Source organism: Vipera ursinii (genome assembly GCF_947247035.1).
Source record: "Vipera ursinii genome assembly, chromosome: 4".
Taxonomy (NCBI): Eukaryota; Metazoa; Chordata; class Lepidosauria; order Squamata; family Viperidae; genus Vipera; species Vipera ursinii.
The window spans coordinates 40457062-40529150 of record NC_139514.1 but is presented as its reverse complement, the minus strand read 5'-3'; the positions used below and the strand labels follow the sequence as shown (position 1 = coordinate 40529150).

At 36.5% G+C, this 72089-nt stretch overlaps 1 protein-coding gene across 1 annotated transcript; it reads right to left on the bottom strand.

Moving 5' to 3' along the window:
- Nucleotides 1-12773: 12773 nt before the first annotated feature.
- Nucleotides 12774-28605, bottom strand: VGLL3 (vestigial like family member 3; the record flags this gene model as incomplete). Its single annotated transcript, XM_083362368.1, has 4 exons — nt 12774-12817; nt 20585-21088; nt 24741-24987; nt 28468-28605. 4 exons carry the CDS (start codon nt 28603-28605, stop codon nt 12774-12776), a joined length of 933 nt encoding a protein of 310 aa, XP_083218494.1.
- Nucleotides 28606-72089: the final 43484 nt, after the last annotated feature.

The window sequence follows — 72089 nt, the reverse complement described above, 5'->3', positions numbered from 1 at the left end:
TTATTTATTATTATTATTATTATTATTAATAATAATAATAATAATAATTTTATTATTTTAAAATCTTATTTAAAATAAGAAATGTTGTTTTGTTAGCTAGAGGAATGACTTCAAGACCGCAGTTATCTTCCCTATCAAGATCCCTCAGAAGTGAAGAAAAACTAAGATCTTACCACATGGGGGGGGAAAAACCCTTGATCCTGAATTATTTTAGTTTTTCTTACTGAAAAACTAAAATAATTGATTGATTTTTTTGAGGGTTACTACTTTGTTCTCTTTTTTTCTTTCAACAGACAAACATTCTTCTGCAGTGAAGATGCAGTGATAAACCATGATTGATTGAGTTTGACTTGTCTAAGGGATGTAGTTTATATCCTTTAACACACATTAATCCCACCCATAGCTTAATATAAAATGACAAGTAGCAGATTGCTCCTAACTAAAATATTTGCTGGTTAGAGATAATAACATGAGATAGATTTTTTTACTAATAGAAACTATCTTCTATATATTGTACTTTGTGGTCCTGCAGAAGATCTCTTTGCTGGCTCAACTTTAAGATGGACATCTACATCACCAGAAAAACTTGTGACAAAATGGCCATAGCATGGTGTAGAAAAGTAGACCAGAGGCAGAAGACAAAAAGGAAAGATGCCATCAAGGTAAATTTGATTCAATAATTATAATACATGAACATAATCATATAGGTATCTTGTCAATAGTACAGAAGTGGCTTGCCATTGTCTTCTGCCTTACTTTTTTCCATTCCAAAGATGCTCCTATACAATTAGGCAAGGGCATTCCACCCTAGTGAATTTGGGAGACAGAGATAAATATGCTGCATCCTTAAAGGTGAATGTACTGGATGTTTATTTAGGCCAGCTTGGTAAAAGGAACCAAACCAAAATTAATTTGAGAGTCAGAGTTTAGAACCTGAAATATAAATAAGTAAATAATGTACAAGGACAGGAAGGCCTGGAGGAATGTTGTCCATAGGGTCACGATGGGTCGGACACGACTTCGCAGCTAACAACAAAAAATAATGTACAATCTAATGTTCATTGGGTCCTCTATGTTCTTAGGAATGCAGTCAAAGTATCTTATTTTTCTGACTCAAGAGAATACCAAATGAATTCCAAATATCATTGTCTATTTTGTATTCTCTCAGCAATATGCAGTAAACCAAGATGTAAATTAAGTATGTTATGTCACAGTAAAGTAGAAAGGAGAACATTTCCAGAAGACAAAATGTGAAATCACGGCAGAAATGATTTTGTCTCACAAATAAAACATCTATTCGTGTTTTCAGTTTGTTTGTTTGTTTGTTTCATTATTTAAATTGGTTAGTTTATGATGTTTACGTGCCAGTAAATCAGAGTATTACAGCTTACAATGTACATAAGCATAAAACAAAATATACAATTAAAATCACCCATCAAATAATAATATAAAATAACAGTCAATTAAAATATAACATTAGGTGCTGACATAATGACATCAGTGCACTAAATCTTCAAGCTTCAGAGGCTGCAGAAGAGTTGTTTGAGCAGCTTTATGAAATGATGTTAGGATCAGTACCAACTAGCTTCCATAGATGGGTTATTTCTCATGATGGAACATCTTTGAAATTAAAAGATTGATGGTGTTTGATCATGTCCCAAGTGGTTTTTTTCTTACATCTTCAGAAAGCCTGAAATGCTACCTTTGAAAATGACATTTATTTAACAATTGCTGACACCATTGGAAGTACTACTGGAGTACCTCATGACCAACTTACCACAAGGGAGTAGTAAAATATAGATAGATAGTTAATATAATTCTGTCCCTCTCCATTCTTTCTTTCTAAGATATTGCTATTCAGAGGTCATTTCAACCTGCCCTTTATGTACCACCCACACACAAATACCCCCCATACAGAGAATATGCTCTTTGTCTCCTATCCTAGTAAAATATAGTTAGATATGTACTAGCTTTTGTTTGTAGCTATAATGTATTTCCTCTGACTAAATCACCTGATATAATTATAAAATGTGCTTCATTATTCCTTGCTCAAGTTAGATTCCTGCTCTCAGAAATGCTCACACATACAGTAAATGCAGCATCCTTCAACCGCCAACAGTTATAGAGAACTGCTGGGTGGAAATGGCATTTGGTGATTGTGGTTCTCAATATATGTACAAATTATTACTTAACTGTTCCTTATTCAAAGAATTTTTGGTTTTTCTGAAAATTGGCTGGATTAACATAATATAGTAACCTAAAGCATATAATGTGAACCCCATGAAGGGAGTATATACATAACAAATTTAGCAAAGTACATTCCACTAAAATTAACAAAACAAGGAATTATGTGAATTCCATTGTATGATCCCAGCTTCAATAAACTTCATCTTGGTTCCATCCAGTGGGGTTTACTAGACATAAAAGATGAGATGGAGGCCCAATTCATCAAATGATATTGTGATTAGGGATTTGTAACTACATGAAATTTGATAGGTCCCTGTTGTTTCTATTGGTGGAACATTTGCATTGCAAGGCTATCTTTAGGCTGCTTAGAAGAAAATGGACCCAGCTAGCTTATTGTTAATTAATACTGATCTATTTTATTCCTGTTCATTTATTTTGGGTTTTGTGTATATAGGAAGGGTTACAAATAGGAGGTTACAGGGAGTAGATTCAGAAACAATCAAAATAATCAAGATCCATCTCAGGTACATTATATATTGGAGTCTATTGCCTATCTAATTTCTCTTTATTCATAAAGTGAATATTTATCCTTACATTTTACTTACAGGTTTCCACCTTCTTCACATTCTAATAAGTTTTCATTTTATAATTTAATCTGATGGTTTTAGAAGAAGAATTTTATTTTATAATTAGAATTTTATTGGTGGCACATCAGATATCAGTACTTCACATCAGTACTTCTCCATATTTATTTATTTGAGGATAGCTGTCTAGTCGCTCTGTTTAGGATAAAGAAAGCTTGTTTGGATGGAGGTGATTCCAGAATTGTGCAGAAAATTACCTGGACAAAATCAATCAAATTCATTCCTAGCTTGATACCTGCCTTGGTACAGTCCTTATGGAGATGCTTTGGGGCACAATCTTGCCATGTTATTTGGGAGGAATTCAAACCTATTGGCCAATGAAAGTAGACAAAATCCTTATGTTTGTGAGCTTGACCATCTATTTCTTAGATTCATACCCTTTCTGGTTGATAAAAGGTTCCAAGGAGATGACATGCAATTGAATTTCTGTGGTGATAAAAGATTTTTTGAGAGATGGGATGATGCCAATGGTGGGATTCAGCCGGTTCACACCACTTCAGCAGTACTGGTAGATAATTTTTTGTTGCCCAGGCCCAGAATGGGTCTTCCAGAAGTGGTGTCCACCAGTTGTTCACATATTTTAATCCCACCGCTGGATGATCCCAGTGACTTTTAAGAAGTACTGGACAGCTTAAAATTCTTAACAAGCCATTGATGGATACAACTTTTCAGACAATTTTCATTTAGTATCAACCTTACATTTTTAGGGAAGTCTATTGACAAAGTGAATGCACAACAGCACCAGTGGATCCTGGATGAAGCAGATAACCAAGTTCTTTTCAGTCAAGTTTCAGGTATGGTTATGGGACTGAGACAGCATTGGTTACAATAAGCTTGGTTCAACCCTTGCAAGAATAAGTGCCCTTGGATTTCCTTAATCTAGGAATTTACCATACTTGATTCTACAGCTGATGAACAATATGGGAGTCCTTCTGGACTCACGAATGCTGTTCAAAAAAGTAGGTGGCAGTCATGGCTAAGAAAGCCTTGCCACAGCTTTGAGTTATGGGCCAGTTGAATTCATTCCTAGACTAGGAGATTCTACACTCAGTCACTCATTCCCTGGTCACCTCCTGTATGAATTAATGTAATTTTTTTATGTTGGGCTGCCCTTGCTTCAGATGGTTCTAGTTGAAACAGAATGTATCTGTGCACATTACACTACTGCTCTGTGAGTTGTGTTGATTGCCAATTTGCTTCTGAGCCCAATTTAAGGTGCTGATAATAACCTATGAAGTGCTGCATTGCATGAGGCCAGGTTATTTAAGGGACCACCTATCTCCAGTGACAACTACCCACCCCGTCAGATCCAGGAAAAGAAGCTTGTTGCAGGATCCATCAGCTGGGGAATATAATCTTGTAAGAATCCAGGAGGAGCTGCCTGTTTTTGTAAAAGAATCATACAAAAATCATTCACAAAGCTTGATTTGAAAAGCAACAGAGGATTGACTCAATTTTTCCCTGCTAATGCAAAACAATAACAAAACTAGCTGCAGATGTGCAGATATTGGGTACCATCCAGCACTCAGCACGCATAAGCACATCCAACTAAAATCCAACTAAAACAAATGACCATAATCAGAGAGCAAGGGCTTCTTGATGGGTGATTGTTTAAATTACATATATACTCCTCCCCAAAATACTCTCGTCAATTCATTCCCAAAAGAAAAAAAAATGATTGGAAATTTTTACCAGATGTCTTAGTCTTCATCCATTTCCTTCAAATAAAAGGATCGTGCCTGACTTTGAACAAAAAGGAAAATCAATATTTTTAGGTCACGGGGATCACTGAGACAAAGATATTTACTGCTGTTGCAAGTAATGAAGCAGCCTGGCAAAACTGTGCATCACTGAAGAGTTGGATAATAAATATATTGTGAAATAGATATAATGACAGGTATTCCCACTACAGAGTGAACATGAACTCTGGCAACATTGTCTCAATTCTGCAGCTTTTGTAGCTTGCTCTGAAATCTTGTTGTATGCATTATAGTTGCATAACATTCCTGTTGATCTAGGAATGATGCATGATGCAAGGCATGAACATTTCAGACTATTCTGAAATCTCAATAATTTATATTACATATCTCTTTCAAGATACTATAAATATATTAATACCAATCTATATTTGCATGCATATAATTATTATTAAGCTTTAATATAGGCCACAGGCAAACCATAGCAAAGCCCCCCAGACTCCCGAATCTGCCCTTTATCATTCAAATAGTGATAATAAAATGATCCTGGCAATGAGTGGTTCAGTTGCGTAGAGGTGGAGCTCTCATCTCACAATCAGGAGGCTGTGAATTTGATCCTAGGTAGTGTCAGATATTTCTTTCTCTGGGCACAAAGAGAAAATATCTGTTGTGTGGACTGCATAGGCATCAGGAAGGGCATCTGGCCAGTAAACCCTCAGCTCCATTCAGTCACCCCAACTCCACCCTGATACAAGGGATCACAGTAAAAAAAAATGGTCTTAACAATGACTTGATTTGTACCTTACTGACAGTCATAGTATTAACTAAGACATATATAAAACTTTTTTTTGTATCAGAAGTTATTACACTGCTTTCTAGAAATCAGTGTTGTCAGAATATTTTAACATATTCCTGGAAATTACTTGTATTATTATGAAAGCATTTTTATCTCTGTGGTATAAATAAATTCTATAATATTCAAATCCACAAGCTCAATACTAAAACCTTTTTGTGAGTGGTGGAGTAGGGGTATTGGGTCCAGAGTAAGGGGAACTTACCAGTGTAAACTGCTGAGTTTGTTAGCTGTCACAAATCACTGGCATCGCTGTAAAAATTAACTTGTTATTTGGGAGAATAAAAACTGTTTCCAATGGCTTAAAAATAGGGACTCAAAACTTTAATGTTTACCCCTCTAATTTTGCTTATTTGTATAGAATATTAAGGATATTATGATTTTGAGCATGGTGATCACTATCTGGAAAAGAATTGTTAAGTATGCCAGGGGACAGTGTGTTATTAATACCTTCTTGGCCCACTGCAAGTTCATGTAGTTTGAAAAAACTGTATTTTTAGAAAATTTTTGTCAGCATTCTTTTTCAGTTGATTCATGAAAATTAATTCTTTTTGGCCTACAAATGATTGTTCTGTTATTCCATTACAATGTAGTAATAGTGTTATCCCTTAAAAAGAGAACTAGGATATAAAAAGCTCAAACCTGACAATGTAGGATAGTGATTAGGGAATGGACTGCAAAATCTCAGAGCCATCAACTGTTCTTCTCCTACTCTGTTTAACACAGAAGTCACAGAAAAAGAAAAATGTATCCATCTTTCCTACTTTCCTGTATCCTGCGTTCATTGAGGTAAAAGAAGTGAATGGACATCAGAAACAGCAATACAGCAAAGCAAAATTGGACCATTGCAGAAACACTTCTAAGAACATCTTGGTTATATGTCCACTTAACCTGGAGCTAACTCTGCTGAAGATGCTAAACTTGTTTTAAAGTTTTCTTGTTTTTTTAAGTGTTTTCCTACTTCCCTAATCAAGTGGAAGAAAATGTGTTATCACCTCAATTTCTGCACATGGTTTGAATAGCAAAAGGGAAGGCAAAATACCAAATTTTAAAAGAAATCTACCATATTGTTGTCTTTCCAAAATTAGGAAGACAATGGCATTTCAATTGCCAACGATATAAGAAAATTGTTCTTTCTTTGACAAAAATATCAAACAATGCAGTTATAGTCCCGACATTTGCACATTTATGACTTTGTAATAGCCTTAATCCTGTTGTATTAGATTAATCGATATGTATCTAGAGAGGTTTTAACATATCATGTCCAAACCATTAAGTCACTTTTCAGAAAAAGAAAATAATGCATACAAACTCATATTTGCAGACAGATGATTTGTCTCACTATTTATATTTCTGTGATGATAGATATTAGAGATAGTATTCATTAGAAACATTCACATTGTCAATGCTAATGCCATATTGCCTTTATTTGCATGTATGTTTATTTCACAAATTAATATATTTTTATTTTTTTAATTTTTTATTTTTTTATTTTAATTCCATTTATATCCCGCCCTTCTCCGAAGACTCAGGACGGCTTACAAGCTTAGCAGTAGCCTTCATTCTATGTATATGCCTGCTTATTAGGGCTTTCACACACACCCCAAGCGGCATTATTACAAAGTCAGCTTAATTGCCCCCAACAATCTGGGTCCTCATTTTACCTACCTCGGAAGGATGGAAGGCTGAGTCAACCTTGAGCCTGGTGGGATGCGAACCTGCACTAATTGCAGGCAGCTGGTGTTACTTAAGGAGGCATTAGCCCACTGCTCCACCAAGGCTCTTATTTAAAATATGGACTGTCCCAAAGAAAGTTTCTAAACCAATGAGTTACAAAACTTCTCCAAAATACTATAAGGCAAATTCATATGTTTTCCAGTGACAACTTTCAACCATCTTTATTGTGGTCTTTATATCTCTTTTCAAACTGGACCATGTTTGCACTCAGGCCTGGGGGTTAGGGTTTTCCATGACAGAATAATTTTAATTTTGAATTGATTGGTTTTATCTTGGCTAAATTTTGTTTTGCTGTTGCTTGCTTTTAAATTTTGTTAACTGCCAGAGCGCCCATTAGACAGATGGAAAGACATATACATTTTTTAAAAAAACACATTTTGAATTATGAGAGCAATTCGATTTTCCTGTGTGTTTCATCAAATCCTGATAACTTATTAAAAGCCCCATGACAGGAAGAAAGTTGGTTTTATGATACTATCTTTTTTATTTATCTATGCAATATAGGATTATCTATTCGCTTGTATTTGTTCTTTCAAGAGACAGAAAACAACATTACACAATGAAGTATTTCTAAATGTATATAAAGAACTTTTCTATTTCCAGTTGAAAAAGTCTGCACCTGATCCCAAATTCATCACTGTAATCTACTTTTCATGGCACAAAAATGACAAATAAATATGATGAGGTGAAGATTGCTTGTGAAAAACTGCTGCCATTTATTTGCATGCAGTTTAACAGCTGCCCATAGCACAGAAAATTAACTCTCCAACACCTAGAAAAGCAGAACTCTACATGTACAAACCCCACACCAATCTGTGTACAAATAAATCTATTTGGACTTATTTATCAAAAGATTATGGTATGCATGCAGTTTGTGATAGAAATGCCATGTTTGTGAAATGTACAATAGTTAATTGGGGTGGGTTTTTTCAGTTTCTACATTGTAAAATCAGTCTGTAGTATCAATATTTCCAACTCTCTTTGCCAAGGGACCTCACTAGACTTCTTGGAAAGGACATTTGATTTGCTATCATAATGCTGAGAAATTTATTTTTCACATAATTCAAGCCAGCCTCTTGTACTTTCTTTAATAGTAAAGCTGTAATTTTATCTTTCATTCATTTCTTTACATGATTGCTGTGAATCAGTAATAATGAAATCTAAAATGCAAAATGCTATCTAAGAAGAAAGGAGAAGTTCAGGTTCTTTGGTACGTTTCCATTCTTAGGTTGAACAGAACTCAATAAATGCTTCATTTAAGCAATATTAAAATAACCCAAATTCATTATTAGTGAGAATTAACATTTTGCTGCAATAACATTGAGGTTTATGAACAAATGCTAAGCTAATTGATCATGCAAGCACAAAGGGACACCTTATTATTATTATTATTATTATTATTATTATTATTATTATTATTATTATTATTATTATTTCGGTTTATATACCGCCCTACTCCCAAATGACTCAGGGCAGTTTACAAGGCAAAATTTAAAAACAATACAATATAAAATTAAAATTAAATTAAATTAAGTCTAGCCGCAAAAAATTAAAATCACAATTTAAAAACATTAAACCCCTCAGTCCAGACCAGATAGCTCAAAGAGCCAGGTTTTTAGGTCCCGGCGAAATGAATGAAGGTCGCGGGCAGTCCGGAGTTCCGTTGGCAGTTGATTCCATAGGGCAGGCGCGCCCACAAAGAACGCCCTCCCCCTGGGGATCGCCCATCGGCAATCCTTGACCGGCGGTACCCTGAAGAGGCCCTCCCTGTGGGAGCGCACAGGACGATGGGAAATTGACGCTGGCAGCAGGTGCTCCCTTAGATAATCCGGGCCCATGCCATTATCATACGCTGGAACTGCAAGCTACTATGTTAGGAACAGATAGCAGCCCAGCAAATGCTCTCTCACATGTTTTATTTGTTAATTGTTGAACTTACAGAATAAAATGCAAGAATTTCATTGGATTATCTGGCAAAGGTGAATTGTGAATGAACCATGACTTCACCAGCCTGAAAGAAGAGATGATTGGTAATGCCCTATAGTATTTGAAATCCTTATTTCAATGAAGAGAAATTCATTTGAAAAAATGCCCCCCAAAAGAATAAAGTGAAGCCTATGCACAGAGTATATTTTATGAACCTTTGCTCTATTTTTTAAGTTGAATAATCCAGCACGGGTGTTGGGAAGCTGCGATTTCACAAAAAAAGTTGCATTACCAGAATTTTTTAAATAGTTAATAGAATCAGTGTTCCTGGACCAATGAGTCTGGAATTAAGCAATAGAAATCACTTCTAAATAATTGTGTCCATTTCTATTTATTATAAATTGATGGTTATGATACTGCTCTGATTCAGGGTCTTACAGACAAGACACTATAGCAATGATGCGAACCTTTTAGAGGCTGAGTGCCCAAACTACAACCCAAAACTCACTTATGTATCGTTGGGTGCCGGGTGGGCGTGGCCCATTGGGTGGGCATGGCCCATTGGGTGGGTGTGGCTGTGGTGATAACGCCAGACTGGGTGGGACTAAAAAGTTCAATCAATCAATTCCAACTCTGCGAGATCTTTTTTTTCCCCACAAGAAGTTGAAATTGATTGAATTTTTTAATTTTTATTTTTGCACATGGCAGCGAAGGCCTAAAGCGAAAAGGTTTTATGAAACCCAGCTGAACGCCTAGAACTGGGGTGACAGTGTGCGTCCCCACAGAGAGGGCTCTGTGTGCCACCTGTGGCACGCATGCCATAGGTTCACCATCACAGCACTATAGGTTTCTACACCTCCGCTTGCACACCTCCACTTGATGGCTGGCTCTGTTTGTACACCTTCATTTCTTCCTGGCTTTCTGCTTCTTTCTGCTCTTACACAGCTCTTTCTCCCACCTTTGCCTTTCCAGGCAGTGACATTTTTCGTGCCTCTTTTTTAAAGCCACATATGGCTCTGAGCATGGAAAACTTTAAACAAGTTCAGTAGATGAAAGCTTTACACTGAAGGTAAGAGAACATGTAATTTTACAACATTTGAAATCTTTGGATGAACTAGAGATCAATACATTACGTTCAGGTTAAAAAAAAACCAGTTCTGAAGAGAGGTAGAAAAGATACTCAATAGACTGCAAAAGAAAAAAAAATGCTTATGAAAAAAGAACAGCTTTATTCCAGTATTTAATAGTAGTGAACCTTCTGTAAATATATAAAGTTTCCACAAACAAAAAACCTAATACTGATAATAAAAGCCATTTTCCCTTGTGGTTACCTGTTGAAACACAGCCCATTCTATGATTTCCATTAGAAATATCCCAAATTAGTTAAAATATAGTTTTGGACAAATCAAACCACAATTTTAATAAATTTCATTAAATTCCTTTTTTTTAATATTTTGATGGTAAACTTATCATATTTATTATCATATTTGTTATCCTCCCTGACCTTGCTGAAATTGTTGATGAATGTCTTTTTTTCAATGTTCAACTAAAACAGTTCAGAGAATAAAACTTAAAAGCATTGAGTTATTAAATACCGGTATTCCTCGAGTTATGGCAGTTCACTCAACAACAGTTCAAGATTACGACACCCTCCTCCCTTACAACCCAGCCTTGAAGCTACATATGTTGCAGCACCACAGCAGTCGTTCCACCTTATGGCTGACCGCAGAGACGCTGCAATGTACCCCTGCCTGTATCCCCCCATCCTGCCCCACCGCTTTTATGCCCTGAGGCCAGCATCCTTGCAAGCCTCATTTGGTCCCAACCTGGGCGGTGCTTCAAGGGCCTTCTGCTTACTGCTTGGGTGGCTGGTTTGAATGAACAGTTTCAGGGATTGGGCAGCAGTGGCAGCCAATCAATCCGGAGCTTGTTTGCTTCATCGGGCTTACAGGGCTGCCCAAGCTATTTTCCTTAGATCTCGCATTCACCAGCATCTGAGTAATAGACGGCCACTTTTCTGCCAGGTGGGTCAGCCTATTCTGGAACACTGGAGATCTTTGAAAGGTAAGTGAGCTATCAGAAACAGGATGGGGAGGAGAAATTGGAATCTGGGAAGCTAGCTAAGCAGGCACAGTGCCTGTGGAGACCCAGAGGGGCAGGATGGGGGGGGGGAAGCATGAGGTAGGCAACCTCGGCTCTTTTATGACTCATGGACTTAAACTTCCAGAATTCCTGAGTCAGCAGTTGAAGTCCATACGTCATAAAAGAGCTGAGGTTGCCTACCCCTGAGATAGTGGGTCAGGAGAGGCCTTGAGTAGTCAGAAGCAGGTGGCTTGTTCCAACAGTACCCCCCCCCATGGCCTTTTCCTCCGTGAGATACATCATGTGCACTTAACGTCCTGCACATCCAATGAACGAATGCATTGGGGAAAGCGGGGAAAGCACGTTCATTTAACGTGTTCCAATTAATGAATCATCGGGTTACGAATGTAATTGGCAGGTTCTATTACATTGGTCACTCGAGGATTACCTATATGTCTAATCAATTCATTGTCAGCTATTAGCAACAACAAAGCTGGACTTTCTCTAGAGGGAGTTTTGCTTAAATTTACACAACTGTACTTGTACCAAATCTCTTTGCAGCATCATATTGTACTTTCCAGTCTACTCTACATGCTACATAGATTGCTTAAAGTACTTCCTAATCATGGATTTCAAGACTGGTATAAGTAGGAAACTTCCAATAGTATGCAGTGAGAAGAAAAAAGAGACACAAGTGCAATATAAAGTGGTTTCATTTAGATTGAAGCTGAAAGGAATTAGGCTAGCATTAGATATTTTGTGCTCAACAGTAAGAATGAAATTAATGTCAGTGAAAACTTAAGATTAAAGCTTCCTTTGCAGCTAGATTTTCAGTTAAAAGCTCTGCATCTGATTTCATTATCAATCCAATTGTCCATATCTCAAAATGGTCATTAAAAGCAGTAAAGCTTATACTCATGTTTTTAATGCTACAGCTATGAAAATTATTTTAAATATGAGTGATTGTTTAAGGAGAAGGTAAAACACATTCAAAAAATTTTTATCTATGTAGGACTGAACCTATATAGTTAACAGTGACAAGATATTTGAGCAAATAACAATGAAATTGCATAAACAATTAAAACTAGGCATTTAAAACATTTGACAGTGCACCTCTGCAAGCAAGTTCTTTAAACAGAACTTTAAAATTCTTTCACTTTTTTTTAAAAAAACACACAATCTGTTCTAAAATAGCCTGTAAATATTTACATAAACTTTCTGTATTTCTACAAAAAAAAGGGATTCGCACATAGCTACCAAAATGCATTCCCAAAAGTTAACAATTAGTTTCAACTAGGTCCTATCCTGGTTATGCATTAATATTAGATGCCAATACACAACCAAATCAAATGCTTAAAAAGATGGATATCAGAAATGCTGTTGCAGATTCAGGTGACAAACAATGGATGATGAATAGCTCTTGTCTTTTCATCTCATTTCTGTTTAACAATCCTGAGACTGACAAATAGGCAGCTGGGTATAAAGGATCAGTCTGACGATAAGTTGGCTCAGCATCTGCTTTGCAGAATATCTAGTGGTGCTGTGAAGATGCAGAGAGAAGAAGAGAGAGATGGAAAAGGAGTGCCATTTCCCTTTCTCGAGGATAGGAACTCTTAATGCTGATTCTTTACAAATTCCATTTTTACTTCAAAACCATAAAGCCTCCTTAGTTTTGTCCTGATGTTGGGTACCTGTTTCAAAAGAAAAAGAAAAGGATGCATCAGTGGAAAACATAATATATTGTATAGATATAATTTTACATATGTAGAACCTAAGTTTAAAAACCTAGTGGTTTTTTTTAAAAAAAATGCATAGTTATTAAAATCCTTTGGATTAAAATTAAAATTCAACAGGTGCTTTCTTTCAGACAGCCATTATTCAGCATGATAGGAATAAGCAACAGTGAATCTTAAATTGTGGTCCCCTTCACCCAATTCCTAGCAAGCTTGCAAAGGAATTGGCAGCTTTCTCTGCTTTCCTATTTAGAATAACAGCTGCTCTCTGTTGAACTAAGAGTCACCAAACATCAAAGAAGCTCAATAGTTATCTAAGTCTGGGCATTCTGCCAAATTCCCTCCAACTGTGGTGCTATACTCTATTTAACCACTAGATGTCAAAAATATCCATTTTCCAACTTTTAAAACAAAAAGTTAATTTCATCATCATCATAATCATCATCATAGTTGGAAGGGACCTTGGAGGTCAACTAGTCCAACCCCCCCAATATTCTTTTAAAGAGAAAATCTTAACAGTTTCCTCAGTTTTCAAGTATGTCAAGGCTATAGCTTTGTATTACTTCCAGTTTGATGTTATGTATTTCTGTCCGCTGTAAAGAATTAAAATGCTGCTTCTGTTTCTCTGGAAGGGTGGGGCTGCAATCCCCTTCCTTCTCACTTTTTTTTTTTTTTGCTTTTTGGGATTTTGTCTTTTCCAGGAAATCCAGTTGCAAAGTAGTAAAGAAAGGATCAATATTCTCACCCAGTTCCAAGCATACTGTTTACGATCTGCTAATTAGTGCTTTCTTTGTTTGGTTGTCGGTAGCTTGAACTGGCCACAGGAATTTAGCCAGTCTTTCCCTTGCCAGTTTGGAGAGCTTTCCTCAGATCAAATGGATTGACCGCTGTCTCTCCATGATCAATGAGAGTCCCCTCCTTCTTCATTGCCTCTCTGGGGCGACTTTGGACCCCTTTAGGGCTCCCTGGCAGGGTGAAATCAGCCATGGGGGTGCAGAGCTCTATTTTCCCTCGGCTGCAGTGCCACGATGCAAAATGGAACAGCCCAGAGATCCATTTCTGATATTACCCAGGTGGAATATTTTATTTATTCATTTTAATCCCATTTATATCCCGCCCTTCTCCGAAGCCTCAGGGCGGCTTACAATTTAAGCACAAACCAATGTGCTTAGCAATATAGGGTGATGGAAAATATAAGTCCCTCAATCTTAGTGTAGTACATAAATTTCTGTTCTCCTGTTCTCTTCTGTGCTGCCAAGCATCCTATGCATCATCTAGATTTTATACAATATTTATATCTAATTCTGTAACCAAAGATCTTTAAGAGTATCAATAATGGCCAGTACCCTAGCCCTATTTTCGGGAGTGGGGTGAGAAAAAAGGATTGAAATATGCATGTTAAAGCTTATGCACTTTTTAAATGTCTCCCAGAACTGGTACCCCAAGAGCCAAATGATTTCATCTGCAAATACTTCAGTGACATCACTTCATTGCATCTATTTTCTCTATTACTTACAATACTCTTTAGAAGATGCTAATTATCATAAATATGTGATGCACCCCAGCAAAGAAAAGTTTGGATAAGAGCAATGAGAATGAACTCTGAAACACTAAGTCTATATACAAAGCAACTACGTGTGAGTAAATATTGTGTGACTACTTTTGAGTGGGATTATTTTTTTACAGTCAGAGAAACATCTTGTGCTACATGATATATGCTAGTAATCACACATAAATGTTGTGCTTAATCTCAAAGAAAGCAGTATAACTAACATCAGTTTAGTGACGGTAATAAAAAGCATTATTTTAATAGCATGAACAAACTTTAAGTTGAGTGGCATGAAAGAGAAATAAATGAAACAGCCTCTTTCTAGAACAGCAAAATTATATTTATTAAATCTGTATGAGGTGAACAGATGGAGATGTATCTTTCCTCATGACATACCCTGGTTTGTGATTAGGGGAATCTGAATGGGAGGATGTGGGGGGAAGTGTAAAAAAAAAAGAAACATGGTAATTGAAGCCAAATAATGCACATGCAAAGGGGCAGTGATTTACTGTAGTCAACTTGATATTTTTAAACTCTCCCTGCTCCTGTAAAGAACACTAATTGTAACTACTGAAATTTCTTCTTCTTCTTCTTCTTCTTCTTCTTCTTCTTCTTCTTCTTCTTCTTCTTCTTCTTCTTCTTCTTCTTCTTCTTCTTCTTCTTCTTCTTCTTCTGCTTCTTCTGCTTCTGCTTCTGCTTCTGCTTCTCCTCTTCCTCCTTCATATTCTTACAGGTGCAGGGTACACCATCTTGCACAATAAAATGCAGCATCCGAGTCTAACTGGGCAATTTTCATGTCTAGATTTATTGTGTCTTGCCATCTTTGCTTCAGCCTTCTAGGTGGGCACTTGCTATCTGTCTTAAAGTGGAAGGCAATACAGGCAACGGTGTGGGTTGTTTCTTGTAGGACATGGCCATACCACTGTAGGTGTTTCTCCTGCATTTTCTCAGCTATTAACTATTTTTGCCATATTGCGTCATTGCTGACATGGTCCAGAAGAAAAACACTAATCACCAATGAAGTATGTGCATCTCCATGGTGTGTAAAGAGCATTTGGTGGTTGACCATCATTCAATTCCGTATAAAGCTACTGGACATACCATAACCAGTGAAATATGCCTCCTCAAATTTTTCTTTAATGTAACGAAATAATTATGAAACTAATGTGTTTCCAGCAGGTTCATCTTGTCTTCTTTTTTAAAAATATTACCCAGGAGATTAAGTTAAGATGTGAAAAAACATATGGTTTTTGACAAAAAAGCCACATAATTAAAATACATATGTGACTTGTAAATAATATATATTCTTTTGTAACTATAATGGAAACTATTGTGATTGTGCTTTCAAATTATTCTAATATCCAGACTCTATCATACTTCACCCTTCTTTATTCAGCTCCAATCCTTAGCCAGAGAAAAATTCTACATACAGTGTATGAACATAAAAGAAATGGTATCTCATTTATTATCTTTTTATGTTTAAAATTGCCTGCAAAGTTGGATAATGATGAGAGGTTGATTCAATGGCATAATAATGCAAGCAATAGTTTGGATGAATTGATTGTTGAATTCCCCTTGCAGAAAGAGCTTGTGTCATTTTATTAATGGAGAGAAACAGCAATGGATGAGATGACTTTTTAACAATAAATCATAGAAGTGCAAAAAGTAAATAGCATCAGAGTGACCTTAAGCCAATTATATTTTCTCCACCTGATCTTACTCACAGGACTCTTACCAATAAAAAATGGAACACAAAACTATGTATGATGCCTTAAGAAGAAACAGTGCATAAATGTAACAAACGAACAAGCTGTTATTCCCACCTTCTACTGCCATAGATTCACAACTCAGCAAGCCTGCCCCTCATTTGAAAAGATTCTACAAGGTGGGAAAAGAACATGTATACCTTCTTTCCTGCTTATTCATAAATTGATTTTATCATCATGTCAAATATATCCATTATTGACTAAAATAAAACAGACAACCCTAACATCATTTGAATGCCAAATCTGTCACAGAAACTGTTCTTCATTATGCAACATCATTTTTAAGGCTAAATCACTATACACTGCTGGATATAAGCAAATTTATATTTCACCCCTCTCTGTCAAAAAAAAAAAAGAAGGCACACCATTAATGTTATATACATGTGAGAAGCAAATCTATTAAACACCAGGCTAATGGTAGGAATGTAAAGCAGCACAGGAACCTTAGGCAAGATGCGTTCTGAGAAACTATACACTCAAACCCAGGTAATTCTAATCCCTCCAGGTAATTTTCTAACCCAAGCATCCTTTCTCTTCTCCCTCTCTCTATTTGCCTACTTAAGCCTACTTCATATCATCTTTCCTTTTCCATTTAGAATGTCTTAATTGTCCTATAAAAGTCTCCAGTTATCCATTTTTTTAAAAAAACCCTCCTATTTATCATATACTTTGTCATGCATATTTAGCTTTTATGTGCCACAATCCAAGTTCCACTGCCATAACAAAGTTATCATAACCTAGGATCAAATCTAAAACAAGATTTGGCACACCATGTAAAATAATATATGTGCATGCTTAGAAACTGGCATTAGCTCTAACACCATTTTAATCAATTCCGTTCTAAGAAATCACAAGTGTAGGTCTGACTCATGAACTTGACATTATCAATTTCAATAATGCTTCTCTCTTGGAATGGAAGAAAGAGAAGAAAGCCTATTCTTTCTATTGAATTGGTTCTTTAACCACCTTGGCAGGTAAAGGAACACACAAAGCCATAACTTGCTATACTGGAGTATTAGTGCTTCATTTTTAAATTATACATTATGGCTATATTAAAGTTATCAAATGTGAGGGTACACATAACTAATTAGATGACCTTCTGCCCTTCCAATTTTCTTTTCTCCATGAAATAATAGTCCTTCATTTTGTTTTTGTTTTTAACCTTTCCTTTAAAATTAATGTGTTTTTTTTTAAAAAAAACCAGAAACTTTTTTATTTTTGTGCACTGAGTGATAGTCTGGACAAATATATATACATACATATACATATACATATACATATACATATACATATACATATACATACATTATACATATACATATACATATACATATACATATATATATATATATAAATTTTATTGAAAACTCATATCTACTAAAATATTCTATACCCTGCAAAAAATAGGTTCCATAAAGAATAACCTGCTTGTTTTAGCAGATGATGACATCTTAGCAGATAATGGCATTAAGCTCAAAATATGAAATGTAATTATTATTGTCTCATCACTGCAGCTACAAACATTATTAATGGTCATAAAATTATCCAGGCTTTTTAAAGATCTAGTTGTGATATTTTTTCGGCTGCAAGTATCAAGCAACTGACTTTACCATTACCTAAATGCAAATGTAAAAATAAAACCAGCTGGTTTGCAGCCATTAGTACAGAAAACAAGAAAGAAAAAGTCAGATGCAGTTAAAATAAATCCAAATTGTTCACATTTTGACATGTTTTATACCGGTATTTATTTTCATCATTCTTTTTACTTCTCTTTGCCCTTCCCTCAAATAATTATTTTGCCCAATCCTATGTTCTATTTCAAACGTTTTAAAAAAGGAAAAATAATTTAAAGTAATAAAATGTATCTAACACATCTTCCTGAGACAATACATAGAAATGTTGAAGTAAATGAGCCTGTGTCCAATGCTTTTTAATGGATAAAAAGATTTGCTTATAATAGTGTCAAATGAACCTATTGATTTATACAATGATACATAAAATGATACATACTCAGCAAAAACGGTCATCATTGTGTTTTCCCTAAATACTGCTAATTGGTAAAGGATTTGACAAGCCTGTATTGAAAATACATGTTTTCTCTCATTTTTTTAATGGAGTCATTTCAAAATGAAGATGGCAGTTTTATTTTAAGCACGAGACCAACAATACATTACATTCTTTAAATGTGACATAGTTTCTATTGATTGAAACTTTGTAATCTACTGTCCATTAAAAGCTAGGGGACAAGACAGGAGGGGAGGGAAGGGAAAGAGAGGGGAGGGGAAGAATGAGGAGGGATGAGAAGGGAAACACATGGCCTATGCCAGGTGTAGGCAACGTTGGCTCTTTTATGACTTGTGAACTTCAATACCCAGAATTCCTGAGCCAGCCATGCTGACTCAGGAATTCTGGGAGTTGAAGTCCACAAGTCATAAAAGAGCCAAGGTTGCCTACCCCTGGCCTACGCAAAGTTGATAGCCAGCAAATACTAGGTTTTAAAATTTTAATTTAGTGAGCTTCACAGTTTTCACAATTTAAGGAAAATATTTTGTCAGAGATGCCATTCACAAGCAGAAGGTACAAATTCCACAACACTTTGAAAGATTTATCAAGATAAAACTAGCTTCATCTCTTAGGCAGTGCTTTTTATCAGCAACGCCAATGAAATATCCTGTCATCTGCCAGATGGTATAGCACAGGAGTAGTTCAAGCATACAAATTGAATATCCAGATTCAAATAAATAAATAAATAATAAATAAACCTTTATTGTCAAAGTACAACATGTGTACATTGAGATTAGCTGAGCCTCCCCCCATGCTCTCTCCCCCCAACACACAGTGACAACAAACCCTCCATCCTACCACACCATGTGAACCAACTACACCACACACTGGCCTCCCAAGTCAATTCTGGATAAGATTATGTCCCATTTAAAAGCCTAACAGCCCACGGATAAAAGCTATTTTTCAGCCTGTTGGTACGGCTGGCTATATTCCTATATCTCCTACCGGATGGTAGGAGAGTAAAGAGATACCGTCCAGGGTGTGAGTCATCCCTGAGAATCTTCCTCACTCTTCCAAGGCAACAAGCCCTGGCGATGTCATCAGTGGTGTCAGGGAACAGCCCACAATGTCTTGTGCTATGCTCATTACCCTCTGTAATACTTTCCTGTCCGCGGCTGTCAGACCAGCATACCAAACCACAATACCATACGAGAGGACGCTCTCTATAGTAGACCGGTAAAATGCAGTGGAGTTCTGAAAATTTCGGTTTCTGTGTAACAAAATTATGCTTTACTATTTTGAACCAGATAACTAGATGATCCATCTGATTGGGGTTATCTTTTCTTATCACAAGTATGACACTTTAATGTTTTGATAACTCTAGCAAACACTTGTGCATCTTAGATCTTTCTAGCAACACACGCTTGGTGTATAGATCACATAAAGCCATGCATGTTTTAATTTATGGCTTGTCAAACAAGTGATAATTACTTATTTGTTCATAACACAAAGCATAAACAATAGTTTACAAATGACTGGTTTAACAAACATGTTAAAATCAGTTGAAAAAATGTTTGCAGGATTAATGTATAAGTGGATTTAGAAAAGCTTTGAATGAGTTTGCATATCAACACTTCAAACAGTAGTTTGCATCAAATTTAAAATTTCAACAGTAATAATGCAATCAAATCTGCTGAAGTTGTAAATCTAAGAAGTTGCTTTAAGTGACTGATTCAAAATAGGCCTAACAATAATTTTATCTATTTAGATTGAAACAACTAAGCTTTTGGTTTAATGTAACAATTTGACATTGTAATATGTACTCCAAATACTGAGTTATCACAATGGAATTTGGTCTGTATAATTATAAGGCAGAATGGTAACAACATTTTGGAGAATTGTGGCAATGTCAAGTCTGAAACAGATCCCAACTGCACTAATGATTGAAGATTATGAAGTTTCTAAACTCAAAGCTAAAAGTCAGAAAAAAAATTAGTTTTGGCAAAAGAAAAACCTACTTACAAGTCTAAATACATAATTATATTAATAATTATCTGAATAAAATTTATAGTGTATGTTGATTTGTTTGGAAAAAGACTGATGCACCATTGAATTTTAAAAAACATCCTTCGTGTCTATAGTATGTGAATTTAGAACATCCTATTCTTGAACAAGATTAAGGAATAAAATATATTACAACTGCTTATACTAATAAACAAAAATGTTAAATTTGGACTATGAAAATCAATTTTTCAATCACAAAGGCTCATGGTGATCTTAAGCCAATTAATATTTCTAACCTGTCTTAGAGTTTTATGAAGATAAAATAGGAAAAACCAAGTATACTGTCTTGAACTCTGTAAAATAAGGAAGAATGTCAATACCCATAAGCTAATTCCAGCTTACCTGTTTCAAATCCAAATGTTGGCACAATATCAACTGTCCCGTGAAAGGCTCCTGCCCAAGCTGAGGTAGCACAGCTGACAGTAGTAGGATCTGGCTTTGTTGCATTACACTGTGGTGGAGGAATCTTGCCTGCACAAACTGAAGGCATTGGCAAAGGTTTGTACCGTGGGTCGAGATGTGAAGTCGGATGATGGTGATGATGCATGTGTACATGGGGATGACGGTGATGCATATACACATCATGCATATGTCCATATGAAGAGCTCATCTGAGATGCTAAAGGATAATGCCAAGACTCTGGCATGTTAGATGGAGCAGGTAGAGCAGTCTGATGCAAGGTATGTCCTGGCCAGCTGTTAGAATCTGCTACTGAAAAGGTGCTTGGTATAGTAATGGGAAAATCATGATGAATTCCACTTAAAGATGGTGGAGGTGGAGCTTGATAAGAACTGGTCCAAAATGAAGCTGGGAAGCTCCTCCTTTGGCTTGCAATTGTTGGGTTCTCTTTTAAGAGAAAAGCAAAAATGATATAAACCCTTAAAATGAATTTAGAAACACAACTGCTATGTAAAAAAACTAAGGATGCTCGTAGCTGTTTTTAAATGCCTGTGAAACTACATCAAGAAATATAATAATCACAGCGCATTTTGTGATCTATAGAAAAGTGATTGGTGCTTTATATCTACTATACCTTTTAAATTAAACCTGAGATTAAATTCATATTATTAAAACATAATGCAAAATAATTGAAAATCTGATGAAGTAATGATTTTTTAAGCAAGGAGGTAGTTTTTAAAAGCTGCATAACACCATTAAAGCAATACATAAAATTATGGAGACAAATATTTTTATCCCATCTTTCTTATAAGAATGGGATGTCTCAAACTGCCTTATAAAAGATCTCTAGAGGGATGCTGTTCATAAGTTTGGTGCCACAAAGAGAAGTCACAATTCCTAACAGAAAGGACCTGCGGCATGCCAGCTCTGCCAATACTCATCAGAACTGATCAGAACTGATCACAGACAGATGCTCCTGCAGGTATCCTTAGTCTATAACAGTGTTTCTTAACCACAGCAACTTTAGGATGTATGGACTTCAACTACCAGAATTCTCCAGCTAGCATCAAAATCCATACATCTTAAAACTGCTGGGGTTAAGAAAAGTTGCCCTATGCCAACTATGACCTTAGAGGAGAGAAACAGCTTGAATCACACCAGAAAACACCCTTGGAGTGCAAATCATGGAGTATGTTGAACATCAATCCCAGCAATAAGTCTAGGACAGTGGTGGCGAACCTATGGCACGTGTGCCAGAGGGGGCACTCAGAGTCCCCTCTGTGGAAATGCGCACCTCGCTCTTTGGCTAAGTTTTCACAGGAAAAAGCCATTTCTTAAGCCCCTTCCTAGCCAAAACAAGCCTCTGGAGCAAGCACGCCTCGCTCTTCTTAAGAGCAATCCTGCGAAAACAAGCCTCCAGAGCGAGCACACTTGCTCCGGAGGCTTGTTTTGGCTAGGAAGGGGCTTTAGAAATGGCTTTTTCCTGTGAAAACTTAGCCAAAGAGCTTGCAGTATCTGCCAGATCTCTGTTGGGATAAAGTCTTTTAGCTCCTTTAGAGTGCTTCCAAATGTAGCCAGTCCCTGCGTTTGGAAGCACTCCATAGGTGCCAAAACATTTTTCATCCCAACAGAGATCTGGCAGAAGGCTCTGTTTCTCAAGCCCCCCCATTCCAGGCATACGGAGCGTGCAGTCTCTGCCATATCTGGCGGAGAACTGGCAGAGACTGCAAGTTCCATATGCCTGGAATGGGGTGCTTGAGAAATGGAGTACTCCTTTCTTTGCAGTCACACAGGGTGCTTCAAAATGCAGGAAATCCCTGCGTTTTGAATAGCTCCACCAAAGCACAAACACTCCACAATCCATAATGCCAAACCCTAACCCCCACCACACCCCAGGGCATTCACAATGCCAAAACCTAACCCCCACCCCAGGGCAACCACATTCCTTCACTAATCTCCTTTCCAGCTCTATTCCCCATGTGCAGGGTAACAAAAGAAGTTTGTGGGACTAAAAAAAAAAGATCAATCTGGCCTTCCAACTTCTCGCGAAAAAAAAAGATCTCGCAAAGTTGGAAGGTCTGGTTGAACTTTTTTTTAACTGGTAGTCCCACAAGCTTCTTTTGTTGCCCTGCACATGGTGCCGGAGAACAGAGCTGGAAAGGAGGTCAGTGAAGGGAGGTTTTGGGAAAGCGAGGGGAGGGGTCTGCTCTGGCCTCTGCTGCCTCACTCTGCCAGCATCAGGGCTCAGAGCTTGTTTTTGCCAGGGAAAAGCCATTTCCCAAGCCTCTTCCTTGCAAAAATGGAGCCAAAGCGTGCCTCACTCTTATTGAGAATAATCCTGCGGAAACAAGGATGACAGAGGACAGCACCGTTAGTTCTGAAAATGAAATCCTTAAAATGTGGAAATGTCTGTCAAATAATTTTAAGTCAATGAAAGCACTTGGGATTGCTTTCCTTAGTTAGTTTGGATCATCTTATACTTATGAGCAGCTGTTTTCAGCTTTGAATTATATCAAATTTGACACCAGAAACAGACTAACAGATGACGTGAGTGTGGCATGTGTTGCTCTCAAACTTACAAAGTATGAGCCAAGGTTAGACAAATTATCAGCATGCATACAACAGCAATTAATTGTTCAAAAGCATGCCAAATGCAAACTTTTACCTTTCAATAAAAAGTTGTTTGTATCATTGAAAGTTTTGTTATTGTGTTTTTCTTTTAAGACAAAAGATGTTAATGTATGAGTTGTTTTTTTCTAAACTAAAACCTCAGTATTCAGATTGAATTGCCGTGTTGGCACTTTGTGATTAATAAGTGGGTTTTGGGTTGCAGTTTGGCACTCGGTCTCTAAAAGGTTCACCATCACTGGTATACGTGGTACCTCACTCAATAGTATTAACTGTGAGAGGGATCTTGGAGTTCTAGTGGACAATCACTTAAATATCAGCCAGCAGTGTGCTGCAGCTGCCAAAAAAGCCAACATAGTTCTAGGCTGCATTAACAGAAGGATAGAAACAAGATCATGAGAAGTATTAATACCAGTTTACAATGCCTTGGTAAGGCCACACTTGGAATACTGCATCCAGTTGTCGTCACCATGATGTAAAAAATATGTTGAAACTCTGGAAAGAGTACAGAGAAGAGCAACAAAGATGATTGGGGGACTGGAGGCTAAAACATATAAAGAATGATTGCTGGAATTGGATATGTCTAGTTTAATGAAAAGAATGACTAGGGGTTACATGATAGAAATGTTCCAATATCTCAGAGGTTGCCACAAAGAAGAGGGAGTCAAGCTATTCTCCAAAACACCTGAGGGCAGGACAAGAAGCAATGGAAACTAATTAAGGAGAGAAGCAACCTAGAACTAAGAAGAAAGTTAGAACAACTAACCAGTGGAACAACCTGCCTCCAGAAGTAGTGAATGCTCCAACACTGGAAGTTTTTAAGAAGAGATTGGACAACCATTTGTCTGAAATGGTATAGGATTTCCTGCCTGAGTGGAGGGGGTTGGACTAGAAGACCTCCAAGGTCCCTGCCAACTCTGTTATTATTCTATTCTATTCTATTCTATTCTATTCTATTCTATTCTATTCTATTCTATTCTATTCTATTCTATTCTATTCTATTCTATTCTATTCTATTTCATTTTATCTATTAACTGAAACTCAATTGATATAATGACCAATGTTATTCTACATGATCACACAGATATGTTTACAATTGGGCAAATAATTTTCTCTGTATGTGATATCTATTTCTATTGCTTTCCTTTGTCTTCTGAATTTTAAATTATTCTTACTTTTTATTTATCAATATATTAAAAGAAAATAATAAATAAAACATTCCCAACCATTTTTACATAGTTACGTATTTCAATTCCATCCATCTAAAGCAACATTTTTGCTAGCTAACCCAATTTCTCTAGTTGCATATCTTTTGTGCTGGTTGCAGATAAAGGTATAGTTTTGTGTAGCACTGTATTGTTTTTGTTCTTTAAATAAAGATAATATAGTAGACTGAAAGAAATCACAATATGTGCTTTTACACATCTATGAAGAAAACAATGTGCAATTCAGTTTTCGTTTTAAAACTTACCTCTCCATAAATCTGTTTTGGTTTTTGAAAGAAAAGCCTCTGAATTAAAGTTGTTAGCTTGGTTTAAAGCTCTTGAGAAGTGTTCATCCACCACTGAGCCAATGTCTCCCTGAAAGTAAGTGAAAAGGACGCAGCGAGAATTAAGGTATTCCATTTCAGCAGGCTGATCTTTCTCATCTTCCTCTTGTTTATTAGAAAGTGTCACTTCCAGAGTTTCTTGCATCTTGCTGTATACAACTATTTTATTCTGAGAGAAAAAAGATAGACAACAGAACAATACATAATTACATATCATAAAAGTCAATGATCATTAACATATGAAAATGAATATAGATTATCTATTTGTTACAACTGCACTCATGTCCCATTCTACATAGTAGGAAGTTTGCTGATTAGCTACTATCATGGCTTGTTAGGACCCTCTTTATATTTCCCATCTGGTTATTTGCTTGTGATAGGGGGGAAAAATAAATAAAACATTTTTTTTGTTGTTAGCTGCCAAGTTGTGTCCGACCCATTGAGACCCCATGGACAACATTCCTCCCAGCCTTCTTGTCCTCTACCATCTTCTGGGGTCCATTTAAGCTCACGCCTACTGCTTCACTGACTCCATCCAGCCACCTCATTCTCTGAAAACAACTATATAGAGAAGAATGCCAGCAATTTATTATTTCAGTGTTATTCAGCTTTAAGATGTTTCTTATTTGGCAAAAGCAAATTCTTTGTGGTATTTTTGTGCAGATTTAAACTGAATAAATAATAATATAGAAAACAGATGAATTATAATGTCAATCATGTGCTTAATTTCTTGGAAGTAAGTCTTAATTATTTTCTAAAACACCGGACAATTATACTAGAAAAAAACAGCCCAATTTAAGACAACTATTTTCAAACTTTTCCCTAATTTTTAACAAAAAAACCCTTCACCTATTATGATATGATACCCTAATATTCTATTATAAAAAGTAAATTTTAAATAGAATAAATTATAATGTTTCAAAGCAGTTTAATTTCTAGATATGAAAAACATCTGCTTCTTGACATACCAGTTTGCCCAAAGTAGATATTAATGTCATAAAATTTTAAATGATAAATCAATAAATATTACTTGATAGCTGAATGACCCTTTGAGAGCTGAATGCAATGAAACTTCATTTTAATGTATGCCGATTAGTGTACATTCAAAGTGACAATAAAGTTATTATTCTATTCTATTCTATTCTATTCTATTCTATTCTATTCTATTCTATTCTATTCTATTCTATTCTATTCTATTCTATTCTATTCTAAATAAACTTGAAAACCTACATCCAAAAATCAGTTACAATTCAACTGAAAGGGAAAGCTCCAAATTTATACTGTTCTGACACTAATATACTGCATGGTGGGCTTGAAATAATTAGCCCGGCTTTGATAAAACTGCTCTTACAGTAGTAGAAATTAAAAACAAAACAGAACTCATTGGAGTTTAGACCATATTTGTGAATTCCAACCAAGATGGTATTAAGGGTTACTTCCCATGTATGGAGAAAACATTTGTGTGTGTGTATGTGTGCATAATAATGATAAAACCTCATGGAATGCAGTAAAAACCCAAAAAAAAAAGAATGAATTCTCAGATGACTATATTGGGGCCAAGTCAATATTAGTCCCACTTCACCCACGCACAGCATAGTCTAAAAGTGCTGTCATCCTGATAAGAATGTCCCAATTTATTTTGCTATAAAAGATTCTTAAGTCAAGGGATAAAAACTGAATTTCAAAAATAAAATTTTGTATGCAATTTTTTTCATTATTCTTTAAAATCCATACTGTGATCAAACATATAACAAAGTGCTGCTTTCTATCATTTATTAAATTTTGGCAGATCATTCTGCACACATTTAGCAAAGAAATGAATGAAATTGTATTTAATAAGTACATCTGCTGAAACTGCTGCCATGGTAAATATATATGCAGACATTTGATTCATATAATTCTTAATTTTGTTTGGAACTGACATAATACTCATCTCAAGAATAACAGACTTAATTAAAAACAAGCAAGCAGTGGAAACAATATAAGCAACATAGACTTCTGGCACTTTTAGCAGAAATATATTAATTTACCAAGACTCTATATTTCCATGCATTACAACTCAGTTAATAAAATAATCTTATGCAAGGATTGTAGACCAACATGATACAGTTTACAGTAATTTGTCCTATAGTTTTTAAAGTGTTTGCTGTAACAGACCAACTTTCTCTTTGGAATTATTGGACACTGCATTTTTGTTGACATATCTAAAAGACTAAAAATCAAAACTGATTGGGCTTTCCATTTAAGGATTGACTTACTATGCCTTAGGATCTACAATCATCATCATGATCAAATTTTCACTATAACAAACCTCAAAGGTTTTCCTGGAACCTACTTTTAAGTTAGTCTAGACAAAGGTGTGTTTCCTTCTAAAAGAAAATTCTCATGTATTCTAAATACTTGTACTCATAAGTAAAATACCATATGAATTTACTTGTTTCTGGGCATAAAATGCAGAAAAGCAGCTTAAAGACTAGCTCCAACTTTTATTCAGAATTAATGGTGAAATCATGAATTCACAACCCCAACATCCCTTCTTTTTAACAATTTATGCAAGCAGGCTGACCTTACTACTTCTAAGTCAATAGCAGAACTTTGAACAGATCTCAGGTGACTCAGAAAAGGGATACAGTGGCTCTCACTATTGTCCTCACAAAGTTTTTCACATTCCAAGAAGAGAAGAAACCCGCTAGCCTTGAGCACAGAATTGGTAAAAAAAGAAGGAAAAAGAACAAGCTGGCTGTATCTCCCACAATCCTCTGATACTGACACCTCCATGTTGTCTGGTGGGAAATAACTAAGTATGAAGCACCACCAGTACTTTTGTGCTACGGAAGCGGCAGCACCTTCTCTCCTGCCACCCAGGCAGCCCTCATACAGTTTACTTGCTAAGACTGCTCATCTGATAGCCATTCCTCTTCACTTTCAGACATCTAGCTATCAAAATCACGTAGGCCCCTCCAGACAAGGAAATTCCAGGGCTCCTTGTTCAAGCATGCCCTTCATCAAATGACGGTGGCTTGAAGCCACCCATACTGCTCAGAGCCTTCCCAAATACTCATATGGTGGCAAATATAAACTGCCATTCACCATATAGGATCATTTTGGATCATAGTCAGACTAAGGTTTGTAGGGCTACGCATAAGGTATTGGTAATAAGCCAAAGCATGTGTTCATGAATACAACTGTGAGCAAGTGACTGAGTAAAACACTGCCTCTGACTGGATTCAGATGACTATTATTTGTAGTCTGCACGTTGAAGAGATGAGTATTACTCCTAGATTAAAGAATGCCAGAAAAATATTTGTGTATGCGGTGTATGGCTGAAGACAGGTCTCAGAACAGACCAACCAGCCATTTGTTCAACCAGGTAGGTTCACCTAATGAGCTAATACGGGTAGTCAAGCTCCTAAGTGCTACACGGCATTGGTTCAACTACAGAGACCCTCCAGCCCCTTCTAGAGATAAACATCCAGCGCTCCTTTTTGAACAGACACTTCATCAATTTTTTTTTCTCTCACTCCTGGGTTCCTCCATCCCACCTCTTCCAAAAATGGGACTAGCAGAGTCCGTTATTCCCATTTCTGCTTTCTCCGCCCACTATGAGAACGACAGCTTTCCCCGTTGACTTGTTAAAAGAGTCTCTCACCTGTTGGCTCGGCGTGAGCGCTGGGCTGGAGAACGGACAAGGACTCGTGGAACACCCGGCGGACGCTGCGGGCACTTTCACCTGGGATGGGTGACACGCCGCCTGCGCCTGATGCCTCACCACATCCGAGCAACTCATGATAACCAGCAGGATCTGCTGTTGCTGGTCCCGGCAGTTCTACGCTCCGGTCACAGCTACCTTTTTCCAAGTGATCTTGACAACGGTGCTTTGATGGGACTGCGAAGCCAAGAGGCGTTCATCTTGAGCAGGCGGCCGCTTTAACACTTATATAAGAAGTTCTGAGGCGGCGGCGGCGGCGTTCGGCGGCGGGCGCATAAGAAGGCTTCGTGTCCGCGGGGAGGCAGAGAAGCGCAATACGCCTCTGCCGCCCTGATTATCATATACGCAATACGGAGCCCCCACGCTCTGACCAGTTGCCAGAGCACCAGGCAGCGCGTCCCAACTTAGGAAACTCCGCCTTGCCCTCTTCGGATTGGAGCAAAGTTTGCATCGAGACTGAAAGTGGATTCTCACACACACACACAAAAAAAAGAAACTGCCGGCCTCCTCCCTTTAATGCAGGTTTGACAGTGCGCGCGGTGTCAGTCCGCTGAGTTAGATTGGGGGTGTTGCTGTTGTACGGTTTTCGCTTTGGGAAAGCGGAGAATAGCAACTGCGCCCAAGGAAGAATGTGGAAATAATACAAATTTTTGATTATTATTATTTTTTTTTCTTTTTCTTTTGCTATCGGTTATTTGGCAGTTTGAAATTCATCGTGGAATATGCATCAGCCTCTAATTTAATTTTGCATTATTATTATTATTATTATTATTATTATTATTATTATTATTATTATTATTATTATTATTATCATCATCATTATTATTATTATTATTATTATTATTATTATTATTATTATTATTATTATTATTATTATTATTATACCTTAGCATAAAGATAGGACATACAAAGAGGAAGAAAACAATTTTTATTTCTAATCTCAACAGGTACAATGTCAGTTGCTTTTTGTACATTGTGTTATAATAGGCAATCTTTACGGGCAGATATGATCAGAGATTAGCAGATAATTTCAGGAAAACAAGAAACGACAAATCTGTAAGAATTGATGCAGATCTAACTTTTTCTTCTCATGCGATTTTTAAAAGGGACACCTTGGGCAATTTAATGCCAAATTTCATAAAGCTACAGCCAAACCATTTCCAGCTGGAGCATTTACTGCTTTGCTAGCAGAGGAAATGCTATTATTACGAGTGCACTTTTAGAAAAATGCTTATAGTTTTCTTTTCTGTATTTTTTTTAAAATTTATCTTTCAAAGGATAAGCAGCAGATTTCACTGACAGAGTGAAGAATTGATGAATAATGCTACTCTAGGTTCAGGATCTGAATTGCCAAATATGGGAACTAAGTAGCTTATATTTAAGGGAAAGGAAATATTGTTAAATTTTTGCTTTATTTATGCAACATTGAAACATTGACTTATTATGGTAATGTTGTGCATGTTTTAATTTATATTGAGAAAAGGCAAATTCACATTAACTCATCTCTGTGTTTTTATGCTCTGCCAGGCTACAGAATATTCAGAATCTTTCTACTTGCACAATCCACACCCTCACTCACCTCCACAGTGTATTAATGTATTATTGGTATCCATCCAGGGGCAGCATATGGCAGTCAGATTACCAACTGATAGTCACCATGTAATGTTACAGACTGCTTCATATAATGTGTTCAGAGATTGCCACATGCTTCAACTCATTTTTTCCAACATTTTCATCATACTGTCATCCACCCATGAAGATGCAATGCTGTCCCCTATTGCAAAAAAAAAAATCACCCATGTTCATTAAAAGCTTGACCGTAGTCATATACACTATAGTCATGGGCATTTAAGTGGGTCATGGATGGCTGCTATATTGGATTTCATTTTGCCTTCACTGGGATAATGTAGATTTACCACCCACCCACACATTTTTTTCTGTTGAAAGATGGCCCATTGTGTAATCAACTGCTTGAGTGGAGGGGTCAGCATGTGCAACCCATGTGTCAATATGTTACTCAGAGAACTCAGAGGGCTGCATGTGGTTTATGCATTATGGTTGCTGCATGGTGGAGAGTGAATGATCCTCTTATTCTTTTCTATTTGTGGTATGTCAGACTGCCTTGTCTCAGCATCCAGATTCATTGAGTGTTAGATAGGAGTTGCTGCAACAATAATGTGATCAGTCAGTGTTGCCTATCAGTTCCTTTACTCCATTGTCCTTTTCTCTAACATTGCTACTGAAGAAATTATCCTGGTTCTGCACAGGGATGTGGGGGCAATGAGTTGCAATTATTGCCTGCTCTGCTCTACAATTTACTGGAGGACATCATAAGAGCTGGAATGGAAGTTCTACCAGTTACCCATGACCTACCAAGTGTGGATGAAGTACAAAGAGGAAAAGGGGTACATACAATGGGAGGCATCTGGTCAATCGGAACCAGACTGTTACCAAAAACATGTGGCAATGATGGATGGTCAGGCCCTTTGTACAGACTATTTCTGCAGAGGTATGCACAGTTTTCTGATTAAACCTGAAACACCTATATACCAATGTACCAAATGTAACATGAAAAGGGGCTCAACAATCTTTCTTTCCCTCCATCTTCTTCCACTTATAGTGTGATACATGTGCTGTGAGGCTTGGATCCCAACTCAATCTCACCAGAGCAACACAAGCATACAAAAAAATTCTTTTCACTCTACGACAATACTAGTGAAAGCACATATCCTTGCAGTTGTGGGTACCCAGGTTGTGGGGCGGGGGTTGAGGGAAAGCTGAACTTTGTATTTGACCTGCTATTTCTTTTTAGCATCCTTTGGATCACCAGCATCAATCTCCCCGCAGCTGGAGGTTGCCAGGTTATGGGCATGATTCTATGAAAATAGTACAAAACCTGGCAACCAGGTGGCATTCACAGGGACTCATATATCTGCTACTGCTAGATATTCCACCTTGCAAATCCACCATACAGGACTTAGCTCAGCAAGATGTGATACCCTGCTACAAATGATAAAGGTTACCATCCAAACCATTCAGGAAATACCAAGAAAAAAACACACACTCAGTAGCACTGATAACATTAACTTGTCAGGTAATGAAATGTCTGCAAGCAAATAACCAAGCTCAGAGGAGCACCAAGAACGCCACCTCAGGGCAGAAGAAGCTGAACTCTAGGTGGAGATTTAATAATAATTTAATAACAGTACTGAATAGTAGTAATGAATTAATAGTAATTTAATATTACTGCCCTACTGGCATGCAGGACAGCACAAAGACGCAATGCTGGGATGCTGGATCCATTCTCTCACAATCTTTGTCACTGCCATGTCAAAATTTCCCTTTCCTACACTGCTATATGGAGAGGATGGAAGTACACTGGGAATTCCTCTGATGGAAATTTCAATAAAAGTACATAGATTGGCAAGAGTCCACGCATGAACAACTATGTATGAAAACATAATCCACAACCTACACTTACTGTTTCAATTGTGCATCCTGTGCTTATGGTAATGAGCAGCCAATTCTATTGCTCTTGGATCAAGGCACAGCATGGCACTTCTCTTTGGTAGTCCCTGTGAAAAGGTGAGGGAGGGGAGCAGTTTCTCCTCTTCTTAATTCTAACTGCTGCTTTCTCCACATTTCCGAAGTGTAGGGACAAGAGATGATTAGACATCTATGGAACTCCTACATGTGCTTCACTGTTTTTGAAAAAGCATTTGATAAAATAAGGCACAGCAAGCTATTAGAAATCCTGAAACAAGGGGGACTAGATGACAAAGACATCAAAATCATAAAGAGTTTATATTGGCATCAGGTAGCAAATGTGAGACTAGGCCAAAAATACTCAGCCGATGCAGACATATGAAGAGAGAGGTCAGACAGGGATGTATTCTGTCTCCACTGTTGTTCAATATCTACTCTGAGTCAATCTTCAATGAGGCACTGTAGAACATTGATGCAGGCATCAAAGTAAACGGTGTTTGGATCAACAATTTAAAGATATGCTGATGATACAGTTCTGCTTGCCAGTAAGCATGAAGACCTTCAGCTCCTCATCAACAGACACAGAAATATCTGAAAAATATAGCTTGAAGCTTAACACCTCAAAAAACAAGATCACGGTCGTCAGCAAACCACCCGTTAATTTACCACCAATAAATTTGGAAGGAATACCATTAGAAAAAGTTGAAAGGATCACACACCTCGGTTCTAATTTACATGAAAGCTGGGACATGACCACTGAAGTAAAGACAAGGATAGTGGAAGCTCAAACATCATTCTTCAAAATGAAAAAGGCCTTCTGTGGTCATGACATAAGCCTAAGATTGAAAATCAGGCTTGTCGGATGTTACATTTTTTCTATCCTGCTTTATGGAGTAGAGAGTTGGTTTCTGACAGAAGGCCACCTGAAGAGACTAAAAGCATTTGAAATGTGGATTTACAGGCGGCTGTTATGTATAAGCTGGGTTGACAAGATCAGAAATGAGGAGGTGATAAGCCGCCTGGGAAAGCCAAAGGAAATCATCAAAAAAATGAAAAAAATGAAAGTGAGAATATTTCGGACAAGTGATGTGACACTCAAAAAAATACGGCATACTCCATCTATTTATTTATTTATTTATTTTATTTTAATTCCATTTATATCCCGCCCTTCTCCGAAGACTCAGGGCGGCTTACAAGCTTGGCAGTAGCCTTCATTCTATGTATATGCCTGCTTATTAGGGCTTTCACACACCCCCATTTAATCCTCCAGGGAAAGATTGAAGGCAAACAAGGTCCAGGCAGAAGAAAAACATCATGGCTTCAAAGTCTAAGGGACTGGTTTGGACAAAACTCAGTAGCACTTTTTCATGCAGTTGCTGATAAAAACAGGATTGTCAATATGATTGCCAACATCCGATAATGGATATGGCACAAGAAGAAGCAAAAGGAACTCTCAAGAGCAGGGACTGAGCATCCCAGAAGAGTTGTGTGACACCTTCAAAACAGATTGCAACATGTAGGTGACCATGGATCCCTTAATTCCTTTTGATTCTCTATTTCCATCCCTATTTTGTCCTTTGCTTAAAATTGTGTTCTGTTCTAAAAAAAATACATTTTGGCTACAGTTACAGTTTGGCTGTTATCTACCCCAATGTCCTATGCTAACATGTGGGTTAACATGAATGGGCATGAGGGCTGTGCATTTGCACACAGCAGGTAGTCAGTTGCTATTCCAGGCAGGCACAGCTGCTTTCCTTGGATTTTACTGAGAACACAATCTGCAGTACAAAATTTAACTGAGTCTGAAAAGCTACATATGGGCTTTCCTGGCCAGTGAACCATAACATGGGTAATCATGCAGAGAAAGAGATGCCTACAGATATGAATAGAAACATGCACAAGCACAGACACAGAAATGTGCCAATACCAATGCCTACCTACACACTATTACTGGTAGTTCCATGTGGTTGTTAAGAAATTGATAGTTTGTGGTTCTTTGAGTATCACAAAGATGGGTCAGTTTTCACTTTTCTTTTCCTTGTCTCCCATTGCTGGAATGGTGAGATAAGATAGAAGCTTTAAAATGTGTTAAGTGCTCTCAGGAAACCTGGGATTTGGAGGCAACATACATATTAAAGGGCCTGAAGGAATGAAATCCAGGCCTTTATCAGAATTTGGAAGGAAATACTGCCTATCGTCATCGGGATCCTTCCTAGACAGGAACCCAGACTCCATAGCAAAACTCAAAATGCTTACTATAAAAAAGTGGAACTTTAAAAGCAGAACCATTGAAAGAGAAGGTTTCAGGTAATCTCAGTCTCAACAAACACAAGGGGTTTTAAACACATTACATTTGTTATTTGACAAGGTGCCTGTAATCTGTCTCACATAAATCCTATCATTAGTCTAGTTAATTTCTGCTTCTGATGAAGTGAGGTACAACTCACAAAACCTTCCGACTTTTAATAAAAGCTGTTTGTTCTGTTCCAGCCTACGACCGGTCCTGTTGGAATGTCAGGGACAACCCCTTTTTTATATTCAATAGGCTGGAATTAAGCCAACCAAATTTATTTGCAAAAACTAAACGAAACAGTTCAAAACAGAGTTAAACAAATACAGACCAAGACTATATCAGAAGCTCTTCAAACGGTTGTCTTCAGCAACCAGCACCTCCCACACATTCCCCTTTTAAACAGCAGTCTCAAGGCACGGCTTCTCTTTGCCTTCTCCTGAGGTGCCTCATTGCTTTTCTTTGTTCACTTCTGCTTGTGTGCCTCCTGCTTCGAGCGTCCCTGAACAAAGCCAGCTGTGGATCGTCTTCTTCCAATCTTTCAGGCTCACACAGCTGGGTCTGAGAGGAACAAGACGGGAGGGGCCTGGCTGAGAGCTCTGCGGTGCATCAGAACTTTCCTCTGCAACCAAAAGCTCTCCAAACCCCTCCTCCTCCTCTTCAGAATTGTCCGACTCAGCTGCCGAAACCAGAGGCTGACGCTGAATCACAACACTGTTAGTTGGAAAAGGTCCTATAAAACTCCTGATTTTTTTTGTCACCATAGGCTAACACAGCTTCTGGGTGCCAGATCTTGATGCCCAGTAGTCACACCTGGTAATTTACCACTATAGAAACCCTTCCAAAAAACTGTTCTAAATGACTAATGGACCATTCTTATGTTGGGTTGAGGAAGTTGTACAACTTTGCTAAAACACAAGGTTACTACATCTTAAGAGTTTTGCCATTCTCAAAGCCTTAATTTGTTCCAGTTTATGGTTACAGTATATGTAGGTTTATATTCCTTTCTCCATATGTTCACACAGAAAAGCCAAGAATATGGAACTTTTGGATGCCAACAAGTAATTGGAAAGAAAAAGCCAGTTGTCCAGTCCAGACTTTTATGCGACATTGTTACATTTTTAGACGTAGATGATTTTTTTTTCTTGTCATGACTTTCATTTTTATTTTTTAAATTGCTATTTGCTTAATCTCTTACCTTATTAATATTTTCTTATGGAAGAACTCTGATAATAAATGAAATTAGGCTGTTCCTTTTTATGTAATCCACAAAAATGAAAATGCATCTATTTTCATCTTATTTGGTATAATCCAAACCTTTGAGCAAATTGAAGAAACATCTAAGACTGAATGCTGGTAATGACCTATAAAGCCCTAAATGGCTTGGGTCCGGGATATCTGAGTGAACACCTGCTGCCGGCATCAAGCTCCCTTTGTCCAGTGCGCTCCCACAGGGAGGGATTTCTCAGGGTGCCGCCGGTAAAAGATTGCCGGCGGGTAACACCCAGGGGGAGGGCCTTCTCAGTGGGTGCGCCTGCCCTATGGAACCAGCTGCCCGTGGAGCTTAGGACTGCCCCCGACCTCCATTCATTCTGCCGGGACCTGAAGACCTGGCTCTTCGAGCTCTCTGGCCCAGGCTGAGAATTTTAATTTTAATTTTAATTGGGTTTTTTTACTTTTTCAGGGACTGTTGTAATTATTTTTAATTGTTTTTAACTTTTGTATTTCTTGTTTTAAATACCCTGTAAACCGCCCTGAGTCCTGCGGGAAAGGGCGGTATATAAATCCAAATAAATAAATAAATAAATAAATAAATAAATAAATAAATAAATAAATATACTGCATACATCTTTATCAAACCTTTATTTAAATAATCACTAATTGTTTTATTTCCATTATTTTGTCATTGAATTATTTCTAAATAAAATTAATGTAAAGAGACATCTGTAGAAGAACTTTCAAATATCAGTTGATTTTTTGTCTATATTTAATATTTACATTTATTGATAGTTCCCGAAAGAATAATTTATATTAATCCTTTGTTACGTAAGTCACCAAGCACTATCTTTTAGAAACATGAAGCTTTTAAGCCCTTTTAAAGATACTATTTTCTTTTCTTTTTGTTTTAATAAATGAAAAAGGGCTATACTTCTAGGAGTATTTCCAAGGAATTTACAGTAAATTCTATAGCACAGTATCAGATTACTTCTACATAAAAATGCACAGCACAAAAAAATCCACTTTTTTATTTTCATCCATTTTATCTATATTTTACAATTAATTCCCAAAGTAAATTCCCAGAAGAATTCTAAGAATATAAATCAAGTTTGTAAATCAAAAGTTAAAATTAGATGAGATTTAAAAGCTCTCTTGTGGATTGTCTTGATTTTTCCATACAAGAAAAGAAGAAAGGATCAAACTGTTGTAATCCTGGTGCAATATATGCTACAGTTTATCTATCTATCTATCTATCTATCTATCTATCTATCTATCTATCTATCTATCTATCTATCTATCTATCTATACCAGAGTTTCCCAACCTTGGCAATGTTTAGACGGCTGGACTTCATCTCCCAGAATTCCCCAGCCAGCCATGCTGGCTGGGGAATTCTGGGAGATGAAGTCCAGCCGTCTAAACATTTGCAAGGTTGGAAAACCCTGATCTAGACAGATAGACAGATAGATATAGATATAGATGCTTGTTTGCTAGTTTGTAAAAAGTAATCTTGTCTGCATAGAAGTTAGCACAGAATAAATACATATAGAAAAATATAAGAAGAAAGTACAATAAAATGCATACCAAAATATTTAGAAGTAAAGCAAAAATCCATCAAATGGACTCTGTAAGGACTCAGTTTAAAAGTAATTTCATATGCAATAATGATTAAATTTCAAAATGCTGATGTTTACAAGATTAAAATGCTAATTAGACCACATGCAAGCAAAAATATGATAGGGTACATTCACCCAGTTTGAAAGAAACAAGGCCACACAGTTTTCCAGTTCTATATATATATATATGTTTTCTGAGGTTTTCGCGGGTGTTTGTATGTGGATCTTTGGTCATTCGGGTTTTTTCCCACGTAGAATTGAAGGTGTAGGAGCAACGTTTCGACAGAATCCCATCTGTCATCCTCAGGCTGGTGGCTTCAGCTTCCTATATATATATATGTTTCATTTTATTAACATCAGTAGGAAGAAAGCTCAGCTAAGCTTTATCTGAACAGTCAAATAGCTTCACTCATCCAGATAACTGTTTTGCATTCTTTTGTGGGTGAGTCTTCCATCCCCACATATTTTGTTGAGAACTGTAAAAGAAAACCATTCTTTCTTTTTTTTCCTGTACTCTTAACATTTCTCCCAAGCTATATTAAATGGGAATCACCTAACAAGCTTTGATAAAAACCTAAGCTATATGGGTAGCTAAGATGCATGTACGTCTCTATTATGCTAAATATTAAACATATTCTGTCTTGAGTTAAGAAAAGCATTTACAGAACGTAGTGTCAATTTCCCATATCTCAGAGACAGTTAGTTTGGAACCACCTAGTGATCTGACAGTGAGAACTATCAATCAACTGAAGGGTTGCCTCGAAAAGTTTTAAGGAGACTGGACAGTCTTTGTCTAAAGTGGTATAGAGCCTCCTGCTTGAGTACTGGCTTGGACTAGAAGACTCCAAGGTCCCTTTGATGTTCTGTGTCTTGTATTCTAATCCTCTAACAGATAAACCTTTGATTTTCTTATCTTCCCTCTAATTTCTGGCAATCCACATGCTAATCCAAAATTTGTCCCTTTCTGCTTGAGTGCATTTTGTCCAAATCTTACTCAAAAAAAGATTCATGAACTCCCCTCACATTTGGAACAATAAACTTTCAGAAATGCAAAAGCTTCCCAAGCTATTTGAGGATCATTAGCTACCCTTTTCTGCATATTAACTAAATCTACATTACGCATTTTTAAATGATAGCTATCAATCCTATTTCCATGCTTCTACTTTCCCAAGTTTCTCTTTTCATAATCTTCTCTGATGGCATTTAATTACTTTTTGGTGCTAGTATGACATCTGGTATTGTCACTGGTTCATTTGCAACACCTCCTTTTCTCCTGAGAATCTAAACTGTCCTCTACTATGAGAATCTAAACTACTCCACCATACTTTAAGCTCCTTTTTAGAAAAACAATAACTGTTTTTTAAAAAACAACAACAAAAACAAACCTTCAAACTGTTGTGTTTAGAGATCTTAAAGGATATGTGAAGAACTAGCAAGATGATATGGCAGACAGGCTAACCATAGGTAAAGGTAAAGGTAAAGGTTACCCCGCACATGTGTGCTAGTCATTTCCAACTCTAGGGGCTGGTGCTCATCTCCGTTTCAAAGCCAAAGAGCCAGCACTTGTCCAAGGACGTCTCCTTGGTCATGTGGTCAGCATGACTAGATGCCAAAGGTGCACGGAACACTGTTACCTTCCCACTGTAGTGGTCCCTATTTTTCTACTTGCATTTTTACGTGCTTTCGAACTGCTAGGTTGGCAGAAGCTGGGACGAGTAACAGGCACTCACTCTGTTATGAGGCACTCGGGATTCGACCCGCCAAACTACCGACCTTCTGATCGACAAGCTCAGCATCCTAACCCACTGAGCCACCACGTCCCTAGACTAACCATAAGGACTAGTAAACATGGATGAATATGACATTTGCAGAAGTTCAGAAATAAGTGATTTGGCAAGTGAAGCCATTTACAGAATTGTTTGGACTATATGTATAATTTGAAATTATACTTTCAATGTACCATTGTCCATAGGCAGTGTGTACAGTAGAGAACCAGATACCAACATCAAACTGGATGTAGAATTATCTGATTTAGAGTTAATCAAAGTCTTCTATCCAATTTATGTCACAAAAATAAAATTATATAGCATTTTACAAGCTTGAAAGTGATGTAGGAACAAATGGTAGTATGATGAATTGGCAATAAATGTGGCTGAGATGAAAACTATCACCAATAACCTGGGATAAGCATATGCTGTTGTTTGATGACTACAATATGCTTAACACCAACAAACAACAATGTCTGCCTATCTCAGGTCCTTGGGAATGGCTTGATAGGTGGAAAAAAATGTCAAAGCCAGTCAAAACATCTAGCTGATGCATAATTAATCATAATAATAATTACTACCAGGGCTTTTTTTTCCTCATAGAATGCTCAGAACGGAGTTCCGGCACCTTTTTTGGATGGAACCTTGTAGGGTAGGCAAGGCGGGTTGTATGACATGTGTGAGTTCCGGCACCTTTTTCTTTTACAAAAAAAGCACTGATTACTACTATAATAATTACTAAGGAATTCTGAAAATGATTTTAAAAGGAAGGGAATTATTCAGATAAATTAAGTATTGGTACTTTTTTTGTTTGTTCAATTTGATTCAGTTTATATTTTCATTTAATATATATTTGTAATCTCTGTCTGTCTATCTATCTATCTATCTATCTATCTATCTATCTATCTATCTATCTTCCTATATAATCTGTGGAAGGTAAAAGTCTTATCACTGAAAGTTTTTATTTATTTATTAGATGTGGAAACCAAATCTAATTTAACTTACAGTAAAAAAAAGATACCAAAAAGGAAGAATGTGAGCAGTCCAGAAAATAATTCCTATAAAAATAGCACTAATAGGGCTCCACAGCTTGTCAACTTCAAGACCTAGAAGAACAGTCTTTTAAAAACAACTGGAACATCATTAGGATGGAAGCCACATAGAAATCTGGGCAGAAATCATTCCACAGAATAGATGTACAATAGAGAAGACACTTGTCCTTGTCCTGAAATGACTTGTCCCAGTGGTTCTATGTAGATGTCAATAGGAGAGAAGGAAGCATCAAAATTTCACAAATGAAGAAGCAAGGACACAACCTCCCTCTCCTGCTACTAGCCACTGAGAAAGGAGAACCATTGTATTACAGTGCCTATCCACAACTAGTCCAAAATAAACATGATCAGTGGTATTGAAATCCTCTGACAGGTCCATTGCTAGCTCTGTTCATCATTAGCAAGTGAGAACAATATCATTTCTGTTCAGAATTGTGACCTGAAACCTGACCAAAATGACTTCCTCCAGGTCCTCTGCAAATGCTCTCAGTTCATAATTTTAATATGGATCCAGCTGTCCATGTGCCCAAGGATGCCCTCTTGAGAAGAAAATACATCACTGTTTTCTTCACACTCAGAGAGGTTGATATTACTGGATGATGCACAGTTAATTTTCTGAATACTCTTGGCAATCTAGTAGATCACTGAATCTAATAGCAGGTGGCAGCTGCTTAGGGTTATAGACTAGTCTCTACCAGAATCTATCATGCTGATCTAGTGTGATTCAGTAAGGATTTTTAGGGCTGAGAGAAATTGGCTGTTATGAAGTTGTTAGGCAGTTTTCACAGGAATGTAAAGGTAATTGTAATGTTATTGCCTCTGTTGTGTAGCCAGTTCTTTGCAGGCATTGAGCGAGACGGAAGGTTCAAAACAGCAACAGGCTTTATTGAAGGTCAGAACATAAAAGAAGCAACATAGGAGCTGCTGTGCAGCTATCTATATGGTTGGCCGACAGGCAGCAACCAATAGGTTTGAAGCATAGGTTTTCTGCCCAAGACCTACTTAGCCGGCTGGAGACAACCAGTCTGGTCCGACTAGCAACTGTTACAAACATACACGTGAACTATCACTTAGCAAATGAATGCAAGCAATTAGCAAGCAGTGCAACATGAGCAAAAATTTACAACATATACAAAAGGCCAATACATTACAGACTCTTTCACAAATCTATGAGGTAGATTGGAATACATTTATTCATTAAAAGAAAAAATATTATTTTAAAATAGCAAGATAAATTTTTTACTTTATGTTTTTATGTTAAAACATAAAAATAAAAATGATGATTACAATAAATGTAGATGAATTTATATGTCCCAGGATAATGTGGAAGGATCCAATCTGGGAGCAGAGTTTTAGTCTTCTGAGCTTTCGAACTAATGCTAGAGCCCATCCTCAGGGAACTTCTCTCTAGCAGAGTGTATGGTTTGGAATATTCTGTGTGTAGTATTTATATGGTACCAGGTTGTGTGTGGCTTTTTAGTTGTTGATTGGGATGTTGATAGTTATTAACTCATTGTTGACTTAATAGTCAGCCATCAACACTCCAATCACCAATTCAAAAGCCACACACAGAATAGCGCAAAGCACGCACTCTTCTAGAGAGGAGTCTGAAAGCTCAGAAGACTAACCCTCTGGTCCTGGTGATCAACCCATATTGGATCCTGCAACAAATATAATGTGGATGTAGATGTGGATGTGGATGTGGATATGGATGGATGGATAGATAGGTGAGTTTTATCCAATCAGTAATGTATCCAGTAATCTATCAGTTATCTTGACAAACTTTTTCTGCAATTTCTGTTCACTTCCAAAGAAGCGTCAACATTCCCTGGCATTCCTGGCCATATTATGACACTCTCGGATAGCTATGGGCATTTTTCTTGCCCAGAGTAATTCTTACCTAACATTCATTTTATCTGCTCCTTTTTCTCTGTGATCCTGCTTTCACTGCAATGCTACAGACATTTGAAAAATACATTCCAAATGGAAAGCAATTGGTGATACTTTAGCAACTGGCAGGTGGAACGTGACCCCTAGCCAAGTCTAGCAGGGGAGGGAATGAGCTAAAGCAGCACCGCAAAGGCCTAGAAGAGGTCAGCTGGAGCTGCAGGGCTCGGAAGAAGCCCCAGGATCTGTGCATGTGGCTGCATGCTGTTTGGAGTTTCCGGTGTACCTGGAAGAGAAAAGGAGGAGGAGGGTGAAGAGAGGAGAAGCTATAAAAGGAACAGGTTTTGGTGGGACAAGGAGAGAAAAAACACACAGAGAAAGAGAGAGAAGAGAAGAGGCTTTTGTTAGAGAAACAGTGAGTGAGAAAGCGAGTGAGTGGCCTTTGCGAGGAAAGTGTAAGTGAATGAGAGAGCGAGAGAGAAGCTTTTGCGAGAAAGTGTGAGTGAATGAGAGAGAGAGAGGCTTTCGTGAGCAAAGGGTGAGACAGGGGGTGGGGGGTTGTGAGCAAAGGGTGAGAGAAAAAGGGAAAAGTGAGGGGGAGAAGGGAAAAAGAAAAGAAAAGGCATTGACCTGACTTTGACTATTGCGGTAGGAAGAAAGCATTAACACTGAACCTCAACTTTTTACTTTTCCATAATATCATAAACTAGCCATTTCTATAACAACAAATGAATCTAACCAGTAAAGCCAAAATCCCCTTCCCTTTTTTTTAAGTCATCAAGTTTTTGACATCTTGCTAAGCACTGGTGGTACTCGAATATTGTTATGTCCTAAAAGTGGTACAATCTGTGAAAAGGTTGAAAAGCCCTGGTATAAAGGAGAATAAATGCAAAAATTTATTTCATCTACTTATTATAAGAATTTTGAGATGAATAGTCAATAATGATTTCAACATACATAAAAATCTAATAAATTCTGTAATGAATAAGGTGATCTCTTATCATTTAAAATAACTTCTGCCATCAAATAACAAGGTTTAAATTGGTTTCTTCAGAAAATGTTCCTATTCAAGCCAAGGAAGAAAAAGCTTACTTAACGAAAAGAAATCCTAAATGAGAACTTTCTGTAGATGATCATTCATACTAGGTTACTATTTCCATAGATATCTGAAAAATCCTTAGATTTCATAGTGTATCAGTTATATGCAGATCTGAAGCTTGCTGTCTTCCATAAAAAAAGATTGGTTTTTTTAGAATATATTGTTGGTTTTGTGTATGTTTGTGCTCATTCCATGCACAATTTGCTGCATTTATTTATAAGAATTAATTTTCAGTATGCCAGATGAGCCCTAGCTAATACTCATATGGGAGAACATCTAGGAGTCAAACAGCATAGCTAAACTAGAAGCTGGGAGGAAATGTTCAGAAAGAAGTAATGGCAAACTACTATTATTAGATAATGAAAACTGCCTCAGTGGATCCATGTAAATTATGAGGAACTGAATTCTACTCAAAGGCATTTTATTTAATCTATAGATTTTGTAGCAAGTTTAGATAGATGGGCAAAAAAACAAAGAGACACTACTATTCTCCAAAATACCTGAAGCAGCCATCTTGTTCTACCTTAACCACAGTTATTATATTAGGAGAAAATTCTGAAATTCAAGAAACATGATGAAATATAGAGGAAATAGGGGAAATATAGAGGATCATTATATTTTTTTCATATTAAATTTGAAATATCATCGCAACTAAAATGGTGCATTTATTAAAGATTTATTGAGCCGATACAAATATTTGTACTGATTTTTTATGTAATCAATACATTAATGAAAAAAATCAGACTGGTCTTTACAGTGATTGCCATTAGAACATGGAGGGTTTTTTTTAGCTTTTAATGTAAACATTATTCCAATCAGTTAAAGGTGTTCCATTTTATACAGTTTTATAAAAACAAAAACAAAAAGAACCAAGCTGTTTCTTCCTCCCTTTATCCCAATAATCCATAGCTATATATGCAACCCTGTTTAATTTTAGGACCACATGCAGCAAGAATGAGCACAGGCAGAAATTTCAAGTATTCAGAACTACGAATAGAAATAAAACCAAGAGGGCAGCATACAGTACAAGTGCATTATTATTAGCCTTCCAAACAATGGAAGGTAAAAATAATTGAAGGAGATTATTGGAGATGAGGAGGGCTTTTAGATCTAGCTCTTCAGATTAGAGGATGCAGTGGAAGAAGTACTGTGAACAAAGAAATAAATTTATGTACAACTGAATGTTCTAGGGTTTAAATGTGTCTATTTTTTAACAAAGCAAAAGGAAAACAAAATAAAGTCATCTGCAGATGGGTATAAGGGATAAGCAAAAGTTTCAAAGTTTAGGTAGAATTTCTTCAAGAGGTCATATTTTACCCTTAAGGACCACACCAAAAAAAATATTGCAAGTGGAAGAAGTGGAATAGGCTGCTATTTAATCAATAATAATGACAGCTGGTGTATACTGAGCACATTGATTAAAATTGATGTATGTATGCTTTATGACCATAGGCTCTTCACAGTCCCTTCAAACTAAAGAAAATGTAGATCCCTCAGAAGGATTTAAAATATATAACAATTCCAAGCAGGAAATTTGTAGGATGATACACTTATGCACAGACACACTTTTTAAAAAATTCTCAAACTTTTTTTTTTGCAATAGATTTATGATTTCAAAATTAATACTTATGATTAATACTTATGATTCTTATGAAAGATCTTCCATACTGTTGACCATTGCAACATAAACCAGATTCCACTGACACACATGCAATTTTATGCAGACATCATTCTATCACAAAAGGCAAATGTAGGTACTTAACATTGCCATGGCATCTCTATACTGACGCATAATGTTATGAAACAAGGTCTGCTTTCAGAGTTATTTTTTCCTTGTTTCACAAAACGTTACCAAGAATAATGACATTATATTATATGAGTTGTTCATAATAAAAATCTTAAAGATCTAGACATTTTGCTTCTTAATATAGGGAGAAAAGAAAAAAAAACATTTATTTATTTACCTGTCCATGTAAGTATCAATTTTATATTGGTACTAGAAATTCGTCCTTGCTAAGTGAAATCACTCTTCAGAAATAGAAAAGGATTGCAATGTTCAGTTACCTTGAAAATACTTTCTTTATAGGATACAATTGCATAAGGTCATCACAAGTTTTTCTAGTGGAATTCTTTTAATGTCTTCAAATCCCTGCCCAGGCTTACTGTTTTTGTAAATTCTATTCCACATACCTAAGTTATCATGTGCAGTTGTCAAATCTGCAACCAAGCTTGTATGCATGAAATTAAAATAAATCTGCATATTCTTCCTTGTTACTCCACTTCTCTGCCATTGGTTCTTATTTCTGTGAAACTCATCTAGGCAGAGACTTGTCCTATCTAAATATACTAAAGTCCTCTAAAATGATGGTATAAAAACTGTCTTCACAAAACAAATGGTGCAGAGGAGCCATATTGAAAAACTGGATGCAATCAGTCTCATCTTATGTGTTTGCTTATTTCACTCACTTTTCAGCCATTTTTAATCCTCAGGTTCATAATCTGGCAAGATAAAGAACATAAAGAAAAAGAAGGAAAATATGAAAAGGAACAATACAACTTAAGGCACAAGTTCTCAAAGTTAAAAGTATTATAATAGCCAAATGGGACCAAATCAGTTCAAACAACTTTATGAAATCAATACTGTTAAATGAAATAAAAAAAACTAACAAAGCAAATGAGTTCCACAGAAATAGCAATAGAATATCATTGGGTTTGTTTGTTTATTTTTTAATCTCTTGCTTGCTCACTTTGCCACAGTTTAAGAGAATGGCTGTTGAGCTTTTCTGGATTCCTTTAATCTAATTGACAGTCTCATACCAATTTTTATGTCCAACATACAAGATTTCCCCATTCTTACAGTATGCTTCTCTTTCACATCTTCTTTAATATGCAAAGCTGCCAAGTCTGTTTGGTCTATTAAATTTCATTAACTTAAATTTTATTTTTTTACCATAGCCCTCAAAAGATCTTGGCAAAAGTCATCTAACACAAGAGACCACAGGAATGAATGAGTTAAGAGGTCTTCAACTTAGTGGATATGATCACCACAGCTAAGACTGCATCCTTTGACATTTGAAGTAATTCGGGATATTTGTGAAGAATGGGATCAAAAAATAGCAGTTCCAATCTCATATAGATAGATTACATCCTGAAGATACTAACAAAGAAATTAATGATACAAAATAAAAAGAATATCTTTGAATATTTACAAGATAAAGAGATGAAACAAACTTGCCTTAGTGACAAAATAAAATAAAGAATTTACAGAAGTCCTAGGAGAAAAAAAGGGACTATAAGACAGAGAAAGTAAATAAAGTGGGACTACAAATAACAAGTCAAGAAATTGGTAAGACCAAGCAAAAAATAACTTCCAGGTCAAATAAGTTGGTTAGTGTCTTGAAGAAACCTTCAGGATAGGAGAAATAAAAATGGAAGGAAGATCAAATTCTATGACAGCATATGAATAAATTAAATATTAAGTTTGTTAAAAGCAAAAGGATTGAGTATGAAAGTGGTTTTATTTATTTATTTATTTATATATTTTTGGGACTTATATGCCGTCCTATCTCCCAAAGGACTCAGGGCTGCTAACAACAATAAAAATACAATAATACAAAAGTTAAAAAAGAATTAAACTAGCAGCCCCAATAATAAGTTAAAAACATTTTAAAAATCCCTGTCAGTCCAGGTCAGCCTGATGGAAAAGAAATGTTTTAAGGCCGTGGCGAAAGGAAAAAATCTTTACAGCATTGAACTTTCCTTTCACCACCAGATGCATCCACAGCTGAGCGTCCTTTCGGCTTTGGCCCAGTCGCTTCATTCTTTCTGGCACTACTAGTACTAGCCCTCTGCTCTTCCCCAGTAGCATATTGGATGGCTTCTGACCTGAGGGGCTCATCTTCCAGTGTCATATCTTTTTGCCTTTTGGTACTGTCCATGCCAAAGATACTGGAGTGGGTTGCCATTTCCTTCTCCAGTGGATCACATTTTGTCAGAACTCTCTGCTATGACCTGTCCGTCTTGGGTGGCCCTGCACAGCATAGCTAATAGCTTCATTGAATTATGCAAGCCCTTTCACCATGACAAGGTAGTAATCCATGAAGGGGCTCCATTACATAACTGTTACAAATCTCTTATGTTCCATATTGAGCAAGACTTTAAAACATAAATTTAGCAATGCGAACTTGAGGTGCTACATTTGTACCTTTTGCTTAGTAGGTATAGTAGATAGAATAAGAGACATGAGAGGGATAATGGAAGAGATACAGTATCTATGTTTCTGGTCCCCTCCAGTTTCTCAACATACTTGATCATTAGAAAAGGCTATTATATTTAGGACTTTCAAATTACAGAAGAAATGATGGTGAATAATCCATGATGAGATTTCTGGTGATTCTTTAAAAAATAACAATGACTAGGTATGAGAATAATGCATTAAGTTGAGACCAAAAAGCTGAAAGGGCTGTGTCTTCTTCATATACTTTTTCCAAAACTAAATCCAATCAGTGTGTTTTCTCTTCTAACTTAGACTGCAGTTCTAATTATGAGATTGTTGTAATCTGACAAACGAATTACCAGGATCTCCTATTTTTCCCAAGTTTCTTTGACAAAATAAATTTCTGCTCTAACACCTACAAGGCATGTTGAACCATTTGAGATGTTTGTATATAACATATTTGTTGTCAGTTGTATTGATGATTTTAAAATACTTTAACTGAATTCATTTGCGAAAGGCTGCCCTATATGTTGATATTTCTTCTGCAAATGATACTTGGGGTGTCTAAATATGGACATGACATCCTTGAATTATTACATAGCTTAAGCAGTCAATCTTAGAACAGATGCTTACAATTTCAAATTTACATTGGAAAGACTCAGAATCTATTTGGATATTTCAAAACCCAGCAAAGAAGTCAAATTAATGAGATAATAGTATTTTCTGAAGTTGAATAATTACAGCGTAATCCTAGATCTCATGCACTAGTGGGTATATTTTGCTATTGGGAATGACACAGAAGATGCTGACTGACATTAGAACAATGGCATCATTAAAATGTACAGAAAAGATAATAAATGCCTTGCTCAATACAAATAATTAATTTGTATTGTTTAATTCTAAGCATCATTGTGTGGGACCGCAGTCAATCATAAGTTTTAAGGTTGAATACAATGCAGTTATTCCACTAATGGAATAATATTTTTGTCCTTCATTTACCAGTATTCCTCAACTAACAACCATTCATTTAGTTAGCGCTTGAAGTTACAACCCTGAAAAAAGTGACTTATGACCATTTTTCAAACTTGTGATTGTTGCAGCAGTCCTATGGTCACATGATCAACATTTGGACGCTTGGCAACTGACTCATATTTATGATGGTTGCAGTGTCCTGGCATCATGTGGTCACTATTTGTGACCTCCCGATACGCAAAGTCAATGGGGAAACCAGGTTCACTTAACAACCATGTTACTAATTTAACAGCTGCAGTGGTTCACTTAACAATTGTGGCAAGAAAGGTTGTAAAATGGGGCAAAACTTACTTAACAACGGTCTTGCTTAGCAATGGAAATTTTGGAGCCAGTTGTGGTTGTAAATCAAGGACTTCCTACATATATATGCACACTCCAAATCTCTCTTGGGAAGTTTGGGCTTTTGCAATGTGTCTCACATATTACAGTGTTAAAAAAAATCAAGTACTGGTTATCTGGAAAAACATGCAGTCAAGCATCAGTCTGAAGTACTTGATCAAAACTAGACACATGGTACAGAAGGGGAAATGGCCTGGAAAATCATTAGTGGACGAGATAAAAAAGAAGAACAACTTTGATGTACTTTTTTTAAAGAAGAAAAATGGCTAACCTTGATTAAGGAACGATCTTACTCAAAAAGATAATTGACAGTCAGAGCTTTATAGAGAGAGGTATTTAACAACAATAACAACAACAACAATAACAATAACAATAATAATGAAGGGACCTTGCAGGTCATCTAGTCCAACCCCTTGCTCAGGCAGGAAACCCTATACCATTTCAGACAAATGGCTGTCCAGTTTCTTCTTAAAAACTTCCAGTGTTGGAGCATTCACCATTTCTGGAGGCAGGTTGTTCCACTGGTTAGTTGTTCTAACTATCAGGAAGTTTCTCCTTAGTTCTAGGTTGCTTCTCTCCTTGACTAGTTTCCATCCGTTGCTTCTTGTCCTGCTTTCAGGTGCTTTGGAGAATAGCTTGACTCCCTCTTCTTTGTGGCAGCCCCTGAGATATTGGAACACTGCTATCATGTCACCCTTCACCCTTCTCTTTGTTAAACTACACATACCCAATTCCAGCAACCATTCCCTATATGTTTTCGCTTCCAGTCCCCCAATCATCTTTGTTGCTCTTCTCTGTACTCTTTCTAGAGTCTCAACATCTTTTTTTACATCGTGGTGACCAAAACTGGATGCAGTATTCCAGGTGTGGCCTTACCAAGGCATTGTAAAGTGGTATTAGTACTTCACATGATCTTGATTCTATCCCTCTGTTAATGCAGCCTAGCACTGTGTTGGCTTTTTTGGCAGCTGCAGCACACTGCTGGCTCATATTGAAGTGATTGTCTAGTAGGACTCTGAGATCCCTCTCACAGTTACTACTATTGAGCAAGGTACCACCTATACTATACCTGTGCATTTGATTTTTCCTGCCTAAATGTAGAACCTTACTTTTTTCACCACTGAATTTCATTTTGTTAGATAGCACCCAGTGTTCGAGTCTGTCCAGATCCTCCTGTATCTTAAGCCTATCTTCTGAAGTATTGGCTATTCCTGCCAGCTTGGTGTCATCTGCAAATTTGATGAGTTCTCCAGCTATCCCCTCATCCAAATCATTGATAAAGATGTTGAAGAGCACTGGGCCCAGAACAGAGCCCTGGGGCACCCCACTACACATTTCCTTCCATGTAGATGCAGTTCCATTGAGGACCACACGCTGAGTACAGCCAGTCAGCCAGCTACTAATCCATCTGGTGGTGATGCTGTCTAACCACATTTTTCTATCTTATCAAGTAGTAGGTTGTGATATACTTTATCAAATGCCTTACTGAAGTCCAAGTAAATTATATCTACAGCATTCCTTTGGTCCACTAATTTTGTCACTTGGTCAAAGAATGCAATTTACTTGAAAATTCAGTGATACCATCCCATTGATGGGAAATAAGGAGCAGAAAACTTTGTGAATAACAAGTAAAGGAGGAAAGCTTGAGTAGTTTGGCCAGTGCAGATTGTGAAAAACTGATTGAGGGGCACCCTGTACATAACTAGGCTGCATACCTAGTCTGAGACCAAAATGAAAATATCTACTTAGAGTGTGCCACTGTGGTAGGATCATGGTTAACATAGCTGAAGAGGAGGAGATGGGATTAGAATGGGCTGGCAAGGAGGAGATTCAGGATAGGTTAAGCAGAAGAGTACAATGACAAACACATTTGTGTTAACTGAAGGAGAATGGACAAATTGTTTGAATGTGTACTGTGCTTCTGAACTTTACTGCTTCCTTCAAGAAGCCTTTCTTGTTGGGAGGAGGGAGAGAAAAATGACCAGCAGTTTATATTTTTCTGATTGGATAGAAGCAGATAGGGAGAAAATTGCCTTTTAGAGCTCTCTGCTGTTTGGAATGTTGACAGCAGGTTTGTTTATAGTGATTTGAATAGAAACTGATAGGTTCTCCTTTGGGAAAATTCCATCCTGGCAAGGACATCCACACCAGGGAGCTTAAGGAAGTCAAAATGGAAGGCCTAGTAAAGATTGAAGCCCCTCTTTCACTTGTGTCAATATTGTGTTCATGTAAAAAGGGGTGGGACTTCTATCCATGGTTGTGACTACAATTTTGCCCACTAGCCCCAGCTGTGTGCTCCTGGCAGAGGATGAGCTTTTTCATCACAGGTTTAGCTATTGTGTGAAAAAAAAAAGGCTACTGAGAACCATGCATATGAAACAGGCATGTCAAACTGCTGGCCCACAGGCCAGATGTGTCATGCTGAAACTGCGCTCACTCCATTGCCGGCAATGGGGGGAAAGCCGTGATACGTTGTGTGATGTCATGTGACATCGCGAGCTTGACATGCCTGATATAAAGTAAAAAAAAATTCCCATCAAGCATGAGACAAGTTCATGGAGTTGAGCTGACCACAAAAACTAGTTTAGCCCTATGTTCTTTCATGCCATTTTTCTTTTTACTCCCCAGTCTAAACTAAAACTTTGGTATTTTGTTGTGATCTCCCATTTGTATTAATCACCAACCATAGACAGCCAGAAACACTAAAATTTTCTCATTTTGTATTGCATCGCTAAGAGATACTAAGCACCTTTGCAACTTCATGTGATGTAAGAATTAAGACTTAATTAAGGTGCTGTTAAAATCAGAATAACTATCACAACTTATCAGATCAGAAATATGAGTCCAGAAATGATAGCTCTAATTCACAGTGAACTATAGAATATTTATTGTTTAAACTTTTCTTTTTTAAATTAAATAATTCTAATCTGTTTAGTGGTCAAAATCATCTTCCTATCCTGTTTTGGATTTACTGCCTCCACTTCGGCAAAGTTGAAATGTTTCTGTATATTGATGCTGGCATGTTTATACATCCCTTTTAATAAACACATTGGCTGTGCTGGTTATGAAAAATTCAACCACCTACTTTAATTATGTATCATAGTACCTATCTCTTCACCCCAAACATAACAGAAGGAAAGATGTAATGCATGACTCATAAACTCATATCATTACTCTAACCATGAAATGTCTACTGATTTAAAAAGGAAAAATATTTTTAAGCGAATTCATAGGACACTATTTCAAAACCTTTAGTTAGAGTATTCAAACAGTCAGGCTACCTTAGTGAATGAAACTTCTTTACAGAAACAGCTAAGATTTTAGGAAGAGACACATAAACTAGATCACATTTATAGGGCACACTTTTCCTATATAATTATGATTCATATTGAAATAGCAAAATGTGTGGACATTTGGTTGTAGGTGGGCATTCATCAGTTTGAATTTTGGACAGGAAGAATATAAACCCAGATGGTGGACAGCTTGAGACACTCAGTCAAAAGGCAAATACTTTGGCAAGGAAAAAGTCAAGACTCATGTGCCAGTTATTAACCATTTCATCTGTTTGTAAAAGTTTGGGTGCAAGTATCTACTATATTCATTTATTTATTAGATACATTGACCTTGAACAATGTAAATGAGTTAAAAGGCAATTAGAAACCAACAAAATGTTAATAAATGACAAAGTGCAGTAAGAGCTACAAAAAAGAAACTAAACAAAAATCAAAGAAATCAATACAGTGATGTGCATTACCAGTTCTTTCAGGTAGAATTCTATGGAGAGGAAAGCAGTACTGCTGTGGCTAACATTGAGCAAAATGTTCAATAGAATTCATACACATTGTGGAGTGCATGACAACAATATATATTCTTTGGGGGGAGAGTTTCTCCCTTTATTCCTCTACTCTGGGCAAACCATGGCTTTTTGACAAGGTCTAGACTCTAGAGCAACCGTATTAAACAACAGATCAGACTTAAAACATATTCCCAGCTATCATCATTAAAAATGATGCCCAGGTTTAATCTGTGACTTACTAAAAGGATCTAGATAATCTACTTCCACCAGGGCACTGTGCAATTCTAATCCCAAGACTCTCTTTACCACTTTTACTAAAAAGAGAAGGTTAGAGACCAAGCAATAGGGTTTTTTTTTAAAAAAATCAGCTAAATCTGTGTTACATGTATTTTGTTCTTTTATTTGTGTAGAAAAGTATCATTAAAGTTATTGGACTTCCAAATAAGAGATACATCTCAAAATCAGAAATAGCTCTCATCAGAAAAGTTGATTTCCAAAATAAAATTTCTTTAAAAACTGGTGGGACAATAGTACTACCTAGTGGCGGAATTCAAATAATTTAACAACCAGTTCTCTCTGAAATCACAGAACCCTTTAAGAGGCACAAGTGTAAAAGTCAACCTAGGGCAGGGGGCAGCTGCCCCACGTGCCCTGCACTGCTTACTTCAGGGACCCCACACCCAGGCCACTCCCTGCTCAGTCACCTCCCCCCCCGCCGTTTCAATGAACTGGCTGCTCACCTGCCTCTTCTTCTTCACTCCCATCCCAAGCTGGACTGCCATGCTACAGAGGACGAACCTTATCCAGTCACTCTCCACTGTTTTCGAACTGTGTGTGTGTGGGGGGGTGACGGTGAAAGGCTCTGCTGCTGCACAACAGCTGCATCTGCTACTGGAGGGGCTTTCTTTGGTCCCTACCACCCCTGCTGCCTCTGCTTCACCCTGCAGATCACCTGCCCAGTGGCAGCCACCACCTCCTTCTCCTCCACTAACTCTCCTGTGGCTTGCACTGTGACTAGGGGGCGCAAGCCTCCCCTACTGGCTTCCTCTGTCAGTCCTCCATCACTGCCACTGTGCACCTGCTTGCACAAAGCAGCAGCCCTTGTGGACTGCCTTTTTCAGCCTAGAAAGAGAGAAAGGGAGAAAGGCAGATTATGGTAGCTTCCTTCACCTCCTTGGGTATCCTTAAGTCTTCCTTCCTTCCTTCTGCTGGTCCACACTTTTTTGCTCTCCTGAATCAGCCGGCATTTCCCTTCTCCATTCTGGAAATGGCAGCGCCTTTCTTCTGCTACTTTCCTCCCAGCAGAAGGGAGGAAAGGAAGGACACTTCGTATGGAAGGATGCTAAGCTAAGCTATGCCAGCTGGAGCTGGATAAGGGAGGCCAGATTCCCCTTCCTCGATGGTTCTGAAAAGCCTTTGAGAAGCGGATCCACTTCCCACAGGGTTGGCCTCGGCACCTCCTTTGGACAACAAACAGAAGAGCTTTTCTCTTTTTCTCCAGGGGGTCCTTTGAAATTGCTCCCCCCACTTTTGCTTTTCTGCCTTAAAATCCAGAGCAGACACATTTTCCTCCCGATCAGCTGAGGATACGGCAGCTACCAGTATGTGAAGTACTAATACCACTTTACAATGCCTTGGTAAGGCCACACCTGGAATACTGCATCCAGTTTTGGTCACCACGATGTAAAAAAGATGTCGAGACTCTAGAAAGAGTACAGAGAAGAGCAACAAAGATGATTGGGAGACTGGAGGCTAAAACATATAGGGAACGGTTGCTGGAATTGGGTATGTGTAGTTTAACAAAGAGAAGGGTGAGGGGTGACATGATAGCAGTGTTCCAATATCTCAGGGGCTGCCACAAAGAAGAGGGAGTCAAGCTGTTCTCCAAAGCACCTGAAAGTAGGACAAGAAGCAATGGATGGAAACTAGTCAAGGAGAGAAGCAACCTAGAACTAAGGAGAAACTTCCTGACAGTTAGAACAACTAACCAGTGGAACAACCTGCCTCCAGAAGTGGTGAATGCTCCAACACTGGAAGTTTTTAAGAAGAGACTGGCCAGCCATTTGTCTGAAATGGTATAGGGTTTCCTGCCTGAGCAGGGGGTTGGACTAGATGACCTCCAAGGTCCCTTCCAACTTATTATTAGTAGTAGTAGTAGTAGTAGTAGTACAGTTTTTCTAAGAAGCTGAGTGTCTGCTCTGAATTTTAGCATCCTTCCATATGAAGTGTCCTTCCTTTCTTCCCTTCTGCCAGGAGGAAAACAGCTGAAAACAGGGCTGCCATTTCCAGAACGGAGAAGGGAGATGCTGGCCAATGCAAGGAGGCAAGAAAGTGCATGCAAGAAATTGTGATGGTGGCAACGGAGGGCTGGTGGAGGGATATCAGAGCTGGCAGAGGGAGGGGGCAGAGGAGGCTTGCACAGATTTATCATAACTGGTTCGCCAAAGTCAACAAAAAAATAGGTATCAATTCTGCCCAACCAGTGCAAACTGGCTGAATCCCACCACTGATATTACCATGATGTATAAAAAGAGGACTAACTAATTGATCAAACATTATTATAAAAGAAGAATTGAATACCTAAAGTCATCACATAGAATAAGGCAATATTGTGTGGCAAAAAGCAAGAGCTGGAAGACAAAGAAAAACCTTTGTTTAGCAACTCCCGACAAAAAAATATGCAAAACAAAAGGTCACTATCAATGACAAATTTAACAAATTTAGCAAAATTGTAATGTAATAAAAATCAGCAATCTACATAAACAATTGTCAGAAGAAAACGTATCACCTAAAGAGGCATGTCCAAACTGTCGCCTTCAGGCAGTGCATGCAGCCTTGAATGGCTTGTAATGCAGTCCCTCAAGATAACAGAAAATATTTAAAAATAAAGTAAGTTTGTTATTTATATACAATAATTATCTTACATATTTTATATGTGATCCAAGACAATTCCTCTTCACTCGATGCAGCTCAAGTAAGCCAAAGAGCAACCATGATCTAAAGTATCCAAAGCAAAACCCAGGTAATTCTAACACATTTAGGAGCAAAGTGGTATAGACTAATGAAATTAAAATGGAAATATTTGGTCACAACTCATACAATGTACATTTGGAGAAAAGAGTGTAGGATTTGTGGAAAATGGCTTTATCAATTGTTAAACATAGAAGTGAATTTATTATGTTTTGGTGTTGTGTGGCAGCTGGTGACATGGGAAGCACTGTGTGGATGAAAAGAAAATGGATCCAACTAAAAATTAGCACAAGTTAACATTCATGTGATGAGGTTGGAAGGATTAATTTAGATAAACTTCTTTAAATCCAGATTTAAGTGAAATACCTTCACTTTCTCCATTTTACTATATGCAAATATTTATTTATTTGTTTGTTTGTTTCGATTTATATACCGCCCTTTTCCCAAAGGACTCAGGGCAGTTTACAGGGCAAATTAAAACAGTGCAATGTACAAATTAAAATAAAATAAAATTAATAGCCCCAAAACAGTTTAATATTTAAAATTTAAAACCTTAAAACCCCTCAGTCCAGGCCGGCTAAGTCAAATAGCCAAGTTTTTAGGTCCCAGCAAAACGAACAAAGGTCGGGAGCGATCCAGAGTTCCACAGGCAGCTGATTCCATAGGGCAGGCGCACCCACTGAGAACGCTCTCCCCCTGCGGATCGCCTACCGGCACTCCCTGACCAGCAGGACCCTGAGAAGGCCCTCCCTGTGGGAATGCACAGGACAATGGGAAGTGGATGATGGCAGCAGGTGCTCCCTAAAATAATCTGGACCTATGCCATTTAGGGCTTTATAGGTCATCACCAGCACCTTGAATCTCACCCGGAGACAAATCATCTTCCTTGAACAATGAAAGAAGTAACATAAAAATATGTTGTTCATTTATTCAATGTGAAATCACCATCATTCTGAATTACTCACAAATTAAAAATTAATATTATTAAATAAAGCATTATTACAAGCCAAATGATAAAAATTTAAAAAACCAAATTAGTAAGACAAAAAACAATGCCAACCCAAAAAGTAAAGAAATCCAGACATGAGGTATGAAATAAAAATAAAATTATATTAATTTAAATTAAAATCTAAGATGTTTAGTTATGTTACTTGCACATGGGAAAAACTATTAAGGGTCTTCTACAAACACACGGCATAACAAAGAATTTCTTTTCAGATTTACTTTTACTTACTAAGTCAGTAAATCACCTGTTCTTGCCAGTCAAGTTCTATGTCACCTTTCTTCACTCATTCAGCACTTGAACTGTCACTAATTTGTGCAGATGTGTTGTTTATATATTAATAATAATCACTTGCAGAACTTAAAAGTTCTGATTTTCTAGAACCAGGAATGTAATATCTGGAAAATAACAGTATGGATCATTCACTGTACATTTTATATTTACACTTGCAAATTACATTTACAAATGTACATTCTGTATTTTCAGTTTATTAAAATTATTATGCAATGAGTTTGGTTTTCAATTTATCCATTTTAGAAAAGAAAAACATTTTATCTAATTTCTATAGTAATGTTACATACACAATACATGTGCAGCAAAGAAATTCATTTCAAACAAGCATAAAAATAACACATGCTAATAGCTGCCAGCTTAATGGTTGCAATAAGTAAATAAAACCAAAAGTAGTGTTGTTAATTATGCTGGCTGATATCTAAATTGTTGTTTCATTCCAGGATTTGCATTATGTTATTGTTTGAAAGTGACTCAGTTTACATATTCTTATGGACATGAACTGAACCAAAAGCAATAATAGCTGTATCAGTCATGAATAAAAACAATCTAAAATTCATAGATACAATAATTTTATCAGATCTGATAAATCTGATGTTGATAAGTTCAAAAACATTTCATCAAGGATATTGTTAGGAAGAGGAAGAGGAGGGAAATTTTATTTTATTTCATTTTATAACTTCCCATACCTTTATTCAAGTTGAGCTTTATTCAATACATAAGAATGCTAGGTTGCATGAAGAATATAATCATAAGGTTTGTTGGAAAAGAGAAGCATTTTGTCATTTTGGCAGAATTTCCTTCAATTCTTTTCACTGACTGAAGATACCAATCATAGACTACAATAGTAGAATATATAGAGGCACTATTTTCTAAAGTTAATGATAACTATTATAATTATTGTTGTTGAAGCCTGCACTTTTTATATGAAATTTTGCTAGAGTATTTTCTAGGAACATATATTTTATGCATATTTTATATGTATGTGTGTGTGTGTACATTTGTGTGTGTATACACACACACACACACACACACAAACACACACACAAACACACACACACAGAGAGAAACTTGATAAATATGTAGGTGAGTTTATGTGTATTTATTCAGGGATACACACACAGAAATATATTAATGCATTAAAGCTTTAGAAAAGTAATATTCATTAAAAGGTAAGAAAAATAGCAGATTATGAAAATAAACTGCATTCAAACTTACCATTAGGTTCCAAAAGAGTGAATTGAGTAAATACAAATAAAAATGCAAGATGAACTAAATATATCTAATTTATTTATTATTATTTATTATTTAATTTATTTTAATTTATTTTAATTTCATATTGGATTGTTTTTAAATTTCGCCTTGTAAACCGCCCTGAGTCCTTTGGGAATAGGGCGGTATATAAACCAAATAAATAAATAAATAAATAAATAAATAAATAAATAAATAAATAAATAAATAAATAAATAAATATCTCCCATCACTAATTGTTTGTTCTAGTACTAGCTAATCTTTTTCTGTCTCTCTCAGGAAACAAAATTATCACATAATAGTGTGTGTAGTAACAGAAAACGTGCAATAATTTTATAAAATTTCAATTAGGTTACAACCCATATTTTGGGAGGTTTTTTTCCTAAATCCAAATTCCTTCCAAATCTGAAGATAAAAGCTACCAATTTGGTATCTTCTATATGCAGGTAATAACAGTGATACTTAGTCTATTTGTCCAGCTTGATCGTAAAATGTGCTACTGCTCTAATCTTCAAATCATGATGCCTGCTGGAGCTAATGAGTCCTCAGGGAGAAGGGCGGTATAGAAATATTAATAAATTAAATTAATAAATTAATGTTGTTGCAGCACAACTGTCACATCCTGCAGTTACATTTTACACCACGGAGTGCTTCTATTACTCATTCTAATTTCAGTACTTAAAGCTTATTTATATGTTTATGGACCTATCCCTCTCTCGCTTTTTCACAGATGTTTCCTATCTTTATAACTTATATAAAAAGAATGTTTTATGCTTTAAAAAAGATTACGGTAGATACCCACATTCAGGAAGACTGTGAAGTCAGTTTGATGGTGTGAACAGAAATGGTAAGTTAAGGTTTGTTTCTGTGCCTGAATCAGAAAAGCTTTAAATATTGTCCATTCTTTGCTGTTTTCTAGTTATAAATCCATGTACAATTTATACAACATGCATCAGTACTACAAGATTTCACACATATTGTTTGAAGGTAAAGTACACACCAAGGAACATATATAGCTGCAATAAACTACATCAGCAGAAAGACTGCAATAAGACTGTCAGCATGTAACAAGCTTATTAAGTATGTGATTTTATTATAAAGATATAAATTATACAGTAAAGCTTACATAAATTAAGGCTGTGTCAAAATTACTCTGAAGAAAAAATAATAATAATCCCCAACCTGTAATAAAAGGGTAAGCAACAATGATAGACAATATATAGAAGTCCATGGATTTATGACCAGGATAGACAATAAAAATAAGCAAATACAATTTCATTCCAACAGGAGACAGCTAGAGCTGTAAATTTATTACACATTCTACACAAATGAAAGTTTCAGCATTTCAGCTACTATATGTAAATTGAAACAAGAATGAGTTATTTTAGCTAAAAGACAAATTCTCATTTAATGTAGTTCATTACTTCAGTCTGTATATTATTCTGTGTAGTACCAGGGTATGCAAACTTCATTTTTACAGCCATATGGCCAGGATGCTTTATAGTAGTGGTACTCATCACTCTGTGGAAAAGGACAAAGAAAACTGGGACCTTAATTCAGTGTTCAGTTGATGTAACGATTATTTATACCATCCATTAGAGCACAGGTGTCAAACTTGCCATGTCATGAGATGTGTCGCAACATATCGCAACTTTTTTTGCGTTGCCGGAGCTGGAGTGGGCACGGCCTCTGCATGATGCAACCGGCCCATGGGCTGGCAGTTTGCCACCCCTGTATTAGAGAAATCAGTCCAGAACTGATTTTATTTGTCTATTTATTGGTTTATTTATTTTTATCTTTCCTTTATTATTTGTATAAACAATCCCAGGCAGCCAATATACCTAACCTAAATCTAAATGAATAAATAAATAAATAAATAAACAAACAAACAAACAAACAAACAAACAAACAAATAAATAAATAAATAAAACAGTCCTTCCTCCTATTTTTCCCACAACAACTCTGTGAAGTAGGCTGGCCTATGAGACTGACCCATTGTAATATGTAGCACAAAGTGACTATATTTTAATGCTTGGAACCATTTCCTTAAAACTCTTTTTTATTTGCTGCCAAATACCAGTGGGATTATCAAAGACTTAATAACCTGTTTTATCACTTTTTGTTTTCAAAATAAAGACTTTTTTTAAAATGGTGGTGTGATCTTAGGTGAAACATCTTTGACTTTTAATAACCACTACTTACAGAGTTCAAAGTTTTCCTCTTTTTTTTCTATACTAAGTCTTTTCATGATCATCCAGTGCAAAAAGGGTATTTACATATAAAATAAACTTGCAAATTTGAACTCATCTTGCTAAGTTGTGATATCCACTGTAAGTTCTTAATGAGAAAATATTGCATGCTTAGTACTTAGGTGGAACACTTGTTTGCATAATTAGCAGGAATCAAGCTACACCTGAAGAAAGTTTAAAGTCATCACAATTACTAATAATTGAGTACAGAAATCAATTATAATGATCAATTGATTATGTGTCATCAAGTTGATGTCGATTCTTAGTGAGACAGATTTTTTCCATGATCATCTGCCTATATTCTGATCTTTATGTATGCCGATTGGTGTACATTCAAAGTGACAATAAAGTTATTATTATTATTATTATTAAAGCCTTCCAATGGAATAGCCACTGATAGCCCCTGTAATGAAATTCATCCACCTTGATTTCAGTCATCTTCCCCTCTACCTTTCTTAGAATTACAGCTTTCCTCAGACAGCTAGATCAGTCTAGGTTGATTTGTTCAATGGTTCATTTGTTTGTTTCTTAACTGTCCATTATATTATTGGGAGTCTTCTCCATCAAGCACCACTATTCTTTCTATCCTCTTTCTTCAAGGTCTATTTTAGCAACTTTTGTTAAGATTTTTCTTGAAATGTTTTGTCATTCTTGAATTTGATTTCTTTTCACTTTTTAGCAGTTTCCACAATTCGTTGTTATATCCAGTTTGCATTCTTGTGTTTCTTCATCTTTGGAAATCTGTTCACACATTCATTCTTAACAACTTATTTAAGTTCATTCCACAGTTCTTATCAGTTAGGTTCAGGACTTCAAAGTGATTTTTGATGTATTCTTTGAAAATGATGTGTATATGTTCAAGATTATATCATAGAAATTGACTGACTTTCTTCTTTAGCTCAACTTGGAGCTTGCATATGTGCAGCTCATGATGTCTTCAACAGTCACTACTTGGCCATATTTTTGATATTATATTTAAACTTCTCAACAACCCTTTAGCAATACTATAATCAATTTGATTTCTGTATACTCCATCTGCTGATGTTCATCTATAAAAATATTGTTTTAAAATATTTTATTAAAAATTACAGTTAGAATCTATTAACATGTTTATTCATTCTGTAGTAGCATGTCAGATCTGAGTATTCTTCTCCTTTAATTGTATTTTTTTTAGTTTCCTCTGGTTTCCTCTAATAGCCAACATTCAAAGTCCCATCCTACCATGTTTTTGTCCCCAAAAATGAAATAATCAGTTTCCATGGGAAGGATCCCTATAATTAGTTTCAAATTCTTATTTTAAATCTATCTGAACCTTTAATCTGCTTTTATTTTTTCCAAAATCAACATTCTAAACATCCTTTTACTGATTATTTTTATTTTATTTTATTTTAATTTATTTTAATCCCATTTATATCCCCCCTTTTCCAAAGACTCAGGGCGGCTTACAATTTAAGCACAAACCAATGTGCTTAGCAATAGCCTTCATTCTATGTATATGCCTGCTTATTAGGGCTTTCGGGCCCCCCCAGCGGCATTATTACAAAGTCAGCTTATTGCCCCCAACAATCTGGGTCCTCATTTTACCTACCTCAGAAGGATGGAAGGCTGAGTCAACCTTGAGCCTGGTGGGATGCGAACCTGCACTAATTGCAGGCAGCTGGTGTTACTTAAGGAAGTATTTTTTCTAAATCCTTAAACCTTTTCTGTGATAAATAAACAGATTCACTCAGTGAATGCAATAAAAATTTGCTGTTCCAAAAGTTCTTAATATTTCAAAATCAATAAGAAGTGATTCCAATGGTGATTAAAACTCAGTTGAACTTTTTGTCCATAAAGATTGAGTTATGACTATGAGCTTAGACTGCCAGCCACTCAATTCACAAGCTACCTCCAAAATCTCTGTTCCTGCAGTCTACTCATAAGAAGCAGCTGTCAGGAATGTGCATGGATAATAACCTTGCTATATCCTTCATAGCTATAAAACATTCCTTCTTTGTTTTTTTTCATATCCTGAGTGAAAACTGATGTGATTTTCTGACTGCAAGTGTCCAATCCCATTCCACCTCAATATATGGATGTCTAACTTGTCAACTGACAAAATTAGTGGACCAGAGGAATACTGTAGATATAATTTACTTGGACTTCAGTAAGGCATTTGATAAAGTAGATCACAACCTACTACTTGATAAGATAGAAAAATGTGGGTTAGATAGCATCACCACCAGATGGATTCGTAGCTGTCTGACAGGCCGTACTCAGCGTGTGGTCCTCAATGGAACCACATCTAAATGGAGGGAAGTGTGTAGTGGGGTGCCCCAGGGCTCTGTTCTGGGCCCAGTGCTCTTCAATATCTTCATTAATGATTTGGATGAGGGGATAGATGGGGAATTCATCAAATTTGCAGATGACACCAAGCTGGCAGGAATAGCCAATACTCCAGAAGATAGGTTTAAAATACAGGAGGATCTGGACAGACTCGAACACTGGGCACTATCTAACAAAATGAAATTCAATGGTGAAAAAAGTAAGGTTCTACATTTAGGCAGGAAAAGTCAAATGCACAGGTATAGTATAGGTGGTACCTTGCTCAATAGTAGTAACTGTGAGAGGGATCTCGCAGTCCTAGTAGACAATCACTTCAATATGAACCAGCAGTGTGCTGCAGCTGCCAAAAAAGCCAACACAGTGCTAGGCTGCATTAACAGAGGGATAGAATCAAGATCATGTGAAGTACTAATACCACTTTGCAATGCTTTGGTAAGGCCACACCTGGAATACTGCATCCAGTTTTGGTCACCACAATGTAAAAAAGATGTCGAGACTCTAGAAAGGGTACAGAGAAGAGCAATAAAGATGATTGGGGGACTGGAGGCTAAAACATATAGGGAATGGTTGGTGGAATTGGGTATGTGTAGTTTAACAAAGAAAAGAGTGAGGGGTGACATGATAGCAGTGTTCCAATATCTCAGGGGCTGCCACAAAAAAGAGGGAGTCAAGCTATTCTCCAAAGCACCTGAAAGCAGGACAAGAAGCAATAGATGGAAACTAGTCAAGGAGAGAAGCAACCTAGAACTAAGGAGAAACTTCCTGACAGTTAGAACAATTAACCAGTGGAACAACCTGCCTCCAGAGGTGGTGAATGCTCCAACACTGGAGGTTTTTAAGAAGAGACTGGACTGACATTTTCCTGAAATAGTATAGGGTTTCCTGCCTGAGCAGGGGGTTGGACTAGATGACCTCCAAGGTCCCTTCCAACTTCTTCTTCTTCTTCTTCTTCTTCTTCTTCTTCTTCTTCTTATTATTATTATTATTATTATTATTATTATTATTATTATTATTATTATTATTTATTAATTATTATTATTAACTTGCAGTAGTTTCATTTCATCTTTTACTGTGTTGAACTTTCCTGTCTTCATGCTTCTTATATTCCATGATCCCTACTGTAATTCTGTCTTTGCAGTTTCAGATTTTCTTTTTCTGTCTAGGAACATCAGGAAACAAGCATCCTGAAGGCGTTAATGTAGACATGTGATAAACTCCTTTATTATTGCAAAAATCATCCTAAACATATTGAATGTCATCTGACCTGAAAAGTCCATCATCCAGTATTATATTGTTTATCATTTTATATTTTCTGTCCAGTTTTGGCAAAAGTGCAAGAGCAGTTTAACATTGTCTTCTCCTGTGCACATGAATCAATGTCTTTGTCACTGACATTAAATCTGATTCTTGTATCTTCCTCTGTTGCTGCTGCCCAATATAGGCAGCTACTTGCTTTTATTGGGCAGTTAGTTGGGTGACCCTGCCGGGAATATTTACTTTTGGCATACACTAACAACATTCTTCATTCATCCCTCTTCCCCATTATGAGGAAGCAAAACTAGATTGGGTGTGCAACCAAAAGACTCTTTTTAAATTTACCCTACATATGCACTGATTTAAATGTTCGTAGGATTTCAAGAGTATGCAATACAAATGTAATGTTTATTAGCCAGATAATTTTTAAAAAACCAGACTATATGCAGGTTTCTATTCCAAATTAATAATGCATAAACTACACACACAAGCACACATACCACACACCATACAAATACTATTTACAAGTAAATACATATAGGTCTGCCTATATCTACGTTTTTCAAAGAATGTCCTGAGTGAAAATGCTACCAGTATAATTTGGGTTTCCAAAAAAAAAAACACCTGGTAATTCACAAACTTATTTACTTGAAACAAGAAACTGATGTAGAAAGAATATTGCAGAAGCTTCTAAAATGAAGTGATTGATTGAGAATATAGCAGAAGAAAAAGGAGTACGATACTGCCACCTGTTGGTCAATAAAATATGTCCTTCATCTCATTAGATTGAAAGGGACTGGTTTATGGAAACTTTTAGTTTTGGCAGAATTGGAATTTGTCTCTCTCTTGACTGATACCTCCACACAGATCGAATTAAGTTTATGTTATTCCCAGGTAAAAGTAATAGGCCATGTTGTCTGGAATTAAACTTTAACATATATAGAATGTACAGCACTGAAAAAGTGAAATTCCATGTGTCCCTGGTCATTCAACTATCGTGTTTTATAAATGTCCTCCCATTCCACAAACTATTTTGTGTTCCTAGTGAAATTATTTTTTTAAAAAAATTTCTAAATGACAAAACTTGAAGAAATGAAAACTGTAGCAATAATATACATACTTATATGGATGCATTGAGTTACATAGATTTTATATACATTTGTTTAGTTATCTTTAAAGAGATAAAATATGAAAAAATAACCTTTGAAATTATATATTATTATACGCCCTTTTAAGGGACGCGGTGGCTCAGTGGGTTAGGACACTGAGCTTGTCGATCAGAAGGTCGGCAGTTTGGCGGGTCGAATCCCGAGTGCCGCATAACAGAGTGAGCGCATGTTACTCGTCCCAGCTTCTGCCAACCTAGCAGTTTGAAAGCACGTAAAAATGCAAGTAGAAAAATAGGGACCACTACGGTGGGAAGGTAACAGCATTCCGTGCGCTTTGGCGTCTAGTCATGCCGGCCACATGACCACGGAGACGTCCTCGGACAAGCGCTGGCTCTTCGGCTTTGAAACGGAGATGAGCACCGGCCCCTAGAGTCGGAAACGACTAGCACGCATGTGCGGGGGAACCTTTACCTTTACCTTTATACGCCCTTTTAAAACATAAAGATATAATATATAACTATTTGCCATCTTGGTACATATAAATCTGTTGATGACTAAATTCTTTAATTTTTATTTTTCTATTCATACCCAATTTTATAGCTTTGACTTAAAATCAATGATATATTTGTGTAATTAAAAGACTCCTGTATTTTGCAAGCAGGCATGATTGTGATATTCTAACCTCTAGAACAAAATCCACCAAAATTGTTGAGGATCTCACCATTGATTTCCAGAGTATGGATATAGTTCAAAATCAACTGTATCACGGGGTGAAATGAATAAATAAAACTAGTCATCTTAAATATCTCCTTTTCTAACAGTATGTATTCTATTTATATATGTATATTTATATATACATATATATTCATACATATGTGTGTGTATGATATTTTAAATTTATTCATTCATCTGTAGCTTCTTTATTTTTTCCCAAGGAAGCCTATTAAGGAGCAGAAGATGGAATAGCTTTATAATACCTTTTTATTCATATTACTAGAACAATCCACCTAAAAGCAGGTTTTGCCCCAATTTGTTATTTGAACAGAATAAGGATGTCATTTAAAAGTCTAATCTAGAAAACTTTTCAGCTAGAGTGAAATTATTATATCTTTTTAGTCCTAACATAAATGACTTTATATTAGCATCTAAATATACAGTAGCACAAAAATCATTCATATTTGACTCAAAATAGAAGTTATCTATTTTGTACCAGAGAAAATAGATGTAGGTTTTCAGTATTCAGTTCTATATCTATATAGCCATGCTATTGGTTATATGATATATTTTTCAGCAGAAAGGGACCTAATCATTTCTTTCCAGAAAGTTGCAAAAGCTGCTTCTAGATAGTAACAACTTGCCACTTACCTATCCATCCTTTTCTTGACATCAATTCTACTAGCCTGCTAATTGGTAATAAATCCATTCAAAGGTAATGAATAAATAAGGCAAGAAATGTTAACTGTAATATCAATATTTATCATTCGTGTTTTCATGTTTTATATTGTAATTTTATCTTGTTGTAAGCCATCTAGAGACACTTTATAATGACATGGGTGGTATATAAATTTAATAAATAAAATAAAGCTATTCCGTAAAACTCTACACTCCGTAAAACTTCCGTAAAACTCTACACTTACTATACCCTCACCTGAGCTGTCTATAATTTTTCATTGTGCAATGCTTTGTATCATAAAGGAACCAAGTACATCTCTTTCATAACCTTGCATTATTCCATGTTCCACCATGATTCTTTATGGAAGAATTTGCACACGGTTAAATATATATCCAGAATCTAGTGTGTTATATTCAAAAATCTATCTTATATATCTTCAAAAAAGGGGGAAAAATAGATCCAGGAAACTACAAACCTATTAGCCTGACCTCAGTAGTTGGGAAAATTCTGGAAAAGATAATCAAGCAACAAATTAGTGAACATCTAGAGACAAACAAAGACTAGATCAAAATCCTTACCCTGCACAATCTTATTTTTATTTTCTTTAGAAGGGACTAGGGAGCTTTTTTTAACAAAAAGAAATGGTAAGTAAATTAACTTTATTTTAGTAAACTAACTTAACCTTTCCCATTTCTAATAAATTTGAGGGTTATTTTATTAATTTTATATAGCCACCATATCAGGCAGGTACTCTTGAACTGGATTTCAAAATAAAAATGGATAAACAGTAATTATTGGAGGTTTCTCTTTCTCTTAGAAACAATTTAACAGACTAGTCCAATTCTATCCCAGCGTCCCCTCATCACAATTATGACAAATCAGGGCTTGAACTATCTTGCTTTGCATGTAATGAGTCTATCTCATATATTAGTTTCCCCTTTTAAGTTGCATTACTGAAATAAATGAACTTTTGCACAATATTCTAATTTTTTGAGTTTCACCTGTATATTGCAAACAATGTTTGTTCATAGTACAAGCTGTCATTTCAATGTTTGAGCAATTAGCCTTCATTAAAATAATCTGGATCTGTTAGAAAAGTGACTCCAATTTTTTATATAATAGCATATAGAAACACTTTCTGCTTTTACTGAAGCCCAGCCTGGATAACTTGGTAAAGTAGCATCTTTCCAAATTAAATGCCAAAAAAGGCCAATACATTTGTTAATGTAAAACTTACAGAGCAGTTAATAATGTTACCTTCTCAAAACTTACTTTCTCCCTACAATTAAATCAGGGAATCATACATCTTAAAACAGATTTAATTCCAGTTGCTGGGCCTCCAAAACAGTAAATGTCACTTCTTTGAGGCAGCTTCTTCACTGCCGCTACCAGCAAGTAGATTTGTGCATGGTTTGGTGGTTCATAACCTCTCCTGGTAGCAAACACATCTTACTGACTTCTAAGCAATCCACTATACCTCACATGTCACTTAAAAATAAAGCCATTTGTTGGCAGCTTTGAAATTCTCTCAATCAGAATTTTTTTTACCATGGAAAGGAACACTTTGTTCTCTTCTGTTGCTATTTTTGAATTGCATGGTCCTCCAGATAATAAGCCTGTTGTTAATAATTATTCCCCCTCCCTTTTTGTCCTTGGCTAAGCTGGGCCATTAAACTCAAGATATGCAGAATAATGCCAGATTTGACATTGATGAAACTATACTTATCAGTGCCTTGGATTCTTGCCCAAGGTTGAGCAGAAAGATACTTTACAAAGGCTGGATAGCTTGTTCACCACTTTTGCTAATGGGGTCTCTCGTTGAGCTTGTGCCATGTAAAATTTTACATCATCAGCTTTAAATGGATGAGGAGTTGGATGGATTCATCTGGCAGATTAATGGGAAATGGTCACTATTTGGGTGATTTCCAACACAGAAATAAATTATTAAATGAGCATAATTGCATACAAATCATAATATAATCCATCACACTTGCTTTTTTTGGTGCCTTAGAAGAGAAGTGAGAAATTATGGAAGAAACTGAAGGGATTCTCAGTGGACAAAAGATTGCTCCTTCTTATACAATCTCTTTATTCTAAGATTTCATTGAGAGTCAGATACTCCATTGGAGGTATCTTTCTGTATATGTTTTTGTCAAAAGAGGGTTAAGGTAAGGTTGCATTCTAGTCCCCTTAATTTTCACTCTCTATATTAATACAATAATTCAGTCTCTTTCATCTTCTAATTATCACTCTCTGATTTTAGCTGATTGTGCAATTCCAGACTTGCTATATGCAGATGATGTAGTAATTTTGTCTGTCGCCTTAGGAATAAAAAGGATATTGAAGGCATTGGCATCCCGTTGCCTAAAAGAACAACTTTATTGCTTGTTTTATGGTTAAAATGGATCCCCTATTGTTTTTCATATTTAAATCACCATTTTAAATCAACCTGACTAATAAGAGCTACAGTAATGGCAAACTCCAGTTCTTAGGTCTCTCTTTGGAAAGTCTGTGCCCATTAGGCTTTGAAAATGTCAGTAGTCATCTAAATCAGGGGTGTCAAACTGCCGGCCGGCGGGCCAGATGTGTCATCAGGAAACCACGCCCACTCCATTGCCAGCAATGGAGAAAAAGCTCCAATACGTCACACAACATCACGTCACATCACAAGTTTGATTTGTCTGATCTAAATCATTGTATCTGGTATATTGATATTGAAACCAGTGTCTAATTTTCAAGCCTAGTATCTAACTGTATAGTTCATAGATTTTTCTCAAATGGCATGTGCCCTCATCTCTCCTCAATTTTAATTCTGAAATGTTGTTGGGCCTTCACCTTAACTAGGTTGGATACATTATCCTCTGCAGTCCTATGAGGGTGGTATAAAACATTCCTTTCCAGTATTGTTTTTCCCAGGTGGAGTACCTCTGTAGAGTTCCCTAAATCATATGCTATTTCTGGCTATCTTTATAGGGAATTTCAGAAGACATACACCTAGCTGATTTTAAAGACCTACCCTGGTGCTTATCTGTCACCTGTACCTTGGCGTATCTTTTCATATTGCCTGGTTTTATGTCACCGTTTGTGTTCCCTGTCCTACCTATGACTGAAGATTAGTGCAAATTTGAGTGGTTGCCATTGTTATTGGTATTACTGTTAATTTATTTTAGCTAATGTTGTTGTATTTTATGGCTACTGTTAAGTTTTATTAATTATATGTTTATGTATTTTTATAATAGTGTTCTCTGGCTAAATGCAGTAATAAGGGTTTTGATTTGATTTGAATTATCTCCTCAGTGAAGCACAGCTTACACACATATCATTGTATTATGGCCAGCCTTTCAGCAGCCATCATGAATCAATTATTTCATTTTCAGTTGTTTAAGTAATCTCACTAGATAACAACAATAAGCATGCCTCCAGAGTATAGCTACAGTAAACGTTCCTATATCCATACCATTAATCTCTCTAATCACTTCTGTCCAGAATCTTTGTACAACTTCACAGGACCACTATATGTACATATAGGTGCCCTTACTTGTAACAGTTATATGGGTTTTATATGAGAGTTCTGTAATAGAAGGAGATCAAATCAAGAACTAGAAGAAACAGAAAATCCCTTCTCTTGCTGTCCTTAGTCAAAAGAAAGCAAAAGGTTTAAAAGCTCCAGCTGACAGAAGTAGAAGGAGCCACCCACAGAAAGGAATGTTATAAATAAGCAATTAATGCATCCCATTTCCAAGGGATAGGAAAGTATAGTGGGAGAGGTGGTTGAAGGGTTGAAGCTGCCCAGATAGGAACAATTATATAAGGATATCTCACTCAAAGTCACCCACGTGAACTTTTGAATTTACTCAGAAATCAAAAGTTTAAATTCTGGTACAGAAGTACACAAAGGATTTAATTTTTTGCTCTGCAACTGGCAATCATTGATGTGTTAAAATGAATTGTCTGCAATACAGTTCAAATACATGCCTTGTTGTACAATTCAAATCTATCCCATGTCTGAGAGTTTCAAAACTCAATGTTGAATAAGGGGTTAAATGTTTGTTAAACCATGATTTACTGAGTCCTGGTAAGATTGTCATGATGTCCCTTAATTCACATGATTTATATAGAAGTCTAGCAAGTGAACCTAGATAAAACTGGACCAGGATATCCATACAACATAAATTTACTAACAGCAACATCAAACTCTTGGTGAGAATCCTTAGGGAGGGATCCCAGGTGACATTAACCACATTTATGATGAAATATATCAGTAAAGTTGTTTGAGGAAGAAATCCTTTAAAAGTCATAAACCTCCCAGAGTTGTTGGGAATTAGATGGTTTATATAAATAAAAATAAATAACATTTTTTGTTAAAAACAAAGCTTATTGAGGGATGTGAGATATTAAAAATAAGCAAAAAGATTTTTTTTAAAAAAGTCAGAAGAGATCAAATAAAATTGGCTACCCTGTAAAAGAGTCCTCATTCTGATGTGCCTTATGCTGTTCATTATTATTGTAACATTCTTAATACATATATGAAAAAGAATTCCAATCACTATTATATTTAGCAAAAAACTATTTTGGAGCATGAGATATTACATGGTCAGTGAGCGTTTTCATTATAAATAGTAACTTTTAACAATTTGAGAAGAAGTAAATTGCTTTCTTATAGCAAAAATAACCATTTGTTAATTTGGGAGCAGGTTTTTGTGTATTTTTCGTCATCAACCATCTATATAAACATTTTTGGAGTACAATAATTATAGGCAAGTAAAGTAGAGAATAGAAAAAAGTTATTGTCATCATTATTATTTAAGATTTAATCTTCAGTTCGATTCTCAGTCTAGGAGTGGTAAAAACTCAACAGTTCAGGTCCTAACCAAGAACCTAGCTAAGGTAATGTCTACATCAGGGGTGTCAAACTGCTGGCCCACAGGCCGGACGCGTCATCCGGAAGCTACGTCCACCCCATTGCCGGCAATGTCAAAACTCTCCCGATACGTTGCATGATGTCACGAGTTTGACATGTCTGATCCTATAGGCAGTTCCAATTTTTTGCAGTCAGAATATTCAGGTCTAATAAGTTCAGAATTTCCTTATAATCTAGGCAGCCCTTTGTTGCTCCAAGGGCTCCTATTACTATTGATACAACCATTGATTTCTTCCTCCGTAGTTGCTCAACTTCAATTTGCAAATCACAATATTTCGTTATTTTTTTTCTAGCTGTTTCTGTCAATTCATGCATCTATTATTGTTGTTGCTGCTGCTGCTGTTGTTGTTATTATTATTATTATTTAACATTTAATATACACTTCCCTACCCAACACAAACTTTCCTACGGTGCTTAATAAAATGAATGTGTAGCCCTGGCACAAAATTCTAATCCCTTCATTAGATGGTATCATGAGCAAAACCAATTTCTTTTCAAGAATTCCAAAGAATATTCTATACATGCTGTATATCTGCATATATTCTATTTCTATTGCATAATTATGCTATAAGTGGTTCTCAGATGCACAAAACCACCTCAGAGCAAGGGAGAAAAGAAAACCAGTAAGCCATAACTGGTTTTCTGCTTTCATCACATCACTTTCCAAAGCTAATTTACAACACACTTTTTTTACTTTATGATGAGAAATGGTAATATTTTTCTTTGTGGACAAGATGAAATCTGAAGGGATGTCCTACTGAAGGACTAACTCTCCTTAATGCCCTTAGTCTTCCCTCATTATGCTTTCTGGTCCCATGATAGAAGCCTTAATTTGACACAGATGAGTAATGCTACCTATGTTTCTTGAGCAATACACTCAGCGCCTGAGGCAGGGCTTCCTCCGTTTGAAACCGAGGCCAGAAGACTATCCATAAATCCAGTGCTATACAAGCAGCAATTAAGCTACAAGTTTTCTTGCTGTGAGCAGTTTAGCAGATGTG